Genomic DNA, 72,089 nt, shown 5'->3' with positions numbered 1-72,089 from the left:
AGGCTGTAAGCTCATCTGCCTTATCCATAATAATCATTGCGTTGACATAAACACACTTCAGCCCAATGTCATCAGATCCTGAGTCGATAGGATATACACAAGAAGGACGGGATGGACCTTAATTGGCAGCAATCTCCGATATGTGGATGATTGGGATTTGCAGGTCGGTAGGATGTTCGCAAGAAGGACGGGATGGACCTGAACTGGCAGCAATCTCCTGGCAGGCAGGTTTGCTGTTGTCAAACAGGAGGGTTTAAACTAGTGTGGTCGTTGGGGGGAGGGGGGGACAGTGGGAACCAGAGCTGTCGGTCCACAAGTACACGACTGAGGCGGGGTTGGTGACTAATCCCAGTACAGCTAAGACCAACAACAAACAGACAGAGGTTACTGAACACAATGAGCCTGGCAGTCTGAAGTACACTGATTATAATGTGAGGAGTATGACAGGTAAGACGGGTGAAATTGGAGCTTGGGTGAGTATATATCACTGCTATGTTAATATTATAGATATTTGTTTGAGAGAGGGACTCGGGAATCCCAATGATACACATATCGGAAGTTCTGCCTCCTCTACCAGTTCTTTGCCCATGTATTTAACTCTACCTCCATCCTATTCCTCACCTCATTGGCACATTGAATAATCTTGTCGCTTGAAAATGTACATATCATTTCAGCACAACTCCGGCATTGCTTTTTCTTTAAAATGGACAGACTTGACAATAAATACTTAAGAGTGAGTTCATTAACTGGGAAAGAGGAGTCCTCTGAATCAGTCCAGTGATGACAGGATCTGATATCTAATTCCTCCACCAAACCTGCTTGACAACGACCTCCAGTTTTCCAGAGCGGCGGGGAGAGGAGGAGGAGTGAAGCGAGGACTGCTGGGAAGGTTAGGGCTTAATTTATATCTTGGCTGTTGTTATACCGAGATACTACACGTATATCTCCCTAACGCCCCCCTCCACTCACCAGAAGAAAACGATCCTGTAAGGTAAGGCTTTTATATCTTATCCATCTTTTTCATTTATTTAAGTGCATTGTTTGGTTTTAGTTAGTTCATATAAAGGTAAGCTTACAATGGCAGGGGACCTCAGACGCGTCGCATGTGACTATTGCTTGATGTGGGAGCTTAGGAACGTGTCTGTCGTTCCTGACTCTTACACTTGCAGGAAATGTATCCAGCTGCAGCTGTTGTTTAACCGCATGATGGCTCTGGAGCTGCGGATGGACTCACTGTGGAGCATCCGCGATGCTGAGGAGGGAGTGGATAGCACATTTAGTGAACTGGTCACACCGCAGGTTAGGATTGCTGAACGAGACAGTGAATGTCTCCAGCTACCACATGATGAAGAAATAAAACAGCCCCAGACCCACCATCGTTATTGTATTTAGCTAGTGCTGAATTTGTTTTTTTTATTTTTAAATGTTTTTATATCTCTACTTATGCAACTTGTAACCAATAGATGAACAAAATTCAATTTAAGGCAGATTCATTTTTCGCAGAGTCCTCATTAGCCAATCAAATCACATCCTTCCTTGTCAAACTTGCACATTATCATCTGAAAGAATTCTGGCAGACTTGTCAGCGAGACCTCTCCTTGACGAAGTCATGCTGACTCAGCCCTATTTTACTACGCACCTCCAAGTACTGCATTACAAGGGCCCAGTTCTGCAGCGAAATATCCCAGGCCAAGCCATCTCCAGCTGCTTCATCAATGTCCTTCCCTCCATTATAAGTTCAAAAGTGGGAATGTACAATGACAAATGTGCAATTAATACTACCCAAAACTCCTCAGGTTAAATTTAATATAGCACAATCCATTAGAGATTGGGCAACTTTAGATTTAGTCCTAGTAATGAGAAAGTCTAATTGCTAGGCCCCAAGGGATCCTTCCATATCCACCACAAATTCACCTGCACCTCCACACATATCATTTACTGCATCCACTGCACCCGATGTGGCTTCCTCTATATTGGGGAGACAGGCCGCCTACTTGAGGAATATTTCAGAGAACATCTCTGGGACACCCAGACCAATCAACCCAACCACCTCGTGGCTCAGCACTTCAACTACCCCTCCCACTCCACCAAGGACATGCAGGTCCTTGGACTCCTCCATCGCCACACCATAGCAATACGATGGCTGGAGGACGTGCACCACACCTTCCTCATTGGAACCCTCCAACCACAAGGGATGAACTCAGATTTCTCTAGTTTCCTCATTTCCCTTCCCCCCACCTTGTCACAGTCCCAACCCTCGAACTCAGCACCACCTTCCTAACTTGCAATCTTCTTCCTGACCTCTCCGCCCCCATCCCCACTCTGGCCTATCACCCTCACCTTAACCTCCTTCCACCTATCGCATTTCCAACGCCCCTCCCCCAAGTCACTCCTCCCTACTTTTTATCTTAGCAGGCTTGGCACACTTCCCTCATTCCTGAAGAAGGGCTCATGTCTGAAACGTCGATTCCCCTGCTCCTTGGATGCTGCCTGACCTGCTGCGTTTTTTCAGCAACACATTTTCATCCTAAATTATTCACAAGGTTTATAAATAAAACATGCAGAGCTGGCAGAGACTATGTAAAAGTTGAGTTCAGCTCTGTGTTCAAAATGCTACTTCAGGCTCCCTCAGAATTGACCTTAACTACATCACTCTGTACATTCCCCAAAATAAGAACAGCAAGAGGTTGTCCCACTATTTCCATCGCTGTGAGTATCATGTGGTGAGGAATATAATCTCCAAGGTTTCACAGCATCCTGGCTTGAATCTATATCATTGTCCCTTCACTGTCACTTTTTTAGAATTCTGTGGCTCTCTTTGAAACATATCAGTTGGTGTCCCTGCACCACGAGGATCACTGGAGTTCACCACCATATTCTGAATGGAAATTAAACATAGGCAATAAATGCTGGTCTTGCTAACGTAATTCACCTTACAAGAACAATTGACAGGAATCTGCTCTATTAAAGGCATCCATTCTAACCTATCTGATTTCTAACGCAGTTTTAATGAGGCTTTTACTTTGACCTAAGCATCTGATCTTTCTGTAACTCCATGAAACTTCCACGAGTGCTTTTGCAATGCTGATTCAAAATCACATATGCAAGGTGTGCTCATCATTCTGAAAGGGAGAGCCTTTTTGCAGTTGAGAATGCTTTCATTATTTGTCATTATCTAAAGGCAATAGCAACGAAGAAACTAAGATCAGGAGTAAATGACTGGACAACTTGAACCAAGTCTGCCATGTGATAAGATCATGGATGATCTGATTGTGGCTATGCCCTATAACTTTAATTCATAATTCATAGCCGATAAACTGTCTGACTGTGTCTTAAGAATATTCAATGTCTCACCTTCCATCACTCTCTGGGATGGAAGTTCCCACAGACGCAGAACCCTTTAAGATAGTTAAAACAATCACCAACTCCTTCACTGGGATACTCTCCAGTTTCCAGGAGTCCATCCATGTCTGTAAATCTCTTGCACAAATTTAAATATTGTTTCAGCATTCAACTTGAATAGACTACTCATAATATGATGGGTTTAAAAGGGATCATGCGTCATTTGCCTAAACCCTAACTGATCCAAGGCCAATCTGACAATGATCTTCCAGAGATAAATGCTCCTCACAGGAATCAGTTGAGTGAATCTTCTCTGGACTGCTTTTCATGTCATTGGGCCCTCAGCTCTCCTAATGTGGTCTCACCGTACCCTACAAAACCGTAGAATATCTTCCCTACTCCTGAATGTATTCTCTTTCAAAAGGTTTGAAAGTTTTTATTGGCTCCCTATGATGTACACGCAATGTGTTTTTTTTTTGTTATCCAGGTGCCTGATTCTTCTGTGCCTCAGCTTTGCAATCTCTCCACTGGATTATTGCACTGTTTTTTCATTCAAACCACCAATCTATTCAAACACAGACACATGTTTCCTGCTGTGCCCCATATACCAATATAGTTCTTCACTTGACCCACTTCGAACTCTCTATAATATAATGAAGTGGAGGTCAACATCCATCTGATAATTAAAAGCAATGCACCCAGCGAAGAGAGTGTGACAAGTGATATAACCCACCTCCTTTTTGACAACCCAGTTTGTTATAAAGGAATGGTTCAATGAAATAGAATCCTTTCACGCATTCTGCAATTAACAAGTACTATTTGCTTGTTTAGGGGTGACACCGTGGCTCAGGGGCTAGCACTGCTGCCTCATAGTGCCAAAGACCCAGGCTTGATTCCAACCTTGAGCAACTGTCTATGTGTAGTTATCACATTCTACTCGTGTCTGCGTGGGCTCAAACACGTGCTCCTGTGTCCTCTCCCAATCCAATGGTGTGCAGGTTACTTGAATTGGGCATGCCAAATTGCCCATTGTGTTCACGGATGTGTAAGTTAGGTGCGTTAGTCAGGGGTAAATATCGTCAATAGTGTAGAGGAATGCATCTGAGTGGTTTACTCTTTGGAGGGTCAGTGTGATCCTTGTTTGTCCGAAGGGCCTGTTTCCCTACTCTACGTATTCTATGATTCTAACTTTAACAGTGACCAAATCACTAACAAACTGAACAATCAGTCTGTAACTAATTACGTTTTCTGGAAAAAAAAAAGATTTTCCTGATTTGCGGTTTCACTAATGCGGATTCCACTCATAAATCCAGTATTACTCAGAGTAAAATTAAAACTTAGTCTGTCAAAGTTCATCGAGTATGGACTGTCTTGAAATTTCTGTATCTTATTCCCTCGTCTTTCTCTGTCTGAAATGCCTTCTCAGTTGTTTTCTGGTTTCAAGAATATTTACTCAGCGTGTTGTGCACCTTTATTAAAGGATAGAGCTTTTTAGGCAGAGCATGGAGATTTTTTGTGAGACCCCAATATTTCATTCACGGATGACACTTCCCTGTCATCGTTTTTTCAGCTAGCAGTGGACTCTCCCCCTCTGTCCAATTGCCTCTCTGTTATATATATATATCTCCTCGACATAAGAAATTCTTAGTATATGATTGGTTTCATATTGTTAACACTAAAATGGATCCTTAATCTCCAAGTGCCGTTTTAAGTTAATTGGCAGCATTTGAACTGTTGCCTGGATAGAAATGCTGCTTGGGCCTGAAAACTGAACGGGTTTGATCCATTCTGTCAATTTGGGCACCTGCAAACTGCTTACCCACCGACATTCGTTCTTATGTTTAATCACCGAAAAGCACCTTACCTTGTCAAAGGTCATCATGGTATTGCCCAAAATTTTGCAAGTTCGCCGTTTTTACGCACCAATATATTTGATATGCACACTGATACCTCCACCTCTATAATAATAGTCCAATCAAAAAATCCTGATGAAGATTTTTAAAAACCAGGAGGCTGTCGATTCTTCTCCATATTCCTGTCTTCTTTTCTTATTCTTGGGGATTCTGCTTCCCAGGTCTTTGGTTGATAAAGGTCCCTGTCAGAGAGCAGATCTTTCTGCTGCCAGGCTGGACTTGTTGGCGGCTTGCTGCTCTTCGCCGCTCTGGCTAACTGTTCAAAATGTTTGATATTTATGCCCCAAAAGATTGGATTGTTTCATTGGTTTTAATATTGTAAAAACACTAAATACAAACTTGATTAGCATTTGGCATCTTGGCACATTATTTAAACTGATTGGATGAATTTGAATCTGTCCCATAGCAACCCAGATACTGCTAGCTGTTTGACCAAATATTACATTTTTTAATTTTTGCAGTACTCTGGGCAGCCTTCCAACTCTCTTGAAGGTATAATACACTTAAAAATTCACAACACTGTCCACCCTATCTAACCCTGTGATTATCTTATATAGATCAATTCAGACAGCTCTCATCCTTCTTTTCTTCGAATGAAAACAGCGACAACTACCTCAGACATTCCTTATAAGACCCTCCCTCAAAAAAAATCAGGCAACATCCTTGTAAAGCTCTTTTGAACCCTTTCCAAACGTTCCACGTCCTTCCTGTAATGTAGCTAGCAGAAATATACTCCAAGTGCGGCCACATCGGACTTTTGTGCACCTGCAGTATGATCATGTGGCTCCAAAATTCTATCCCTCTTCCAGTAAAAGCTAACATACTCTACGCCTTCTTATCAAGCGTATTAAACAGATTGGCAACTTTCAGTGATCTACATACATTGACACCGAGATCTCTCTGCTCATGGACACTGCCAAGAATCTTACCATTGGCCCAGTACTCTATATTCCTTTTGCTACTTCCAAAATGAATCACCTCACACTCTTGCACATTAAACTCAAGTTGCCACCTCTCAGCCCAGCTCTGTAGCTTATCTATGTCCCTCTGTAACCTGCAACATCCTTCAGCACTATCCACACTTCACCAACCTTAGTATCATCATTAAATTTACTAACACATCATTTTATGCCCTCATCGAGGTAATGTATTAAAATGACAAACAGCAGTAATCCCAACAGGTTCCTCTGTAGGAACTACAGTTTTTAGTGTAGTCTGTGAAAACAGAAAACATTGCTTTTGTGCCTCTGCCATTTTTGAGTCTTTCATCGTTATCTTGTCAGTTTCATCCTGCAAAGAGCCATCACTTAGTTTCACTCTGCGATTACTTTTTATGTTCTAGTGAAAGCTACTGGTATCAGTATTTATGTTTCCGTTCATTTCCTTTCATAGCTTCTTTTAATGTTGTGTGTTAACCCTTTGATGCTGTTTTTTGTTTGTTTTCATTAATTCACAGGAAGAGGGCATTGCTGCGTAGGCCGGTATTTATTGCCCATCCTTGATTTCCCAGAGGGCAGTTAGGAGTTATCTACACTGATGTGGGTCTGGAGTCACATATCGGCCAGACCAGCTAAGGATGACAGATTCCTTCCCCATAGGACATTAGTGAAACAGGTGAGCTTCTCCTGACAATCTATTCATATTCACCATCAGTTTGTTAATCCCAAATTTGAATTCAAATTCCACCCTCTGCCATGGCAGGATTCGAACCCAGCTTCCCAGAACATTATCTGGGTCTCTCGATGAGCAGTTCAGCTGTAATGCACTAGGCCACCGCCTTACCCAATTCCTGGAGCAGGACTAACTTGTGCAGTATGATTTGCCCTAGTTTTTGCCCTCATGGTGTCATCGAATTCCTTATCTAGACATGGATAAATTTTCTCTGTCATGCAATACCTCTTCTCTCACAAATATACTTTAATTGTATCCCCTTTAGTATTTGACAAATTTCTTCATCTGTCCTGCCTTTGACTGTTCCCCCACCCCCCACCAACACCTTCCTTAGGCCACTGTAAGTATTATTACCCAACACTAAGGCTCTCGTATGTGACTCTGTTCTCACCAGTATGTTGTGGTCATTCTTTCAAAGAGGATCCTTTCCTGCAAGATCGTTTTTCATTCCTTGCTTATATCAAATCTGAAGTACCCTACTCTCTGGTTGGCTCCATGACATGTGTTCTTTGAAACAATCCTTCATATACTCTACGATTCGTAATTGGAGCCTACCCTTTGCCAAGTTGATTAATTGATTCAATATGCACGTGTATCCCACCGTTGTTATCTTGTCACGAACCTTCATCATTTCCGACCTCAGAAGTATTTTAGGGAGACGGTGGCTGAAGATTACTCTTCCAAAGAGGTTTCTTCAGTTGCTTTTTATTTGCACCTGGACTGATTTTAATTTTGCTCCCTAGTGCCAATATCATTTCTTAATATAGCCTTGATATCATCCTTAACCAACACACCAATTCCACCTCCTTTACCTTCATTTCTATCCTTTCGGAATACGGAGTACCCATGGACAGTTCACTGTCTAGTCCTGATCTTCCTGTAACCATGTTACAATCATCCTTACCAGGTCATACCCATTTATCTCTGTATCTACTGCCAGCTCACCAATCTTATTCCGAATTCTGTGTGCTTTTAGGCCTAAGGATTTTAAATAAGTTTATTTTGATTTATTTTTCCCCTTTAATAGTTTCTTGAGTACGAGCTTCCTGATTTCACACACCTCACTCCTTCACGAATCCCATCTTCATTTGTTAATCGCGGACAGTCATCTCTATCATTTATTCCAATCTCCAACTCACATTTTGGACTGATTTGATTCCTTCTCGCAGCATGGTCATGAGACTGGCCGTGCCTGATGTCCTACTCACCTCGACATTCTGCTCCGTTCCTGACCTGCTGCTTTGTTTCCCAGCCTGCTGGTTTATTAGTTTAAATCCATCCAATTTGCACGAGAAAACCTCCCCACTAGGATGTTGGTGCTCATCCAGTCAAGGTGCAATCTCTCCATTTCTTAAAGCCCCCACCTGTCCTGAAAGAGGGCCCAATGATCCAGAAATCAGAAACCGTCGCCCCTGAACTAGCTCTTTTACCATATATTAATCGTTACCTAATCCTTACTTCTTTTATACGAGGCACTGGGTGTAATTTAGACATTACAGAGAATTGCTTTCTCTCTCACACACTCGCTCTCTCTCTCTCTCTCTCTCTCTCTCTCACACACACACACACACACACACAATCACACCCTTCATTACTTTCAAGAAGAATACCTGGAACCTTATAAATAATCAGAATGATAAGTGGAATGAAGAAATTAGTTAAAGGTAGGATGCGAGAAATTAGAGTAATGAAATTACTCCTGATTGATCAGAACAGACTAGGATGTGAACTTATTGCAGTGATCAAAATTATGGCAAAAAACAGGGTAAAATAAGAATACTTCATTTCTCTTAGCTGGCATTACAACATCCCAGTTTCAAGATCGTCGGCACAAGACCTTGGAGTGAGATAAAGCAAAAGTTCTTTATTAAGGGAGTTGTTAGGATTTGGAATGCCCTACCTGTGAGATTTGTGAATGAAGACTCAAGAGGGAACTGGATATATATTTGAAAGTTCCGAAATTAAAGGGCAACAGTGATAGAGGTGGCAAATAGGAGGATTTGGGAGACACTTCACAAGCTGATGCATACACAGTGGCCAAATAGCCTCCTTGTGTACATTAAAGTTCAGTACTCTATCATGGACAGATGCAAGTCAAAGCCAGTATCAGATTATTTCCAGCTGTAAATGTTGGCAAATATCTGATCATTTTGCTGCAGCATAACCATTTATAATGCAAGTATTGCAAGTTCAGCTTGATGATGAAGTCTAATTAGTACTCAGCACACGAATATTTTAAATTTTGTATCCCAACAAATAAAACAAATATTTCCTTTGCTTTGCCACAAAACTCTTTCGAAAATGCCTGACTGTTCACTCACACAGATGTATGTTCTTCATTCTTTTTCGCATTTCACATTAAATACCATTGATTCTGAAAATTGTAAGGTTTCAAATTGGTGTTCACTTCAATTTAATAACACAAATCATTTATTTAATGTAATATTCTCTGTTCATATTGAATTATTGTCATTTTTCAATTGTTGGAAAAGAACTGAAGCTCGCATATTTAGTGAGAAATTAAACTGATCGATTATGTATAAATATGAAAGAAAGCAATTTCTATATGACTGTTCAATCGTTTTCTCACTCGAAAAATACAATCATTCAGAAGCCAACGACTTTCGAAACGTTAGAGCAACGATGTATTCATTTGAATACTGACAATGAGTCTGTATTGCAGCGAGTTTTGAGAAGATTTGTAGCTCAGGTTGAAGTTTTGGATGTAGGCTTCTTCGCTGAGCTGGGGGGTTCATTTCGAGATGTTTTACCATCTTCATTTTCAGTGGGCCTCAGGGGAACCAACGCTGAAAATTCCTGCTTTCTATTTATATGTTTGAGTTTCTTTGGGGTGATGATGTCATTTCCTGTGGTGATGTTATTTCCTGTGGTGAAGTCACAGCCTGCTCCTTTTCTCAGGGGTGATAGTTGAGGTCTAACTCGGTGTTTCTGTTGATAGAGTTCAGGTTGAAATGCCATGCTTCTAGGAATTCTCGTGCGTGCCTCTATTTGGTTTGTCCTAGGATGGATGTGTTGTCCCAGTTGAAGTGGTGTCCTTCCTCATCCGTATGTGAGAATACTAGTGAGAGATGATGATGTATTTTTGTGGTTACTTGATGTTCGTGTATGCAAAAGCATGTAATTGTGATCAGCACTGTAGTCAGATAACATGTTCTTTGTTCGGTATTAAATAAAATATACAAACTTTATTTTTGTATCATAAAATGTTGGCACGAAAGTATATTTTAGTTCCATAAACATAACATCAACCTAATTGTTTTCAGAGGTGATGCAATTATTGTTTGGTTGAATAATGATATTTCACACTTTTGTGAATCACAATTCACGAGCATAGCAAATATCTGATTTTTTCAGATCAGGTTGCAATCAAAACCGACATTGAAAAAAGACTTTAAAAGATTTGAATTCAGTCACAGCTGCCTGTGATACTGGGTAAGACATTTGTCTGCTCTTAAATGAATCCAGAGAGCTTACACCTGGGTCAGGGCAGTCATTTAAACATTATTTCACAACAAATTATTTCGACTCCATCTTCGGTCTGAGCCTTGACTGGGGGCAGATGAATGGACATGGAGAGTCAGAATCACATCGCACAAGTTAATTATGGTGATGATATCTGGCCTGCCTCCCAGACTCCAAGCATCTGCTATCTGGACCAGACACTGGGTAAAGACGTTAACAAGTTGACAGTATTCTGAAGTACATTGTGTCTCGCAAAGAAAGCTCCAAAACCGTGTCCAATAAATGTCACCTTCATATTCATCAGTATACAAATAAAATTGTACATCTCTGTTGATGGACAAAAATTAATACATGGGTCAACCAACAATATCTATCTGAAGAAAACAGCAGACGGATTCTGTCTGGTGTAGGTCATCACACACATATTGCACTGGTACTCAGGTGACTGTAAGAATGCACCCCAGAAGTGTACGTCTTGGCCTAACGCCCCTACAGAGCGTCCTGATCTCACACACATCACTCCCTCACACATTCAACAATGGAAAAGAATCCACATGCTGAGTGAAACATAGAACAGTCCAGTGCAGACCCTTTGGCCTTGACGTCCTGCTGACTCTTGATCCTTCTCTAACATCAGACAAACCGACATACCCTTCATTATGCTTTCATTCAATTGCCTATCCAATGATCTCTTAATATATCCCCAATGCAGCTTATTCTACTGCAGTTGATAGCAGTACATTCCAACCATCCACCATTCTCTGTGAAAGGAACCTACCTCTGATTCTCCATTCAACCTTCCTCCAATTACCTTTAGGTTTTTCTCCCTCGTGATAGATATTTGCACCATGGGAAAATGTATCTGGCTATCCACTCTATCTTTGCCTCTCGTCATCTTATACACCTCTATCAAGTCATCTCTCATCCTCCTTTGTATTCATCAAATGCAACTTTCCAGAACTAAGTAATGGAGAAAGTGAGAACTGCAGATCCTGATGAACTGCTGATGCCAAAAGATTTGTCTCTCCTGTTCCTCAGATGCTGTCCCAATGGCTGTGCTTTGCCAGCGCCACACGTTTCGACTCTGATTCCCATTACCTGCAGTCCTCACTTTCACCATTACTTAGAGCTCTCCCTTCTGCAAACTGAACAGGGAATTAATCAGCAGAAACTAATTGCATGTGGAGCTGACTGTTTAGTTCTGGAAAGTTGCATTTGATGAATACATTTATTAAAAGAGAAATTACAATTCAACAAATATTCATTCATTCCCAGAGGTACAGTTTTGGTTCATGAATTGGGCACCTTGAGAACAAACAATGAATGACTAAAGAACTCCGCGTTAGAGAGTATTCTAGGTGTTACATTCCAGGCTGGATGTGGTTTACCTTAATTCTGGGAATATTATCGGATAAACAGATGTGATAACGGAATGAGGTGAAATGGGGAAGTGTGACATTTTTGCCATCACAGAGATGTGTTTGAGGGAGGTCAGGCCTGACAACTCAATATCCTGGGGTACAAGATCTATAGGCACGACAGGAGAGGTGGTAAATGAGGAAGTGGGGTTGCATTACTAATTGTGGAGTTAGTTACTGCAGTAAGAATGATCTAATGAGGCTTGGTGGTTAGAGCTCAGGATCAAAACCATGAAGACACACCGCTGGGGATATATTATAGACTCCCAAACAAAAGAAAGTACAGGAACTGATATAGAACCAATTTACTGAGGTGTGCTAATACAACAATAGGATCATTATATTCAGGCATTTCAATTCCAAACATTCATTCGGGCAGTGATAACATTTTTAAGATGGGACATATGCCTTGACATTTATTCAAGGGAGCTTCTTATGTCAACGTGTAGCAGATACAACAATGGGCGGGGCTGTGCTGGGCCTCACCATGTGGAACGCAGCCAGTCAGATGTTGCATCAGGATTGGGTTGAGCATGAAAGGACCAGTGACCGTGACTCCTATGTCTTGAGTTTGCTAAGGAAAAAGACCCAAAAATGTTTGAAAAATAAAAGTTTTTTGGATTTGGGAGACCGATTTTATGAAAAAATATGACAGGATCTGGCCAAAGTGCAGATGCTTCTGGGTGCAAATGTAGCAGAACAGTGTGGGGCGCGAGTTAGGGGGTCACTTGAGCAAAATGTAATTGATGACAGTGTCCGCCCAGCATGTTACACCGAAGATGCATTTTAGGAATACAAGCCAAGAGAACCTTGGGTGTCGACACATTTCTGAACAGAATTAAAAAGGAAAAATAAGCTTACAGCAGTTCCAAAGTGAGCAGGTCAACGGAGGTCCGGAAAGAATATAGAAAGTGTAGGGCTAAACTTAAAAAGTCAGTAGAAGTGCAGAAGTGTTGGCGGGGAGTTAAAATATTCGAGGGTAGAGATGAGCAAGAATTCAAAGACATTCTTTCGAGTTATTAAGGGGAAGAGGATAACGCGGGAGAGAATGGGGAGTATTAAGAACCAAGGGGGCAGCCTGTGCACGGAGCCAGATAATATGTTAAACACTGACTTTCGTTCGGTCTTCAGTTTGAAGAAGGAGTTCCTGGTTTCAATGAGAGTGACCATGTGATCCTTGGGTGAATTGATACAGAAGCTGACAAAGAATTGGAAGTTTTTGCGGGATAGAGAGTAGGCAAATGTACAGACCAGGATGAGCTGCATCTTAGGCTGACGTGAGGAGATTACAGTCTCTTAACTTTTCATTTTTGTTTTGCCTCTGGCCACAGAGAAGGTGTGATAGGACAGGATAATATCTAATATTGATACAACTTTCAGAGTGCTAGAAATACCGCATGGGGTTAAAGACTACCAAGTCTCACATCAGTGAGAGGGAAGTCATTTTCGAAAATTCTTCAGGCTGTTGAGGCTGGCTCATTAAATATCTTTAGGATTGAGGCAGACTGATTTTCATACAAGGTTTTTGGGGAAAATGTAGACAAGTGGAATGGGGCGATTATCAAAATCGATCTCACCGAATTGAGTGGAAAAGCAGATTCAGTAAGCGGATAGATATACTGTTGTCCCTATGTCAAATGGTATCATTTTTACAATAGCCTTGTATTCACTGGAACATCAACCTCTCTCGCTGTGGAGTGAGACACAGTTTGGAATGCAGTCGATGGATTCAAGGAATGAATAAATGCAGTACTCTTAGACAGAAAGGTCCAAGGGACTGTGACAACGCAGATTGGCTGTCGGGGTGAAGATTACCATCAGCGCAGTTGGCACTACCAGAAGGAAAATCTCAGTAAGACATCTTCCAAGGCCAATCAGTGATCTTGGATGGACAGCAGGTCGTCAGTGGCCAGGTGTCAAGGAGTGCTTTCTGCCCAAGTGCTACATCACTGCAGTATCTCCTTCCTTCCCTAACCAAAACTAAATGTGAAGGGGTAGAGAGACATGCGGTTGGTAGCAGAGTCAGTAGTAATGTTTGGCTCAAGAGGTTTTGGACAGCAGCAGCTCAGCGAAAACTACAGGCAAGCTCAAATAAAGTCCGTTCAACTTTTGTGCTGCAATGGAGATTGCAGTTAGGACTGTTGAACGTTCCTCCTACGGGATGTGGGGAGCTCAGGGAAATTCCCACAGTCCCTGGTAACTACACGTGTGGAAAATGCACCCAGCTGCAACTCCTGGGAGACCGTGTTCGGGAGCTGGAGCTGGATGCCCTCAGGATCATCTGAGATATTGAGAACTTCATAGATAAGAGCTTTCATGTTGTGGTCACACCCAAGACTCGCCCCAATCATGTTTCTGTAATGACTATAATATCCCAGTCCCGCGTTAAGATCCATGCTATGAGTACATCAGGCTTACCTATCTGTCCTGTTGCATTTAAATAAGGGCAATTTAATCCAACAGGAGTCCTTGCTCCCTGTTGTGTTCAAGACAGAGAGGAAGTTGGCGACCACCTGGAATGGCGAACGGAGTAGGCAGAGAATGCAGGAATCCCCTGTGGCAATTCGCCGAGAAAACAAGTACACCGTTTTGGATACTGTTCAGAGGAAATACATTCCAGGGGAAAGCAGCAGTAGCCAGGTTGGTGGCACTTCCATTGACTCTGGGGCACAGTGGGAAAGGGTAACAGTTAGCAGGACCTTAGAGATAGGAGAGTCGATTGTTAGAGGGACAGATCGGAGATTCTTTGGCCTCAAATGGGAGTCCAGAATATTGAGTTACCGCCCGGGTGCCAGGGTCCAGGATGTGTCCGAGCGGCTGCAGAACATTCTCAAGGGGGAGGGGGAGCAGCCAGAAATCATTATGCACGTTGGCACAAATGACACGGGTAGATGTAGGAATGAGGTCATACAGGGTGATTAGTGAGAGCTGGGAGAAAAGTTAAAAACCAGGACCTTAACGGTGGTAATCTCCTGATTACTTCCATTGTAATGAGCTAATGAAAGTAAGAACAGGAGGATATGGCAGATAAATAAGTAACTAAAGAATTGTTGCGGGGGTCGGGGGCAGAGAGATTCAGATTTTTACATTGTTGTCTTTTCTGTGACAGAGTTGACCTGATCAGGAGGGACAGGTGGTGCATGCACTGGGAATGGGACCAGTACTTGTTGGCGAATTTTGTCCATGCTACAAGGGAGGATTTAAACTATATTGGCGAGGAGCAATACCGTCATGATCAGGGAGGCAAGAACGAGGCTGGTAGGAGATACAGTAATCAGAAGCAATAAAGTGAAGAGACAGGTCAGGCTGGAACATGATAAGGAGTAAGGAATGCCTGTTGGATTAAACTACTTTTATTTCTGTGCAAGAGGGTTGGCAGGTAAGACCAATAAACTAATGGTGTGGATAGGAACATGGGATTGGGATAATATAGCCTTTATAGAAACATGGCTAAGCGAGGGTCAGGACTGGCAGCTTCATGCATCAGGTACAGGTGCTTTAGGGGGGACAGGGATGGTGGAAGGAGGGGAGGAGGAGTTGAATTTCTGATTAAGGGATTATCACAGCAGTAATCAGAGATAAAATAACTGACCAATCATCCAGTGAGGCTTCGCGGGTGGAGCTAAGAAGTAGGAAGTGGATGATGATGTCACCGGGGTTGTACTATAGGCCTCCAAAGTCAGCGTGAATTTGAGTAACAAATATGCAGGGAGAAGGGAGACATGCAGAAGCAATATGGTTGTCATAAGAGTGGATTTTAATTTTTGTAACAGACTGAGACTGCCAGAGTGTGAAGGGATTTGATGGTGTGGAATCCGATAAGTGAATTCAGGAAAGTTTCCTCCAGCAGTATGTAGAGGGTCCTACTTGGGAAGGGGCAAAACTCAAACAACTCTTGGGAAACAGAGCAGGACAGGTGACTGAGGTGACGGGGGTGGGGTGGGGTGCGGAATTTGGGACCAGTAACCATCGTTATTAATTTTCAAATAGCTATGGAGAGGGACAAAGCTGGTCCACAGGTTGAATTTGTAAATTGGGACAAGGGGAATGTTGATGGGATTGGACAGGATCTTGCAGGTGTCGACTGGAGTAATTTGTTTGCAGGTAAATGGCCCGCTGGCTAGTGGGAAGCCTTTAAACGTGAGATAGCTAGAGTTCAAGGTCTATATGTTTCTGTGACGGTGAAGGGCAAGGTTGGCAGGAATGGGGAACTCAGGCTGACAAGAGATATTTAGGCATTGACTGGAAAAAAGAGGGATGCGTGGCTCAGGCACAGACAACTGGGATCAAGGGAGTCCCTGGAGCAACAAAAAGGGATATAGGAGTTTACCTTTGATAGAAATCAGGAGGGCGACAAACTGGACATGAAAGAACCTTGTCTGAGAAGATTAGGATGAATCCAAAGAGGCACTTTAAGAATATGTGAGAAGTCTGTTTGAATTTAGAACACAGATGGCAAGCTGGAAGATTAAGTCCAATCCCAATATCCTGTGCTTAAACAAAGTAGAGTACAACAGGATGAGGCAGTAATTTTTCAAAGTACACAGCAGAATTATATATATTAGTGAAAAGGAAGGACTGTAGGAAAAGGAGTAATCTGCCATTTGTGTCTAAGGAAATAAGGGAGTCTATCAAATTGAAATAGAAGGCATACAAATTGGCAAAGACCAAGGAGAAATTAGGAGATTAGAAAAACTTTAAAGATCAACAAAAAGCTTGATGGGATTTTGACTGGGTATACAAATGAGTAGCTATCCCCAGGGCAAGAATAGCAGTTTACACTGCTCGAGGAAACCTATTGCGTGGGGAACATATGGCTTATTTAATTGTTGAAGTACTTATCTGAAGAAGTCTGTCAGCATAGAGATGAACCTGATAAAGTTAAAAATTACATCGTGCTTGGAAAGCTAGTGCTTCCTAATAAACCTGTTGGACTATAACCTCGTGTCGTGTGATTTTTAACTTTGTCCACCCCATTCCAACACCGGCTCCTCCACATGAGAATCCTGACAGACAACCCCACCGAAACTGAAGCACCTCTCAAGTACTTGACTGTGCCATGGAGGTGTTGGGGAGGGGTGTGTTGTTTAAACACAAAGTGCTAACTTGAACTAGACTTTTTAAACTGCCGTTGCCACGGAGATAATCCTGACAACCAGCCTCCATTCAAAGCCACAAAGCACGTTAACATGGACTTGGCTGTGTCTCAGTACTTTTTCCAGTCACACTGAGGTTTGACATATTCGCCCACGGACAGAATACACACCATTCCTTCCAGATGAAAAGCCTAATGATATTCAGATCAGCACGGATCAATAACAATCAGATCTGAACATGAAGTTCAATTTGTATTTCTCATCTGTAAATCCACCCTTTCTGTACCCTACAACAGAAAAAAACAAGTCACCATTGTTAATACAGGATGGAAATTTATAAGACAATGCTAGTATTAAATTGTAGTTTCCTTGTTCCCCCAAAGCTTTAAATCTCAGTCTCACAATTTCTCTCTCTTGTTAACTGAAATCCAAACCAATCCCGTCCCTCCTTTCCTCCAAACCCAGTTCTCACAATCTCTCGCCTCGCCTTGAATTCAGTTTGCGAGCTGCTGTCTGCAGACTAAGAACCAAATCAATGAGTTTGACTTGGAGCCTCCAGGGTGTTGGTGAATCCTCCCCCCATCTCCCAGAAACCCCATTCTCTGATGAGAAACATTCTGCACACACTGGCCAAATCATATCTAGTTGAACTAAAATTAACCAAATTAGAACTCTAATTAGAGGCCCATCCTTGTCATTTTCCATAACAATCCTGACTATTCATAAGAGTTCTGACAACTTGCTGCAAAATGCTCCCCCATTGATACTTTGACCACTCGTCAGGATATCAGGCAAAGGGCTATTCCCTTGGATCTGACCTCAGAAGAAAGAAGGAAGGGAGCTGCTAATGACAGATTAATCCCACACATCCACAGCCTCCCTCCCTGGCACTGATCCGCCCTGCACATGTGCCAACAACTGGCCAGCACTGCGCCCGTGCACTGATCTCCCTTCTTACGGAACATGCTCTAGATCACACAGGAGCCTGGAGGATTGTTATCAGTTGCTGCCCAATAGAGTGGAGGGGGCGGGGCTGGAGGACCGGAAATAATGGGATTGTAAACAATGAATGAATGTGGAGGACACTGGGGATGGACAGGTCAGTGAGGGACAGGAGCAGTGCAGCAGCAGGAGGGAATACTGGACAAACTGAGTAATGGGAGAGTCTGACAGGAGAGAAACTACAGGAAGGTTCTGTTTGGAGACTCAGGCAGGGACAGCTGGGAGAAAGTATGGCCTGGTGGCTTGGGCAGGTTTTCTAATCATCCTCTTATAAGCCGCTGTTACCAAACTCTGAACTCTATCCTCTTGGTCCAGAGGAAAGGACACTACCACCATTTCATAGTGGGGTGGTGGAAAGAAAGGAAGATTTGCTCAAACGCACTCACATGGAAACTCCATGAGCTCCTCGTACTTACTGTCTACGGTGGGGATGGAGGAGACAGAGCAGGTGGGAGGGGTAGGGATATAGGGACTGCCTTTCAAAAGGAACTCACTTGTGTTGGTGTTATTAACAAGACTCAATACACAGTCACCAACACAAAGCTGGTGTACGTGAATGTTATCCAGAATATTAACTCCTATAACTGGGTGACGCAGACCCCAATGTGCAGAGTTAAGTCCTGGATATCAATAACAGCCTTGTGCGTGGGAAATCATGTCTCATGAACTGGACTGAGTTTACTGAAGAAGTAACAAAGCGGATTGATGAGGGCAGAGCGGTGAACATGATCATCATGGGCTTCAGTAAGGCGTTCGACAAGGTTCCTCATGGGAGATTGGTTCGTAAGGTTAGATCTCATGGAATACTGGGAGAACTAGCCATTTGAATATAGAACTGGCTCAAAGGTCGAAGACAGAGAGTGGTGGTCGAGTGATGCTTTTCAGGCTGGAGGCCTGTGACCAATGGAATGTCATAAAGTTCGGTGCTGAATCCAAGACTGTTTGCCATTTATATCAATGTGAACATAAGAGGTATTGTTAGTGTGTTTGCAGATGACACCAAAATTGGCAGTGTAGTGGACAGTGAAAAAGATTACCTCAGAGTACAACGGGATCTGGATCAGATGGGCGAATGGGCTGAAGCGTTCAGTTTACATAAATGTGAGATGCTGCATTTTAGGAAAGCAAACCTTAGCAGGACTTTTGCAGTTAATAGTAAGTTCCTGGGGAGTGTTGCAAAACAAAGAGACCTTGGAGTGCAGGTTCATAGTTCCTCGAAAGTAGAGTCACAGGTGGATAGGATAGTGAAGAAGGCAGTTGGTATGCTTTCCTTTATTGGTCAGAGAATGAAGTATAGGTGTTGGGATGTCATATTGTGGCTGTACAGGACATTGATTAGGCAAATTGTGAAATATTCCGGCAATTCTGGTCTCCTTATTATCGGAAGGATGTTCTCAAACTTGAAAGGGGTCAGGAAAGATTTACAAGGATGTGGCCAGCGTTGGATAGGGTGTTTTCCCTGCAGCGTCGGAGGCTGAGGGGTGACCTGATAGAGATTTATAAAATCAGCCGGTCTTGGGTAAGGCAAATAGACAAGGTCCTTTCCCTGTGGTTGGGGTATACAGAACTAGGGGAGAGGGAGGGGAGAGTATGCAGAGAGGGTGGGCTGAGGGTGGGGGGAACGAGAGGATGTGGGGATTGAGAGAGGTGGTACAGGTGAGGACAGAGATGGGGCAGGGGAGGACAGGCAGAGGCAGGGGAGAATCAGAGAAAGGGGAGTGGAACAGAGGGGGAGGGAAACAGAGAGGGGGGAACAGAGAGTTATTTTATCGATCTACAACACAACCCTGTTCCTGTTTTCTCCTCCTCACTTTCAATCCCTCTGAAGAACTCAGAACTGCATAGTTCCTGGAAAGTCGTGTTTCAGGGAGACTGGGTGCTGAAGACTGCATTTGGGACGCTGACATTTATTGGTCTGTGCACTCATCAATAAAGGGACCTGGGTTCGATTCCACTCTGTGTCGTGTTTGCACATTCTCCCTCTGTGTGTTTGCACGGGCATCCTCTGGGCGCTCTGGTGTCCTCAAAAAATCCAAAGACGTGCAGGTTAGGTGGATTAACTGTGGGTAATGCTGGGTCACATGGTTCAGGTGGGATGCTATTCCGATGGTTGGTAAGGTCTCATGGGCTGAATGGGCTGCTTCCACACTGTATGGATTCTGTCACTGAGTATAAGAGTTAGGAGGTCACGTTGTGGCTGTACAGGGCATTGGTGAGGCCAGTTTTAGAATACTACATTCAATTCTAGTCTCCCTGATTTCAGGAAGATAGGACTCAGCGCCATAATAACAAGTTCATGGGAAGTGTTGACGAACAAATACACTGTGCAGATTGGTTTGATAGTTCCTTGAAAGTGGGGCTGAAGGTAGACAGGTCGGTGAAGGTGGTGTTTGGTATGTTAGCTGTTATTGGGCAGTGCATTGAGTATAGGAGTTGGGAGATCATGGTTAGGTTGTACAGTTTATCGGCTCAGCCACTTTTGGGAATGCCCAGACTGCTTTACATTCTCGTCTCCCTGCTATAGGAAAGATGTTGGGAAACCTGAAAAAGTCCAGAAAAGATTTAGAAGGGTGCTGCCAGTATTGAAACATGTGAGCCATAAGGAGGGGCTGAGGACATTTTGCCTGGAGTAGTGGACGTTGTGGGATGGCATTATACAACGTCTTCAAAACTGCAATGTTTCCTGCAACTGTCACCATTTCAGATGCTGCCAGACCTGCTGAGGATCTCCAGCAATTTTATTTTTGTTTTTATTTCAGATTTCCACGATTTTGCTGAGGCACTTAGAGTCATAGACATTTAAAAGGCTTCATATTTTGTTTACTCTCACCCCTGGGATTGCAGGACTGATGGATGCAGAGGACTCAATCCTCGTTTAATTCTCCTTTGCTTTGTCTTTCTGAGCTGTTGCCTGCATCACGAATACTCTATCCCCCATTCCCTGACCTGAATCTGGCCCATCTAAGCCACTCTTTAGCTCCCAACCCCCTGCCAGACTAGTTACAATCTCACCAATGGAACTGGCAATCACCCCACCAAGAGATTTCTCCCAGCCCTGCCCAGGGGTAACCAATCAGGCTGATACAAGTCTCACCTAGCCCAGAAACGGTCGCAGTGCCTGGAAAATCTAAACCCTTCTCTGGTACACCATTTCTCCAGGCACACATCCAGCTGATCTATCCTCTTGTTCCTGCTCTCACGAGCACATGGCACTGGGTGTAAGTCAGACATTATTACTTTTCATTTTAATATATCTCTGATTTTCCTTTATACATATTTCAGGCCCTCATCCCTTTGTTTCGCGATGTCGTTGGTATCTGTGTGTTCCACAACCATTGGTTATTTACCCTCCAGCTGCAGAACTCACTGTAGCCACTCCATGTTATTACAGATCCTAGCACCAGGGAGGTAACATGCCATCCTTGATTCATGTCTGTGGCCACAGAAGTACCTGCCCTTACTCTGACGATTGATCCCATGATTCCTGATGAAGGGCTTTTGCCCGAAACGTCGCTTTTGCTGCTCGTTGGATGCTGCCTGAACTGCTGTACTCTTCCAGCACCACGAATCCAGTATTTGCTTTCCAGCATCTGCAGTCATTGTTTTTACCCCATGTCACTATAGCCCTGCAACTGTCTTTCCTCCTGTTCGGTGCAGCAGAGCTATCTGTGGTGTCATGACCCTGGCTGTTGCTGATTTCTCCGAGAGGCCACCCCACCCATTCACCACCAACAGAATTCCAACTGGTATACAGTATCTGCTTGAGAAGGGCATGATCAATGGGGAATCCTGCACTCCCTTGGTGAGCCTTTAACTTGATGTGATGGTCACCCATTCCTTTTGTGCCTGTGTCACCCTCACCTGCAGTATGACGCACTCACGAAACGTGCTAGCCATAATATTCTCAGTGTCATAAATGGTCCACAGTGAGTCCACTCACAGCTCCAGGTCTGAAAAGCAGTTTCCCAGTAGCGCAGATGGACACACTTCCTACACACATAGCCGTCAGGGACACTGGAAGCGTCCCTTATTTCCCACATTGTACAAGAGGAGCCCGCCACGGGTCTGAGGGTTCCTGTCTCAATGTCTCTCTAGATTCAGCGAGTTACTCCCATTAAGAGAATTTAATACAGCTTTCAACCTTCCTTCACTTCAAACATGTCCATTATAATCAATAGCCCCAATCTTTACTTAAGCTGATATATTATACGTTAAAAACTGTTAACAAATACTCCACAGTGTCGCTTACAAATTGGCTTTTGCCATTCGGACCATGCGAAGTTCTGAATGGCCTGAACTAAAACTAAGTTTCAGCGTCACCTTCTCCCTGTCTCATCTCCCTCTGTTTTCACCCTAATCCAAAACATTCTCATTGAGCCAAGCAGCACTCAGCGTCAACATGGCCTTCAGCAATTTCTGGATGAACAGATAATTGTTCAGAATCTGGAAAATTCCACCTGAAAAGTTACTGGAATTTGAGTCCATAAGAAATTTAATGGGAAATTTACAGGGAATTGAAAATTAGGAGTTCACAGGTTAAAGTCATGAAGTGGTTGACTGGGTCTAAACATGACAGTTCCTGCAAAGAGTCGAGGTGTAGTTTGGATAAATCTATGTTCCCTCTCAGACCAATATCTCCTTCCCGGGCTGCACGGCCCAGAACAGAGCACATACCCCAAGGGTGATCCAAACGTGAATTTGTACATCTTTCTGCTATTTGCTTGACAAAAATATGAGAGTCTGGAATAGGGTGGTTCTGGAAAAGCACAGCAGTTCAGGCAGCATCCGAGGAGCAGTAAAATCGACATTTTGGGCAAAAGCCCTTCATCAAGAATAGAGACAGGGTGCCTGCAGGGTGGAGAGATAAATGAGAGGAGGGTGGGGGTGGGGAGAACGTAGGAAAGAGCACAATAGGTGAGTAGGATGATGATGAAGGTGATGGGTCAGAGAGGAGGGTGGAGTGGATAGGTGGAAAGGAAGATAGGCAGGTAGGACAAGTCATGGGGACAGTGCTGAGCTGGAAGTTTGGAACTGGGGTGAGGTGGGGGAAGGGGAAATGAGGAAACTGGTGAAGTCTACATTGATGCCCTGGGGTTGAAGTGTTCAAAGGTGGAAGATGAGGCGTTCTTCCTCCAGGCGTCGGGTGGTGAGGGAGCAGCGGTGAAGGAGGCCCAGGACATCCATGTCCTTGCTGAGTGGGAGGGGAGTTGAAATGTTGGGCCACAGGACATTGTTTTTACCTAAAAATATGAGCTACTTTTCGACAGACAGAACAGACAAACCTTTCTCGTTCCACAGTTAAATGCCAATGACATTCAGACCCTGATGACTCCGCTGACTGTAGAAACATGCTTTTGAGATACCAGTGTCAATTATTCTCAATTAATATCTGATAAAAAAATTTACAAGACAAAGCTCACAGTCAGTGCAAGATGAATATTAAAGACAAATATTTCCTTGGTATGTGTCTGATGTGTAAATGCTCCTCTTCAAATCGCCCCACCCCCACCCAGGAAGAGGATATGTCCATGCGCCTCGCTGTACCATTTCCCCGCACCAAAGATGGCGGCTGTAACCCAGGACCTATCATTGCCTGACGGCCAGAGACATTTTCCAATTTGCTGCAAACGTGGGAGCAGGAGTTTCTCATTCAGGACTAGCGACCTGAACAGAGTGTAATTAAACCCCGCCCAGTCTAAACTGATACATTTCATTCGGTTTCCACTGCCACTCCCCCTTTCCCATTTCCACCTCCTTCACACACCAAGGGTCATTCCGGTACCTGTGACCCTTCCTTAGATCAGATTGTAGGGATTCTAAATTTTCCCAGCTAACGTGTGGAAACAGGGCCATCGGCCCAACAAGCTCACACCCACACTCCGATGATTATCCCTCCCAAACCCATTCCCCGACCCTATTTGTCTACATTTCCCCTGACTAATGTACCTAAACAATGCATCCCAGAACACTACGGGAAATGTAGCTTGGCCAATTTACCGAACCTGCATATTTTTGGACTGCAGGAGATAGGGGATAAAGAGTAAATAATAGGTTGAGATGGAGTTCAAAGAGAGACAGGAACATTTGGAAAGACAAAGGAGTGGATAATGATCTTGCTGGGAGGGTGCATAGCTGTTAATGGAGGGGACAGGAACCTGTGTCTGGCAGCATCTCAGTGGAGGTGGTGGAAATGGTGGCTGATGATCTACGTTCTGCTGCAAAAAAGACCCTAAGCTTCCAGTTGCCTGCTCTTTAACACACAAGACTGTTCCCTGGCCAACATCTCTGTCTCAAGCTTACTGCAGTGTGCCAGTGAAACTTGATGCAAGCTGGCAGAAGACTCCAGAACATACCAAATTGCCTCCTCTTTCAAGGATTCACAATTTCCCCTCCCATGTGGTCAACAATGCCCTCCAGTGTATCTCCTCCACTTCCTGCACCTCTACTCATGAACCCCACACCTCCAACACAACAAGGATAGAATCCCCCAGTCCTCACCTTCCACCCAGATACAACACATCATCCTCTGCCAGTTCCACCACCTACAATCAGACCGCACCAATTGAGATATTTTTCCCTTCCCACCCCTTTCAGCATTCCACAAAGACCATTTCCTCTGTGACTCCCTCATTAGATCCATGCTCCCCACCAACAAACCCTCCACTCCCAGCACCTTTGCTTGCCAGTTCAAGAGGTGTAAAACCTGTGCCCACACCTTCACTTCACGTTAATCCACGGCACCAAATGATCCTCCCATATCCAGCAGAGATTTCCCTGCACGTCCAGATACCTCACCTATTTTATCCTTTGCTCTCGATGTGGTCTCCTCTACACTGGGGAGTCAGGACGCCAACTTGATTCAGAGAACATTTCTGGAACACATGCACCAAACAACTCCACCACCCTGTGGCCGACCACTTCAACGCCCTCTCCCACTCCACCAAGGACATGCAGGTTCTGGGCTGCCTCCATCGCCAAATCCCAGCCACCCGACGCCTGGAAGAATACCACCTTATCTTCCATCTTGGGACCCTTCAACCACATGGCATCATGGTTTGCTCATCTCCCCTCCCCCCGACCTTATCTCAGATCCAACCCTCCAACTCGACACTGGCCTCTTGAACTGTCGCACCTGTCCATCTTCCTTCCCAATTATCCACTCCAACCTTTCCCCATTACCTCCCATCTACATCTACCTATTGCCTTCCGAGTTCCCATCCCACCAACCCCACACACCCCTCTTATTTACCTCTCAGCCCTCTTACCTTTGGAGAGCTGATGAGTTAAGAAGCCTCCTTTCTGCATGAACAATTCTGTGAACATTTCATTCTGAGACCTCTCAGGAAATATCAGGGCAGGGTTTGTAAAGAGGTCAGATTGAATGAGGGTCTCAGTGAACAAAAGTGAGACACAGATACAGAGAGGTTTTGGGATGGATTGAATCAAATGTTATCAATTTGCACGGCTGCCAATATTACAGAAGTTACAAAGGGGAGTGATCAAGAGAGTGGAATTAGAGCAGCAAATAAATCTTAAACATTTATGCAGCTAAAGGGGATGCTGGGTAAAGATACCACAGTTAGTGCTTATTTCATTCCAGACACACCAGCCAGGGCACACATCCTTGCTGTGTCTACCAGATTGATCTCTTTCAGATTTTTGTTCATTTGAAGTGTTCCATGTTTAGATAGTCCAGAGAAGACAGCTTCATTCTCCTCAATCTCTTCTGCCAAGGCAATGCTGCTGTTAGAATTCAAGTCACTATGGTGTGTTACTGGCTGCTTCAAGGACTGGAACCGACAATTGAGACTGAAAGGTTACTGTATAAAATATCTTCAATAGTATTGCCAGATTGCCAGACACATGAGGGGCTTTAAGAAAAAGAACTTAAATGATGGGCACTGAGTATCAGAGTGCCTACTGTTGTGGGGACATTCTGTTCAGATACAATCTATTGGTAATTGTTAGAATTGACTTATCCTGGCTCCAGAGAAGTGGGCAGAGCATTATAACGGCCATCGAAGATGGTAACAAATTTCCCCTGGCTTTCAAATCGTAAATGACAGAGTAGGCATGAGTTCTGCTGGTAACGTGTATAAATTTATTCAAAATGGCTCCAATTTACTTTCAGAAACAAGTGAGAGAAAAGCACATTTCTGAGTTCTTTGCATTAGTCCAAATTTAGAAATTCAGGAGAGCTTAAGGGAGAGCTGGTGTTGGCAGTTGTAGTAATGATAGGGAAAAACTTGTTTCACAGAGAGAGAGTTCACAGATAGAAAACTCAGCTTTAACATCACATCGACTGCAGAGTCGTCCAATTCTGTAGGTCCTGATCCTTATCAGTAATATAAAAGGGGAAAGCAGCATTCCTAGCTCAGAGAAATCATTCCTATGTTAGGCAGCTGGTCGAATATTTAACCAGTCATGTGATCTGGGAAGACACCAATGTAACGGGACCAGGGCGAAGCTGTGTAAATGTGAAGAAATTTACTTACCCCTCCCAGTGGGACACTCACTGACACAGTCACACTGGGGAGAGTCTGTTCACCTGCCTCAAGTATGGGAAGGGATTTACTCGATCTTACAATCTGCTGAGGCACCAGAGCGGGCACAATGGATTTAGATCCTTCACCTGCTCCATGTGTGGGAAAGGATTCACTCAGTCCTCTGATCTGCTGAAACACCAGCGAGCTCAATCTGGAGAATGACCATTCACTTGCTCCCAATTTGGGGAGAGATTCACTCAAATGCACCACCTGCTGAGACCCCAGTGAGCCCACACAGGGGAGAGGCCATTCAGATGGTCAGGGTGTGAGAGGGGATTCAGTGATTCATCCTGACTCCCTGAGACCCCAGTGAGCCCACACAGGGGAGAGGCCATTCAGATGGTCAGGGTGTGAGAGGGGATTCAGTGAGTCATCCTGACTCCCTGAGACACCAGCGGGTTCACACTGGGTAGGAGCTGTTTCCCTCTCTGTGTGACAAGGGATTTGCTGAGACTCAACACGACTGAGACACCAGTGAGTGCACACAGGGAAGTGGTCATCCCCCTGCTCCGTGTGGTGTAGAGTTCACACATCACTGCAGGACTCTGATTCTGCAGTTACTGTCCATCAGAGTCAGGAGTGGAACTTGTAGAAGAAGGTGGTTAGCACACTTACCTTCATTGCTCAGACCACTGAGTACCGGAGTTGGGAATTTAGGTTGAGGCTGTACAGGATGTTGGGGAGGCCTCTTCTGGAATACTGTGTCCAGTTCTGGTTGTGCTGTTATAGGAAGGATATTATTAAATTGGAGCGGATTCAGAAGAGACTAACCGGGATGTTGCCATGAATGGAGGGATTGTGTCACAAGGAGAAACTGGATAGGCTGGGATGCTTTTTCACTAGAGCGTAGGAGGTTGATGGATGAACTTAGAGGTTTATAAAACCATGAAGCGTGTAGACACGGTGAATGGCCGGGGGTGGGGTGGGGGGGGGGGGGGGGGGGGAGGAATTCAAGACCTGAGTGCATACAATTTGAAAATAGATGAGAAAGGTTTAAAAAGTAAATTGGGGATTTGTTTTTACTTTTACATGTGTGAAGTGAACTCCCAGAAAAAGAGGCAGCTGTGAATACAATTACAATGTTTCAAAGACATTTAGACAAGTACATAAATAGGAAATGTTTGGATGAATGTGGACCAAGCGGAGGGAGGGGCGATTAGATGAGTTGGGAATTATGGTCGACACGGAATGGTTTAACCACAGGGTCTGTCTCTGTTCTGTATCACTTTATGACTTTAACTCTCACTATCTTTGTGAATTCCTCCATGCTCACAACTCCCCAGATCACTGTCACCTCATCCAGGCTAAACTCTTCCTTATCTCGAGAAATCCTCTCTAGCCTCAGAACCATCGCTATCTCTGGTATCACAAACATCTCAATCTCTGTAACATCCTCCAATCTCCTCCTGTCTCATCACCCTCACGATCTCTAATCTTGACAACCTCCACAAATCTGTCCTTCTCCACATTAAACACTGATGCCACACGTTTAGTATCCCCCCAAAACCCCATCTCCTGCATCTTCACACATAGGATGCCTTGCTGATCTTTGAGGTGGCCTATTCTCTCTCTAGTGACCCATTTGCTCTTAATGTATTTCTAAAAACCATTTCCCTATTCGCCAAAGCGGTCTCCTGTCCCCTTTTTGCCTTACTGATTTAACTCTTAAGTATATTCCACTTGCCTTTATACTCAAAGGATGTTTGTGATTTTTGGATTGGAATAAATGCGAAATATTACATCTTGATAAAACAAACGAAGGCTGGACTTACACTGATTAAAAGTTGGGCCTCGGATAGTGATATGGAACAAAGAGACCGAGGGGTTCAGGTCTTTGAACTATGTGTCACATGCAGACGGGGTGGTTCAGAAGCGGTTTAGCACATTTGCCTTCATTGCTCAGATCTTTGAATATAGGAGTTAGGACGTTATGTTGAGGTTGTACAGGATGTTGGGGAGGCCTCTTCTGGAATACTGTGTCTAGTTCTGGTTGTGCTGTTATAGGAAGGATGTTATGAAATTGGAGCAGGTTCAGAATAGATTTACCAGGATGGTGATGGGAATGGATGGTTTGAGTTATAAGCAGAGTCTGGATAGGCTGGGTCCTTTTTCACTGGAGCACAGGAGGCTGAGGGGTGACCTTATTACAGGTTTATAAAATCTTGAAGAGTTTCGGTAATGTGAACAGCAGGTGCCCTTTCCAGGAGGGGGCGCGATTCAAGATTGGGGACATACGTTTCTCACGTTAAAAAGTAAGGCTTTAAAAAGAAGTTCCGGATTTTATTTTTTGTTTCTGCACAGAGAGTGGTTCACATGTGGAATAAACTTGCAGAGGACATGGTAGATGTGAATGCAATTACAATTTCAGGGTGGCACAGTAGCTCAACGGTTAGCACTGCTACCTCTCAGCGCCAGGGACACAGGCTCAATTCCTGTATTGGGTGACTGTCCATGTGGAGTTTGCATATTCTTCCCCATGACAGCGTGGGTTCCTCCAGGTGCTCCCGTTTCCTCCCACAATCCACAGATGTACAGGGTAGGTGAACTGGCCGTGCTCAATTGCCCATCGTGTTCAGGGATGATTGGGTTGAGTGAATTAGTCAGGTGTAAATATAGAGCAGAAGGGTAGGGGAATGGGATTCTAATAGGAAAAAAAAACATTTGGACCCGTATATCAATAGGGAATGCTCGGATGGACTTGGACCAAGTGGAGGCAGATGCGATTAGTTCAGTTCGAATTTATGGTCGACACGGACTGGTTGGACCACAGGGTCTGTGTCGATGCTGTGTAACTTTATGACTCGTTATCTCTGTAAATTCCTCTATGTTTGGAACTCTCCCTATCAGTGTCACCTCCTCCAGCCTTACAAATCCTCCTCATCTCTATAATTCCACTCCAGCCTCAATATCCAAAAACCTCTATCACAAAATATCTCTATCTCTGTAACATCCTCCATCCTCACAATCCTTTCCAACTTGCATCTCCTCCAGCTTCATTATCCTCCCCATGTCTAATCCCCTCCAGTCTCTCAAAGCTCTGCTATATGTCCTTTCAGGATGCCCAATGTTTATTTCTCACTTGATAATGGCCCTTTACAATTCCTGCGCTGAGCTTCTGAATTTCCTCTTAAACCTCTGCGTCTCACTTTCCTCCCAAGAAAATCGACCAATCACATGTCATCTATTCTAGTGTTACCTTTTCTGACCTGATGTCCAATGGAGCCTGTCATATTCTTATAATAAACATCTCAGCGGTAAACAGAACAGAAAAACGCTCTGGTGGTCCATCGAGTCTGTGAGAAAGAAAACTACCACCGAACTATCCTCATCTATTTTCCAGTACTTGTGGAAAAGTGTCATCTATCATGGCATAGCAAGTGCACACTAAATACATCTCAAATGTTTTGGGGATTTGTGTCTCCCACCCTCACAGACAGTGAGGTTGAGTGCAACTGTTGCTCAATGATGACATCACCCACAGGAACACAGAGTAGCTGGGTCTGTGCAAACCAGAGATCGCCCACAAATTGGAAAGGATGGCAGGGTCCCTGAGAGGGGGCACAGGAGAGTTACCAGGATGGTTCAAGGAATGGGGGATTTTAGTTGCAGGGACATGGGTGTTGTTCATACATATCAAGAATATCCATCTATAATAGATGGACTCTCATTCTCAACCTCTCCCCTTGCTTGGGCTGTGGTAACCTTCAGGTTAAACCACCACCAGACATCTCACCCTAATAAGAGAGCAGCCCTATGGTCTGGTAGGACAATACTGACTTTACCTTTTAGACAGTGATGCCACTGTGCATCGGGGGTGGAGAGAGGGAATGCTGAAGGTGGTGGATGGGACACCACTCAGGCACAGTGCTTTGTCCTGGAGGATGTTCGCTTTCTTTAATACTGTTGAGGGCTGCACTGATGCAGGCAAGTGGAGAATGTTCCAACACGATCCTGATGTGTGCCTTACAGAGAGCAAACAAACACTGGGGAATCAGGGGTTTGGGAAAACTGAGATTGTTCTCCTTGTAGCAAAGGAAATTGAGGGGAGCTGAGAGACAAGTGCTTACAAAACATATACATCAGGATGTTAAACCTTACACTCATCAATTCATCGTAAATGGATTACTGGACACATATTGAAGATTTCGGGGAGATCGATTGACAGGGTGGTTTGATTCAAAGGAGAATTTTTATGCAGAAAATGGAATTGAGCTGGAACAAAATACTCACACACAGTGCAAATATCCAGGTCCTGATGAATGGAGTAATTCAATCAGAGTTTGGCGTTACAATTACTGAGATTCCTATCTGAATATCCACCTGTAGTATCCTGTAATACAAGTTTATAAAATCTGTCACTGTCAGGTCAGGTTAGAAACTCACACCATCCCCTCCTCCTGGTCCAGGATGACTGTACACATCACCCCTTGTGGAGACCAGCAGTCAGTTCAGGGGGAAATCTGTGTGGGTTTCTATGAGTTTCCACCTTGGGACTTCATGTGACTGAACAGGGCAGATCTTTGACACATGGAAGAGAATGTTCCAAGAGTCAGTGAGATGCGGACAGCAGGATTTTCTTCCTTTTCTTTCCTTCCGTGCTGCTGCTGTGCCTCATCAATAAAACATGGGGTGTGAAAGGCTCATGCAGCTTGATGGGCAAGTTCTGACCAATGTGCAGCAAGATCCTCCCAATCATTCCAAAGAGTCTCTCTGAAAAGACAGCAACTCAGCATGCTTCACACTGCCCGGTGCTCCCTGGAAAGGTTGAGAAGAATGAGGGGGGAATCTCCGAGAAAATTCAGACCAGTTTACTTCCAAAAGGATTATAAACTGTTTACAGAGAGGGATTCGTTGGAGACGTGGACACCAAGTTGGCAAATGGAGCATAACTTGGGATAATGTGAAGTTGTTCATTTTGGAGGAGTTAATAAAAGAACAATGGACTATTTAAATGGTAGAAACTGTAGAAAACTGCAACACAAAAGAGACCAGGAGGTAATCGTGCAGGAAACACAGAAAGCCAGCACACAGTTACAACAGGTCATCAGGAAGGGAGATGAAACGTTGTTCCTTGTTTGAAGGGATTTTGCAGTGTAAGAGTTTGGAGTATATACCTGAGAGCAACTTTATAAAGTGCGAGTGAGACTACATATGGAATAATGAGAGACGTTTTGGACCCTTTATATAAGGAAAGACATCACTTCATCGGAGGCATTTAGAGAAGATTGACAGGGATGATCCCTGGTTTGCAGGGACTCTCTTTTAAGAAAAGGCTGAAGAAGTTGGGACTCGACTCACTGGATTTGGGGGAGAATGAGAGGGGATCTTATTGAAACACATTGGCTTATTAAGGGATATAAAAGGGTAAATACTGAGAGGATGTGTCCCATCATGAGGGAACCTGGAACCAGACTCTGGGTCATTTGCAGAATCAAGGGTTCTGTTTTAGATTTGTCAACTTTAATGCAACACAGACATGGGTAAGGGGTTTCAATAGCAATGGAGCTGGGGTGAGGTGGAGAAAAGCAACATTTTAGAGATTGGAGTTCCTGGTGTTTGCGATTGTGTCAATGTCTGATCAGAAGATCACCTTGGGGTCAGAATATGAGAGTAATATTATGAAGAGTGTAGGTCTGCCTCAGGCATTTCCCAGTGAGAGGGAGGGGCTCAGCAGTAAGGGAAGGGAATTTGTAATAGCAACTGAAGGCAATGGGTTTAACCATTGCAGTGTTTCATTGGAGGAAATTGCAGCCAATCGAGTGGTAACCAGTTTTATGAATGAGTAACAGTGGAGCAATAGAGAGGGATGATAGGGAGAGAGAGCTGGGCATTGTCAGTGTACATGTGAAACCAATACGATGTCACATCCTGGCAGTATGTAGGTGAGATACAGGAGGGGACAAAGATAGATCCTGGATGGACACCACATATGAGGAATCCAGAAAGGAAAGGGAGTATGGAGATGGAGCAGGATTTTCCAACAACCTTGAGGTCAAATATTAGTTCTTAGCAGAATTGGAGAGAAGGACGTAACCAGAAAGGACAGACAGGACAGGGAACAATATTTGTGAATGGGTGAGGGGGAGTGACTCCAAAACTGCTATTTCTACATCAGTGACATCACCCAACTCCACCCTAGTCTCAGCTCATTTACTGAAATATTTGTCCATCCCTGTGTTATCTCCAGGCTTCGTTATCTAAACACAGACCTGGCCAGCCTCCCACATTCAACTTACATATAAGCTCAAGAATATCTAAAACCCTACTGCCCAAGTGCTCACTTGTACCAAAACTTGTTGATCCATCAAAAGGCTCCTATTTACAAGCAACAATTTAAAATTCTCTCGCTTGATGTAATTCCTGGCTGTGAACATCCCTGTCTCCCTGCACCACACAACCTGAGAGACCTCGACAACTCATTTTCTTTCAGACTCCCAAAGATGTGTTTATTCATTGCTTCACCGGTCTGGCTGTTTTGACAGTTGCCAAGGCAACACAGTCTGGAATTCGCACCCTGACCCTCTCAGACTTGCTTTCCTCCTTTAAGGTATTCCTGAAAACCTGCTTATTTGGCAATACTTTTGATCACCTGACCTAATATCCCCATCTGTGGCCTTATGTCAGAAATTCTCAATTTCTGTGAAATTATAAAAATGATAAAAATACAAACTGTTGTTAATTTGCACACACATTGTCAACTCTTCACTGTCGCTGAGTGAATAATCTGTAACATCTCTTACCCAAGAACATTGTGGGAGCACCTTCACCACACCAACTGCAGCTGTACAAGGTAGTCAAACATCACCCTCTCCACAGGCAATGGGACTCTTGTTTTCCGATGTGCACTAAGTTCTGTAAAACGTCTCAGCCCGTTCCATTAAAATTTCCTTCTCTTCCTGGTCAATATGTCTTTCCTTAACCATGCCCTGCACCTTCACACATTTCTAATGCCTTGGTCACAACATCACAGTGCTGCCAGTGAAGGTTATCACGTGGTATCACTTTATTCCTGATGAAGGGCTTTTGCCCGAAACGCCGATTTCGCTGCTCCTTGGATGCTGCCTGAACTGCTGTGCTCTTCCAGCACCACGAATCCAGAAGCTTATCACGTGGTTGAGTGGAGCCACGCCTCTCATTCACTCAGACCAACCGGCACTACCTTGCCTTCCAGCCCCGTTCCCATCCTCTTATTGGTCCTGCACTGAGATCAATCACCAGAGGCCCTTTGTGGGCTGGAGCATGCTCAGTGCTTCCTGCTTTTGCTGCTGTTCATCAGGTATGAGAGTGTTAATTCCTGTTTCTCCTCATGTCGGACATTAACAACAACGACCTTCATTGTATGGAGCCTTTCACACTGACAATTCTCCTAAAGTGCTTCACGAATGCTGGAAATATTGATTAAAGAGAACAACTTTAAGATACATCTTTGAGGAGTACAGAGGGGGTTGGGAAGGTCATTTAAGAGGTTTTTAGATCAGACAAACCATCTAAAGAGCAACTCACCCAGACCCATTCCCCTACATCTAACACTACGGGCAATTTAGCATGGCCAATTCACCTCACCTGTACATTTTTGGACTGTGGAGGAAACCGGAGCACCCGGAGGTAACCCACGCAGACACTGGCAGAATGTGCAAACTCCACACAGACAGTTGCCTGAGTCAGGAATTGAACCCGGGTCTCTGGCACTGTGAGGCAGCAGGGCTAACCACTATGCCACCGTGCCACCCATCTGCAACTCTGTCCTCTGCAGCTCCAATCATGGAGTGATGTCTGTGGAGAACAGCTTACAACGGAGACAGTTAGTGGCTCACCATAGTTTAACAACCCCATGTCCTAGCCCCCCCAACCCCACACCCCAGTCCTTGTTCTCACAGCCTGTCATTACACATTACCTATGGTTAGCCACTAACAGTTTCCATTAATAGCTAGTAGCCCTCCCCCAGCCAGAACGTTATCCACTCCTTTATCCAACCCTTCTTCTCGCTCTATCCCCACCTATCCTTTACTCCTTACACCCTCCCCTACACCCTACCTTCTGCATATAAACCAACATTTTTTCTCTCAGTATCAGTTCTGAGGAAGGGACACTGGGTCTGAAACTTTAACTCTGACATTTCATCACAGAAACTGCCAGACCTGCTGAGCTTTTCCAGAACCTCCTGGTTGTTGTTTCTGATTTACATCTTCCACAGTTCTTAAGGTTTTAATTTACCAGGAGTTTGTAATTATGGTCCCACAGCCTCTGTCCCAGTCTCTGCTGTCTCTCCCAACCTCAAACAGTGACACTGCACCTGCACAGCTCATGGACAGGTGTTGTCTTGCTGGCCACACCCCTCATTCACTCCCATTGGCTGCAGGACCATACAGACTCTCCTCCCATTGGTCTGGAGCTGCCGTCAATCAGCCGGGCCCCATTGTGATGAGAGCGGAGGGCTAATCCCTCTCTCTGCCCTGGGATGTGCTTCATCATTCACAGTAAATGGGGCAGTATCACAGAGCACAGGGCCTGGGGGCTATTCAGCCCATTGGGGCTGTACTCTCTCCCTCTGGAGATGCTACACATCTGCCCCAATACCACGTGACAGAGAGGCAAAGAACAGGGAGAGAGTGCAGTTGAACACGTGGCTGCAAGGATGGTGTAGGAGGGAGGGCTTCAGATATTTGGACAATTGGACTGCATTCTGGGGAAGGTGGGACCTGTATAAACAGGACGGGTTGCACCTGAACCAGAAGGGCACCAATATCCTGGGGGGTAGGTTTGCTAGCACTCTTCGGGGGGGTTTAAACTAATTTGGCAGGGGAATGGGATCCGGACTTGTAGTCCAGCAAGTAAGCTAGCTGTGTGTCAGGATGTCCAAGACTGTAGGGAGGCTGTGGAGAAGGTAGCACTGACAGGGACTACTTGCAGACACAGAGATGGGCTCAAGTGCGTATACTTCAATGCAAGGAGTATCAGAAATAAGGTGGGTGAACTTAAGGCGTGGATCGGTACCTGGGACTACGATGTTGTGGCCATCACGGAAACATGGATAGATGAGGGACAGGAATGGCTGTTGGAGGTTCCTGGTTACAGATGTTTCAGTAAGATTAGGGAGGGTGGTAAAAAAGGAGGGGGGGTGGCATTGCTAATTAGAAATGGTATAACGGCTGCAGAAAGGCAGTTTGAGGGGGATCTGCCTCTGGAGGTAGTATGGGCTGAAGTCAGAAATAGGAAAGGTGCAGTCACCTTGTTGGGTGTTTATTATAGGCCCCCCAATAGCAGCAGAGATGTGGAGAAACAGATTGGGAAACAGATTTTGGAAAGGTGCAGAAGCCACAGGGTCGTAGTCATGGGCGACTTCAACTTCCCAAATATTGATTGGAAGCTCTTTAGATCAAGTAGATTGGATGGGGCGGTGTTTGTGCAGTGTGTCCAGGAAGCTTTTCTAACGCAGTATGTAGATTGTCCAACCAGAGGGGAGGCCATATTGGATTTGGTACTCGGTAATGAACCGGGACAAGTGGTGGGCTTGTTAGTGGGTGAACATTTTGGTGATGGTGACCACAATTCTGTGACTTTCACCTTGGTTATGGAGAGAGATAGGTGCGCACAACAAGGAAGTTTTTACAATTGGGGGAAGGGAAATTACGATGCTGTAAGACAGGATTTGAGGAGCATACGTTGGGAGCATAGGCTGTCAGGGAAGGATGTGGTGGAAATGTGGAACTTTTTCAAGGAGCAGATACGACGTGTCCTTGATATGTATGTACCGATCAGGCAGGAAAGAAATGGTCGTGTGAGGGAGCCTTGGTTGACGAGGGAGGTTGAATGTCTAGTAAAGAGGAAGAAGGAGGCTTACATAAGGTTGAGGAAACAAGGTTCAGAAAGAGCAGTGGAGGGATACAGGATAGCCAGACGGGACCTGAAGAAAGGGATTAGGAGAGCTAAGAGAGGGCATGAAAAATCCCTGGCGGATAGGATCAAGGATAACCCCAAGGCATTCTATGCGTATGTGAGAAACCTGAGAATGACGAGAACGAGGGTAGGTCCGATCAAGGACAATGGTGGGAGACTGTGTATTGAGTCGGAAGAGATAGGAGAGGTCTTGAACAAGTACTTCTCTTCAGTATTTACGAACGAGAGGGACCGTATTGTTGAAGAGGAGAGTGTGAAATGGACTGATAAGCTAGAAGAGATACCTGTTAGGAAGGAAGATGTGTTGGACATTTTGAACAACTTGAGGATAGACAAGTCCCCCGGGCCTGACGGGATATATCCTAGGATTATGTGGGAAGCAAGAGAGGAAATTGCAGTACCGTTGGCAATGATCTTCTCGTCTTCACTGGCAACTGGGGTGGTACCAGGGGACTGGAGATTAGCGAATGTTGTGCCGCAGTTCAAAAAAGGGAATAGGGATAACCCCGGGAATTACAGGCCAGTTAGTCTTACTTCAGTGGTAGGCAAAGTAATGGAAAGGGTACTGAGGGATAGGATTTATGAGTATCTGGAAAGACACTGCTTGATTAGGGACAGCCAGCACGGATTTGTGAAGGGTAGGTCTTGCCTTACAAGTCTTATTGAATTCTTCGAGGAGGTGACCAAGCATGTGGATGAGGGTAGAGCAGTGGATGTAGTGTACATGGATTTTAGTAAGGCATTTGATAAGGTTCCCCATTGTAGGCTTAAGCGGAAAGTCAGGAGGCATGGGATAGAGGGAAATTTGGCCAATTGGATAGAAAACTGGCTAACCGGTCGAAGTCAGAGAGTGGTGGTAGATGGTAAATATTCAGCCTGGAGCCCGGTTACAAGTGGAGTTCCGCAGGGATCAATTCTGTGTCCTCTGCTGTTTGTAATTTTTATTAATGACTTATATGAGGGAGTCGAAGGGTGGGTCAGTAAATTTGCAGATGATACAAAGATAGGTGGAGTTGTGGACAGTGAGGAGGGCTGTTGCCGGCTGCAGAGGGACTTAGATATGATGCAGAGCTGGGCTGAGGAGTGGCAGATGGAGTTCAACCCTGCCAAGTGTGAGGTTGTCCATTTTGGAAGAACAAATAAGAATGCGGAATACAGGGTTAATGGTAGGGTTCTTGGTCAGGTGGAGGAACAGAGGGATCTTGGGGTCTATGTTCATAGATCTTTGAAAGTTGCCACTCAGGTGGATAGAGTTTGTAAGAAGGCCTATGGAGTGTTATCGTTCATTAGCAGATGGATTGAATTCAAGAGTTGTGAAGTGATGTTGCAGCTGTACAGGACTTTGGTTAGGCCACACTTGGAGTACTGTGTGCAGTTCTGGTCGCCTCACTTTAGGAAAGATGTGGAAGCTTTGGAGAGGGTGCAGAGAAGATTTACCAGGATGTTGCCTGGAATGGAGAGTAGGTCGTACGAGGATAGGTTGAGAGTTCTCGGCCTTTTCTCATTGGAACGGCGAAGGATGAGGGGTGACTTGATAGAGGTTTATAAGATGATCAGAGGAATAGATAGAGTAGACAGTCAGAAACTTTTTCCCAGGGTACAACAGAGTGTTACAAGGGGACATAAATTTAAGGTGAAGGGTGCAAGGTATAGGGGAGATGTCACGGGTGGGTTCTTTACCCAGAGAGTGGTGGGGGCATGGAATACGCTGCCCGTGGGAGTGGTAGAGTCAGATTCATTGGCGATCTTTAAGCGGCATTTGGATAGGTACATGGATGGGTGCTTAATCTAGGATAGAAGTTCGGCACAACATCGTGGGCCGAAGGGCCTGTTCTGTGCTGTATTGTTCTATGTTCTATGTTCTATGTTCTATTTGCCCACAGCCCCCCAAATCTTTCCTTAAAAATTAAAATTCCAAGTCTATTTCAGAATACCTGCTGAATCTGTGTCGTTCAGAATGTTCCAGATGCTCAGAACTTACTGAGTACAATAATGTTCACATTTTCGTTTTGTATTATTTGCCAATTACTTGAAAGTAGTTACGAAAAGTTGTGACAGTATTAACAATACCTCTCTCCGCAAATTCAAGACCTTGGAACCAAATCTGCACCTGGTCAAAATCACTGCTTCACCTTCTCAGCTCCAAGGATATTATCTGTGCTGCAGCTTGCTCTCCACAAAAGAGGAACGCATCTTAGTTTATTAACGTCATAGACATATACAGCACAGAAACAGATCTTCGGTCCAATTCATCCATGCCAACTAGGAATCCTAAACTACTGGAGTCCCATTTGCCAGCTGTTGGCCTGCATCCATCACAACCCTTCCTGTTCACGTACCCAATCGGATGCCTTTTAAATGTTGTGATTTTATCAGTCTCCACTACTTCATCTAGCAGCACATTCCATACACACACCACACTCAGCTTGAAAACGTTGCCCTTAGATTCCTTTTAAATCTTTGCCCTCTCAACCATGTGCTCTAGTTTTGGAGCGACCTAACCTTAGGAAAGAGAACCTTGGCTGCCCACCTTATCCATGCCCCTCGTGATTTTATAAATCTCCATGAAGTCACCTCTCAGTCTTGGACTCTCCAGGGAAATTAACCCCAGCCTATTCGGCCTCTCTCTGTAGCCCAAATCCTTCAAACCTGGCAACGTTTTTGTAAATCTTGTCCGAACCTTTTCACGTTTCACAACATCCTTCCCAGAACAGGGAAAATCAAACTGAAAACAGAATTCGAGAAGTGGCTTAATCAATGTATTTTAAATGTTGTAATTGTACTCTCCTTCACCCCTTCCCTTGGCAGCTCACTCCAAACATGCACTGCCCTCAAACTGTCCAACTCTGGCAAAGTCCTTGCAAACATTTTCTGAAATGTTTCAAGTTTTACAACATCATTCCTGGAACAGGGAGATTGGAACTGAAAACAGAATTCCAGAAGAGCCTTAATCAATGTCCTGTACAGCAACAACATGACGGAGAGCATAACAAACGCTGCATTCACTCCCTTACCTACCTGTGACTCTACTTTCAAGGAACTATGAACCTGCACTCCAAGGTCTCTTTGTTCAGCAACACTTCCCAGGACCTTCCCAGTTAGTGTTTCAGTCCTACCCTGATTTGTCTTTCCAAAATCCAACAGCTAACATTTATCTCAATTGAACTCTATCTGCCATTCCTTGCTCCACTGGCCCATCTGATCAAGATCCTGTTGTAATCTGAACTAACCTTCTTCGCTGTCCACTACATCTCCAATTTTGGTGTCTTGTGTAAAGCTGCTAACCATATCTCATATATTCACATCCAAGTCATTTATATAAGGACCCAATAATTGATCCTTGTAGCACACTGCTGCTCACAGTCCTCCAGTCCACAAAGCAAACCTCCATCATCACCCTCTGTCTCCTACCATCAAGCCAGTTTCGTACCCAAATGGCTTGTTCCCCTTCATTCCATGTTATGTAACCCTGCTAACCAGTCTGCTTTGTGGAACATTGTCGAATGTCGATATAAACAACGTTCACAGCCTGGTTTAATCAATTTTCTTTGTCACTTCAAAACATTCAGTCAAGTTAGTGAGACACGATTGTGCATGTACAAAGCCACATTGACAACAGTCAATGATTATTCCTTACTTTTCCAAATAGATGGATATCCTGTCCCTCAGAATCCTTTCCAACAACTTGCCTGCCACTGACTTCAGGCTCACTATTCTCTTGTTCAATGGCCTCTCCTTACCACCTTTTAAAAATAATGGCACCTCATCTGTCGCTATCAATGATACAAATACCTCAGGAGAGGCCCAACAATCACTTCCCTAGATTTCCACAAAGTTCCGGGATACATCTGATCAGGTCCCAGGGCTTTATTCAACTTGATGCGATTCAAGACATCCAGTAACACCTCCACTGTAACATGGATACTTTACAAGTTCTCTCTGTTTATTTCTCCAAACTCTCGAGCTTCCATATCTTTCTCCAGTAAAAATGACGTGAAATATTTCCATATCTTTCCCACCCCTGGTGGTTCCATAGACAGCCTCGTTAATCTTTATGGGGTCCTATTCTCTGGTCCAGTTAATCTTTTGTCTGTGATATATTTGTTTGATCTCTTTGGATTCTACTTAAACCATTTCCTGAAGCTATTTCATGTCAAACAGCATCAGCAGCAAGCAACAGAGCTAAACGATCCCACAACCAATAGATCAGATCGGAGCTCTGCAGTTCTGCCACACCCAGTTGTGAACGGTGATGGACAATTAAACAACTCACTGGAGGAAACATCACAGATATCCCCACCCTTACTGGTGAAGGGGTCTCACACGCCCACGCACCAGATAAGATGACAGCATTTGCAGCAATCTTCAGCCAGAAGTGCAAAGTGGGATGATCCATCTCAGCCTTCTCCAGTGATTTCCAACATCACAGATGTGAGTTTTAAGCCAGTTTGATTCAGTGTAAATAACATCAATAAATGGTTAAGTAGTGCAAAGGCTACGGGCCCTACCAATATTCTGGCAATAATACTGATGGTTTGAGCTCCAGAACTTGCCACCCACCAAGCTAAGGACTGCTCCAGCCCTGGCATCTAGCGACAATGTGGAACCTTGCCCAGGGATGTTCAGCACAAAAACACAGGGCAATGCAACCCAAGCAATTTCCATCTGTCAGTCCACACTCGATCAGCAGTAAAGTGATGGAAGATGTCATCAACAGGGGTATCAAGCAGCATCTGCACAGCAATAGCCAGCTGAGTGAAACTCATTTTAGGCTCCACCAGGGTCACTCAGCTCCCGATTGTGTTACGGCCCTGATTCACAACCTGACAACCAGCTGAATCTCAGAGGTGAGGTGAGGGTGACAGCCCAGTCCCACTCCAAGATCACTATTTCTAGCTGATTCTACCCTTGTCTCAGCTCATATACTGTCATCCACCTTGTATTATCTCCAGACGTCAGTATCCAAACACACTCCTGGCCAGCTTCCCACATTCAATCTCCCTGTAATCTTAAGAAAAACTAAATCTCTGCTGCCCAAGTACTCCCTCGTACCAAAACTTGTTGATCCATCACAAGGCTCCTATTCATAATCAACAACATAGAGCCACAGAGATGTACAGAATGGAATCAGACCCTTCAATCCAACCCGTCCATGCCAACCAGATATTCCAACCCAATTCCGTCCCACCTGCCAGCATCCGGCCCACATCCCTCAATTTAAAATTCTGACCCTTGATTTAATTCCTGATTGTGATCATCCCTAGCTTGCCGCATCACACATCCGTGAAGACCTCGACAACCTAAACTGTTCGAGACTCCCAATGATCTATTAATTCATTACTTCACCTGTGTGGCTGCTTTTACAGTTGCCAAAGCATCATTTTCTGAAATTCGCAGCCAAAACCTCACAGGTCTGCTTTCCTCCTTTAAGACATTCCTCAAAGCCTGCTTATTTGGCAATGCTTTTGGTCACCTGACCTAATATCATCAGTCTCTGACCTTATGTCTAAAGTTCCCAATAATATTTTTGTGAAATTATAAGCATGATGATAAAACTACAAACTGTTCTTGATTTGGACATTATCTTCAAATCATCACTGTTGCTGTAATGAATACTCTGTAATATCTCTTACCTAATCACATTGTGGGAGTACCTTCACCACACAAACTGCAGCTGTACAAGAAAGTCAAACATCACCCTCTCCACAAGCAACAGGGCTTTGGCATTAATCACTGGTATCTGTGGAAGGAGAAACACAGTTGATGTTTCAGGGAGTGCAAAACAGATTACAGGGAATGAAAATGGTGCAGAATTTGATAGTCCGAAATGGAAGGAAAATACACTTGCTTATTGGAAAAAAGAATTCTTGAGTGTCAAAGATTTTCCAGAAAGAAAATTAATAAGCAGCACATCGTCAGGGGCTGGGCGGCAGAGAAAAATTAACTTACAAAAATGTCTGTAAAAGTAATCGTAAAATACTAAACAGACCAAAAATACACCCATTGTTTGATACTGAGCAAGCTAGATATTGGCAAAGTGCTCATAAGGGAGCCCAGAGATGAAGTAGAGCTGTATAAGCTGTTATGATCCCACAGTCATAGAGACGTGTTGCACCGACACAGACCCTTCGGTTTAACTCATCCATGCCAACCCGGTATCCGAACCTAGTCTATTCCCATTTGCCAGCACTTGGCCCATATCCCTGTAAACGCTTCCTAATCATATCATGTGTCTATTTAGATGCCTTCAACAAGTTTTAATTGTACTAGCCTCCACCACTTCCTCTGGCAGCTCATTCCACCCACTGCATGAAAGAGTTGCCCTTTAGCCCCCTTTGAATTTTTGCCCCGTTAACCCTAAAGCAATGTCCTCTACTTTTGGACACCACTACTCCAGGGAAAACACCTTGTTCATTTACCCTGTTCATGCTCCTCATGATTGTATAAATCTCCATAACATCACCGCCCAGCCTATGGCACTCCAGGGAAAACAGCCCCAGCCTTTTATGCCTCATCCTGTAGCTCAAATCCTCGAACCCTAACAACATCCTTGTAAGTCTTTTTTGAAACCTTTCAAGTTTCACAGCACCCTTCTGATAGGAGGCAGGCCAGAATTGCACACAATATTCCAAAAGTGGCCTAATTAATGTCCTGTACAGCAACATGACATCCCACATCCTATATTCAATGCTCTAGCCAATAAAGGAAAATACACTGAACACCTTCTTCATCATCCTATCTACCTGCAACTTGACTTGGAAGGACTATGAACCTGCAGTCCAAGGTCTCTTTGTTCTGCAAACGTCTCCAGGGCCTTTCCATTCAGTGTATAAGTCCTGGGCTGAAAAACGTATTGCTGGAAAAGCACAGCAGGTCAGGCAGCATCCAAAGATCGGGATAATCGACATTTCGGGCATGAGCCCTTCTTCAGCAATCCTGAAGAAGGGCTCATGCCCGCAATGTCGATTCTCCTGATCTTTAGATGCTGCTTGACCTGCTGTGATTTTCCAGCAACACATTTTTGAGCTCTGATCTCCAGCATCTGCAGTCTTCACTTTCCCCTAGTGTATAAGTCCTGCCTTGACTTGCTTTTCCAAAATGCAGCACCTCACATTTATCAAAATTAATCCGTATCTGATCAATATTTCACTGTAACCTGAGGTAACCTTCTTCACTATGCACAATACCTCCAATTTTGAATGACCTGCAAACTCAGTTACGATAGCAAGTCCTTTAAATGAATGACGAAACAAATCCAGAAATAAACATTCATTACTCTGAGTTTGAATGTACTCTGTGTAAATCCTGCCCAATGACTCTGTACCAGAGAAAGGCTGCACATGCGCCTGGCTGCACCTTGCCCCCTACAAAGATGGCGGCTGCGCACGTGTCCAGTGAATCGTTGCCCCGAATAAAGATGGCGGTGCTCACTCAGGCCTGCAGCCGCGCTGAGGCAATTTCCCGTTGACTACAAACACGGGACTGGGACGTTCAAATTTGTGTTTTCCGACGTGCACAACATGCTTGTAAAACCTCTCCCCTCATAGCAATACAGTTTTTCTCCCGTTTCCCTCTGTTTATTTGTTTCTTTCCTTACCGTATCCTTTCGCTCCAAAACTTCCCGAAAATTCATTACAGCGACTCTCCGCTGCGCGCGAGGGTAACCACGTGGTTTAGTCTAGTTCTGCGCCTAGTTCACTTTGATTGGTTGGAGGACCAACCTCCCCTGGTCCTCCAGTTCCGCCCACCGTCCTTTCATTGGTCCGGTGCTGACATCAATCACCCCTGGTCCCTTTGTTGGCTCGAGCATGCACTGTGCGTCCTGCTTTCGCTGATATGTTGGATAATGTGATGGGAGAGTTCACTGAGGGGAAGGATCCCTTTGTGTGAGCTCTGCAGTAGATTTCCTTTATTCATGGAGGGAATTGCCTTCCTACTCATGACTGTACAGCTGTGATTGATGAACCAATGCCAAATGATCCAGTACATAAACACACCATTTTCACAACATCTGAGATCTTCAGCACATTGTATCACACTCTTCTTTGGAGATAAAAAAAGCATGAAATGGAGCCTCAAGGAATCAGAACAGGAGTAGGGCATTCATTCCCTTCGGCTTGTTCCCCCATTCTATCAGATCATGGCTGGGCCAACCCAGACCTCAACACCTCTTTTATGCTTGATCCGCATAGCCCTCAACTGCTCAATATTTCAAAAATCTATCTGCCCTCTTTTAGAATAATTTGAGACAGAATCATAAATTCCCTACTGTGTGGAAACAGGCCCTTCAGCCCAACAAGCCAAGCTGACCCTCTGATGACGAACCCAACCAGATCCATTCCCCTTCCACATTTAACTTTCACAATTTTTGGTGCTAGAAAATTCTAGCCATTCACTGAGAGAAAAAAATTCTTTACATTTTTTACAAAATGAATGTTCCCTTATGTAATGTTTAGTTTGAGACTTCATTGGTGCTAGAAGATCGAGTCAACATCTACCCTGTCAAGCTCCTCAGAACCTTGTTTCCATAAGATCACCCCTTATATTATGTGGGTGGCACAGTGGTTAGCACTGATATCTCACAGTGCCAAAGACCTGGGTTTAATTCCTGCCTCAGGTGACTCTCTGTGTGGAGTTTGCACGTTGTCTGCGTGGGTTTCCTCCGGGTGCTCCGGTATCCTCCCACAATCCAAAAAAAAGTGCAGGTTAGGTGAATTGGCAATGCTAAATTGCCTGTAGTGTTAGGTGAAGGGGTGAATGTTGGGGAATGGATCTGGGTGGGTTGTGCTTCGTCAGATCGGTGTGGACTTGTTGGGCCAAAGTGCCTGTTTCCACACTGTATGTAATCTGTTTGTCGAGATTCTATTGAATAATGACCTAACCTGTTTAGCTATTCTTGATAGGTCAACCTTTTCATCCTTGAAGCGGCTAGCTGAATTTTTTTTGAATTGTCTCCAATACTGGTTTATCCCTTATTAAATATGGGAGCTAACATTGTGTACAGTACTCCAAGTGAGGTCTCAGCAACAGCCAGTGTGGTTAACCAATCCTCACTCCATGCAAATAGGTTACCCCTGACACAGTGAGCTCCTGTATTATGCAATTAACTTTTCTATAGCACCTTATCATATGCATTTTTTAAAACCCAAATACAGAACATCATTGGATTGCCCTTTATCAGCCCTGCTCGTTATCTCCTAAATGAACTGTTGCAAATTTGTCATAGTGTCTCTTTCACAAAACCCAGTCTACAATGTTAAATGATAAGCTTTTCTAAATGTCCTGCTATTTATTACTTTAATATTCGACTCTGCCATATTACAAACACAGACATTAAACTAACTAATCTATAGTTTCCTGATTTCTGTCTCCCTTCCCTTCTTGAACAGGTGCATCAATCCACTGGATTTTTCCTGTATCCCCTGATTCTGGAATATTCCAATTGATGCCTTGAATATCTCTGCAGTCAGTTGCCCTAAAAGTGTTTGATCCAGGCCATTAGGTCCTGTCTGCCATTAGTCCTATTAGTTGGTCAATACTTTGTCCCTTGTGACAAAGACTGTTATAACATTTTTCTACTCATGATTAACTTGCTTATTTGCTACCTTTAGGATGATAACGGTATCCTCCTTCATGAAGATCAATGTAAAATATAGGTTTAAATTATCTGCTGTTTCCTTGTACCCATGATCAATTCCACAGTCAGAACCTCCAAGGGTTCGATGCTGACGTTAGATACTCAATTTTTATATACCTGTACAACTCTTGTCATTCATTTTTGTTTCTTGTCAATTTAATTACATGATCAGTTTTCTCCGTTTTTAGTCATCCGCGGCTATGTCATTCTTTTCCTTGTGGGTACTGCTCTTGACTGCCTTTGTTACCCACGGGAGGTTCACCTTTCTCTTCGCGTTCTCCTTTTTGCTTCAAATTAACTTTTGCTAAGAATTATGTAAAACAAAACTCATCATATTACAGTGACTGAGCATGTGATTTTTTTTAAACATTGGATGCCTTAATGTTCTCATTGGGTTTTGCTGTTTCAAAGAAGATCTGAGATCAGCTGCAAAGGAAGTGACAGCTGATTCGCTGTTAATTTCCAAAATTAATTTGAATACTTGCAAAAAGAAATTGTTTGTATTACTGTGAGAGCAGGGATCTAGCCAAATACCTATTTTAAAAAGGTAGCACAGTTGTGATGGGTTGAAGAGGGGCCTCCGATTTCAAAAGCACAATGTGATCCAAGTTGTCTTCTAATCTGTGCTGTACTAATTCTTTCTGATTGAGATGACTGGGTTGGCATGTGCGCAGGTTGTAGCAGGATCTCTGACTGCCACAAACCGATCTGGGGGAACAGCTCCTGTGTCAGTGACAGTGCTGTTGGACTAATAGAGGCAACAACATTCAGACTTCACGAAGCAACTGCGAACCAGGGCTGCAAACCCACAATTCAAAGAACTGCAGGTTAGGTGAATTGGTTATGCTAAATTGCCATAGTGTCCAGCGATGCACAGTTTCAGCGCATTAATCAGGGGTAAACATTGAGGAATAGGTTTGGTTGGGATACTCTTTGCAGGGTTGGTGTGGATTTGTTGGGCTGAAGGGCGTGTTTCCACAACGTAGGGATTCCTTGCTATGAGTAATTTTGGGGATCTAACAGAATCCTGGAATTCAGAGGGTTCACTGTTAGTTAAAATAGTATTGTGCACTCAGCTTATGCTACCTTCTGAAGCAGTTTGAGGTAGACTGCTCTGTGCAATTTTACAGAACAGATGCTCTAGAACCAATCATGGAACAGCTATTTTAGACCTGATAATATGATTGAATAATGAGCTCAAAGTAAAAGACCCTTTTGGTAAGATGCAATGCAGCATGATAGAATTTAGCTTTAGGGTGAGGAATTTGACTCTTCAACTAGTATCTAAACTTAAAGGCAGTGACAAGGGGATAAGGTAGTAGTTCGCTAAACTGGAATGGGACTCTAGTTAGAATGTCAAAGCAGAAGAATATATTCAGTTATTTTATTATTCTCAACAATATATATTAACTTGTAAAAGAAATGCACGATGAACAGCGGTGCATAGCTGAGGGAATTATGAGTGACATCAAATTGAAAGAAAAGATGTACAAAACTGCAAAGATGATGGTAGACAAGAAAGTTTAAAAATTTCAAACTATCGAAGGATGAACAAAACAACAGATGGAAGATATTTTGTCCCTTGTCAGAGATACTGTTGTAACATCTTTGCTCCCCTTAATACCTTGCTTATTTCCCAGCATTAGGATGGTAACAGCATCTTCCGGATTAGTAAAATAATTGGGCAAATTAACCCACCAGTCACTCAGCCTAAAACACAGTGCTCTTGTGATTCTGTGGTAGTGTCTCCAACTTTGAGCCAGAAGGCCTGGAACTGTCCCACCTCCAGAGGTGTCATAATGCATTGAAATAGTTTGATTGGGAAAGCAATACTGAGACAAACTTCAGTAATTGAATGGACAATCTTGATGGTCTCTGAAAAATCCAAACTTGACTGATTTGTATCCTCACCTGAGGCCTGATCTCAATTAATCTGCCTCATTTAAATGGAATTGCCTTTTCTTGTGTTGAATATAATTGAAGTTTGCCCTGTCTGCATGCCCCCTTGTGCAAAACATGTTGCAATCTGTCAAAGAATAAGATTGAAAACTCAGATCAGCTGATAACCTGTTCAAGGGCTTAAACCAGTGGCCTTTTCCACTGGGACAGCAGGCGCTCAAAATTGATCACATTTCCCATTAAACTGAGACAGGTGGTGGTGAGCTTCCTGGAATGTCTTTCACTGAAACATTTTTGAATTAAAATAAATTACTTTGGTTGCGGTGCAATTGAATTTAGAGATTTAGTGGGGAGTATCGACTGTCATTTCTTCATTTCATCGCAGAAGGAATGAGAGCAGCCCAACGCCAGCCGAAACTGCCAGATATTAAAATGCGTAACTCCACCTCATTAGCCAGTCTGACTGAGTCATCCAGACTCAAACATCATGACTGGAGGTGGGTTTTTGTGTTCACTGTGGATGCTTTTACAGAGTTCAAAATTAATGCAGAACATATTTCTTGAGAACTGAAAACAACAAATAATGAATATCACAGGAGGGAGCTGATGGCCGAGTGGTATTACTGCGAGGTAAAAACATTGACTGCAGATGCTGAAAACCAAATACTAGATTAGTGGTGCTGGAAGAGCACAGCAGTTCAGGCAGCATCCAACGAGCAGCGAAATCGACATTTCGGACAAATGCTCTTCATCGGGAATAAAGGCAGTGAACCTGAAGCGTGGAGAGATAAACTAGAGGAGGGTGGGGGTGGGGAGAGAGTAGCACAGAGTACAATGGGTGAGTGGGAGAGGAGATGAAGGTGATAGGTCAAGGAGGAGGGGATGGAGTGGTTAGGTGGAAAAGAAGATAGGCAGGTAGGACAAGTCCGGGCAAGTCAAGGGGACAGTTACTGAGCTAGAAGTTTAGAACTAAGGTGAGGTGGGGGAAGGGGAAATGAGGAAACTGTTGAAGTTCACATTGATGCCCTGGGGTTGAAGTGTTCCGAGGCGGAAGATGAGGCGTTCTTCCTCCAGGCGTCTGGTGGTGAGGGAGCGGCGGTGAAGGAGGCCCAGGACCTCAATGTCCTCAGCAGAGTGGGAGGGGGAGTTGAAATGTTGGGCCACGGGGCGGTTTGGTTGATTGGTGCGGGTGTCCTGGAGATGTTCCCTAAACTGCTCTGCTAGGAGGCGCCCAGTCTCCCCAATGTAGAGGAGACCGCATCGGGAGCAACGGATACAATAAATGATATTAGTGGATGTGCAAGTAAAACTTTCATGGATGTGGAAGGCTCCTTTAAGGCCTTGGATGGAGGTGAGGGAGGAGGTGTGGGCGCAGGTTTTACAGTTCCTGCGGTAGCAGGGGTAAGTGCCAGGATTGGAGGGTGGGTTGATTGGGGGCGTGGACCTGACGAGGTAGTTGCAGAGGGAACGGTTTTTGCGGAAAGGGGTGGAGAGGGAAATATATCCCTGGTAGTGGGGTCTGTTTGGAGGTGGCAGAAATGTCGGTGGCTGATTTGGTTTATGCGTAGGTTGTTAGGGTGGAAGGTGAGCACCAGGGGCGTTCTGTCCTTGTTTCGGTTGGAGGGGTGGGGTCTGAGGGCAGAGGTGCGGGATGTGGATGCGATGCATTGGAGGGCATCTTTAACCACGTGGGAAGTGAAATTGCGGTCTCTAAAGAAGGAGGCCATCTGGTGTGTTCTGTGGTGGAACTGGTCCTCCTGGGAACAGATTCGGCGGAGGCGGAGGAATTGGGAATACGGGATGGCATTTTTGCAAGAGGTAGGGTGGGAAGAGGTGTAATCCAGGTAGCTGTGGGAGTCGGTGGGTTTGTAAAAAATGTCAGTGTCAAGTCGGTCGTCATTAATGGAGATGGAGAGGTCCAGGAAGGGGAGAGAGGTGTCAGAGATGGTCCAGGTAACTTTAATTTCAGGGTGGAATGTGTTGGTGAAGTTGATGAATTGCTCAACCTCCTCGCGGGAGCACAAGGTGGCGCCAATGCAGTCATCAATGTAGCGGAGGAAGAGGTGGGGAGTGGTGCCGGTGTAATTACGGAAGATCAACTGCTCTACGTAGCCAACAAAGAGACAGGCATAGTTGGAACCCATACGTGTGCCCATGGCTACCTCTTTGGTCTGGAGGAAGTGGGAGGATTCAAAGGAGAAATTGTTAAGGATGAGGACCAATTCAGCCAAACGAATGAGAGTGTCGGTTGAAGGTTACTGTTGGGGACGTCTGTAGAGGAACAAACAGAGGGCTTGGAGGCCCAAGTCATGGCGGATGGAGGTGCACAGGGATTGGATATCCATGGTTAAGATATGGCGTTGGGGGCCAGGAAAACGGAAGTCTTTGAGATGGTGTAGGGCGTGGGTGGTGTCTCGAACGTATGTGAGGAGTTCCTGGACTGGAGGGATAGGATAGTGTCGAGGTAGGTAGAGATGAGTTCAGTGGGGCAGGAGCATGCTGAGACAATGAGTCGGCCAGGGTGGTCAGGCTTGTGGATCTTGGGAAGGAGGTAGAACCGGGCAGTGCAGAGTTCCCGGACTATGAAGTTGGAAGCTGTGGGTGTGATATGTCCTGAGGTGATGAGGTTCTGTATGGTCTGGGAGTGGGGACACTGCTGGGCAAGGAACAGCTATATTTGAGGCTTCAATCCCACTATCTTGTGAGGACATTTCTTTCCCCTCTGATGTATGGTCCTCACTGAGACAACCCAGGTGGTCCCAGGTATCAATCTTGACCCATGCTGTATTAGTGATCCCTGTAATATCCTCCATTCCCGATCATCTTTCCTCTGTTTGGAATCTCTTCTAGTCCCCACAATGCTCTCTATCTCTGTCAGGTTCTCCAATCCCTAACAACATAATCCCTATACATCTCCAGTAGAAACTAAATTCCTTCATCCTGGTTAACCCCGAGAGTCCTGTTTATCCCTGTAAGCCCCTCCTACCAATACTGCCCTCCATGTAAATGTATTTGCCTTTAACCTCTCCATCCTTTCCTATCTGGGTAAACGTCTCCAGCTCCTCCAAGTCTTCCTTGTCTGTGAAAAATTATTCACTCCATTGAGCTGTCCCGATCTGTGTAATCCCTTCCAGATCTAAATACCTCCCTGTCTTTGAAACTATGTCAGGCTCCTACCTGAGAATCTCACTATCCGTGTAATCTCCCAAGGAACCCCTGACTTCAGGAACCCCTCCACCTGATAACATCCTCCATGTCTGTAGAAACCTTCCAGTTCAACCGTCCCTATCATGGAACTTTGTCTCTATAATCCTCATGATGATGATAAACTCTTCCTCTCTAAAGCGCACTCAATCTCTGTAAATTCTGCTGGTCCCTGCTCCCCTCCTTGTGCATGTAATCTGCTTCAGTCACTACATATCTTTATATCTTTAACGTCCTCCCCATGTGACTACACTATTTATTTCCGTTACCTTCATGAGCTTCCGTAATTCTCACCGACTCTCACCATGTCCCATCCCTATATCCCTCCGTTTTTCTGAAAAGTCCTCCTGATTCATAAAACCCTCCCTAAATTTGTCTCCTGTTCCAGCCTCCACATCTCTCCCTGGAGCAGTCAAAGCTGCTCCAATAACCTCAAAGCCTCCTGGTGTTTCTAACTCCCTTTAGTTGTGAAACTCTCCCCATGTCTGTAATATATCCTGCAGTGTCAAAAGCTCTCCCTATATTTGTATGGTCCTCCAATCCCTACAATTGCCCCTGTTTTTGTAACATTATCCTGCACCTTGAAACCTCCTGATTGCCGAACCTTCTTCAGGCTCTGCACTTTCTCTATTTCTGCTACTTTCTCCTGCTCTTAGAACACTCTCTCTCTGTATGATCCCCTGCAGTCTCTGTAGCCATCCGTATCTCAAACCACAAGCTGCCTCCACAACCTTCCCCACACCTTTTCCTGCTTCCAGTCCCTTCAGCACCTTCTATAACTGCAAACTGCCCGTTTGCCAAGGCTACTCCAGTTCCTACAATGTCTGTCAGAATCTGATGCCCACACTCTCTCTAATCTGCAAGTCTCTCTGTAATCTGTTAATATCTGCAGCCACCACTACTGTCCGTAACTTTCTTCGGTCTTCCAGTCCCATTAAGCTTCCCATTCTTGCATTAACTAAAGCCTGTGTATCTTAGTACTGCCTAAAAACGTGCATGTCTATGTAAACTGTTCCAACCCCTCACTTGATCAGATGTACTCTGTTTAACTCTAACATCCTTGTGTCCCTGTAAGCCTCCCTATCTCTGTAACCTTTATCCATCTGTTCAAACCCCCACTACTGAGGAATGACTCCCTGTATTCGCCATAAGGGAGAAGGAAAGACAGTGAACAAATATGATGGAACTGTCATTCCGGAGATGTAGCTGCAGAATCACCATCGCTGGGAAGGGAATATTGAAGGGTTGTTGGGATCTATACAAAAAGGCAACAAGTTGTGAAGAAAGGATGAGGTTAATGCATTAATGAGACAGTCATATGGATCTGAAGATCAAATGTTGGAGTCTGTTTGGGTGGAGCAAGCAGCAACAACCGTTAGCAGGAATTATTTTATGGGCACCAGAAAATGATGGTAATGAAAAGATGGTTATGATCAGGACACTGAATATACTTGGAGCAAGGGCAGTATAGTTACTGTGGGTGACGGTGGTCTCCATCCCGACTGGATAACTAATGAATTTCAGGGCTATAATGGATGGAATCCTGGATTGATTACGAGATGGTTTTCTCGAACATCATATCAAGGAGCCATCAACAAAATTGTCTATTATAGATCAAATACTGTGTAATAATAAATATCTAAAAATCCTAATCTAAAGGTGTTTTTTTGAGCAGAGACCCACAATGTTGTAATGTAGATGCTCAGTTTGAGCTAGGACCATGAGAAGTAGGAGTGAAATTAGACCATTTGGCCCATTGAGGATGCTCTGCCTTTCAATCTGATCATGGCTGACCTGATACTCTTCAACTCTACTTTCCTGCCTTTTCCCCAAGCCCTTGTTTCCCTGATTCATTAACATCTGACCATCTCTGCTGTAAATATTCTTAATGACCCAGCCTCGACAGCCCCCTCCAGTCAGGAATTCCCACAGAGTCACTACCCTCTGAGTGAAGACATTCCTCCTCATCTCCATCTTAAATAGGTAAGCCCTTGATGGGATTTTATGGTCTCTGGTTCCAGATTCTCACACAACTGAAACGAAGGGAAATGACAAAGATAATTATTGGAGGTGAAATGAAAATTGGTGGAGATGGGGTTAACGAACAAGAATGTCCAAGGTTGCAGAGCTTGACAGATCAGTTGGAAAGATGTGCAGAGAAATGGCAAATTGAGTTTAATCTGGACAAGTGTGAGGTGATGTCAGATTCAAGCGGAAATTAAGGACACTGAGGGAAGTTGATAAATAGAAAGATCTTGGTGCAAGACATTAACTCCCTGAAAATGACAACAGAAGTGTTTCAGACAGGAAAGAAAACAAATAGAACACTGGCCTTCATCGGTCACAACGTTGGGTATAGTGGTTGGCATCTGATGTTGTAATTGTATTAAACTTCTGCTTAGCCACATTTGCAGTACTGTGTGCTGTTCTCATCTCCACGCAATAGGAATTATGGGGAGACTTTGGAGAGGGTACAAAAGGGGTTTATCAGCACGTTGCCTGTGTTAGGTTTTTCATGGTGTGTTAGGTGTAAGAGGAAATTAAACAAAGTTGGATTGTTTTGCGAGAGTATCAGAGGCTGACAGGAGACCAGGTACAGAGGACGTTTAAACGAGATGTGTATGACAAGTTTTTTTTTAATATAGAGAGTGGAGGTTACCGAGGGATGTCGTAGCAACAGAATGTGAATAAAGTTTCAAAGTGGCATTTAGACAGAAACATGAACAAGGATACGGGATATGGACCATGTGCAGGCAGATGGTATGTGTTAGAATAGCATCTTGCACAGCACAGCCATGGTAGGCCGAAGGGCCTGTTGCTGTGCTCTACTGTTCTATTTTCTAACTTCACAGCATCTGCCCGATCAGAGACCCTCAGAATCTTGGATGGTTCATTCCATTTCTCTCTCATTATCTAAACTTCAATGGGTTCAACCTCAATCTACTTCACCTATTCTCACGAGAAAATCCCTCCATTCCCAGGATCAGCCGAGTGACCCTTCTCTGACCTGCCTCCAATGCGACAGTATCTTTCCTTCGGGCACTCAAACTGTTCATAATATTCGAGGTATTGTCTGACTTGAACCATGCCTAATTTTAGCTAGATCTGCCTATTTTTAGACTCCATTCCCTTTGTAATAAATGCCAGCATTTGATTTGACTTCTCTATTACATGCTGACCTTGGAAGCTAACCTTTTTAGATTGATGAACAAGAACTCCCATAACCCTTTCTCCTGCCAGTCTGAAACCAAATAGTGTTAGCCTGACATTAAGTCGGGAGCATATTAAAATTGTTCGAAAGGATATTTTAAAATAAAATAACTGGCCACTTAGAAACACATTTTATAAAAAAGACTTTGTTTTTGAGCCTGTTGGATTTAATTGGTTTGTGTGAATATAAATGGCTGAATTGAATGGGTATAGAAGGGGTGTAGTGGTACAGGGGAAATGGTGTCTTTGAATTATCAGAAGCCTTTACACAAATTTCAATAAGGGCTAATGAGTAACTTGGTAGAGAATAGGGCCTCTGCAATATGAATAAGTTCGCCTATGTGTGGAACCAGAGGAGGTGGGTGAGATATTAGACAAAATAGTGTTGTCAGTATTTACTGTGGCGAAAGACATGGAAGTTAGGGAAAATGGGGAAGTAAATAGTGATGTCTTAGAAAGAATCCTCAACAGAGAAGAGAAAGTGCTGGAATCTTAAAACAAATAAAGTTAGATCAATCCTCAGTAGCTCATTAGGTGCATCCTAGAATATTGTGGAAATCTAGGGAAGAAATTGCACTGCCCCTAATAGAAATATTTATATTATCAACAGATGCAGTGCGGTGCCGGAAGACTGGAGGGAGGATAATGCTGTTCCATCACTTAAGAGCTGCAGGGAAAAGCCAGGAAATTACAGCCCAGTGAGCCCAGTGGTAGGGAAGTTGTTGGAGGAGATTGTGAGAAAACGGTACCACATATATTAACAAAGGCAAGGGCTGATTAGAGATAGTCAGCATGGCTTTGTGAGTGGAAAACCGTGTTTCACAAATCGGATTCACTCTTTGAGGAGGTAGCCAAGAGATCGATGAAGGCAGACCAGTGAATATTGTCCACATGGACAGCAAAGCATTTAACATGGTTCGAAGGGATTTCGAACATCTTGTCAAGAGGAAGAAGGAAGCTTATTTTAGGTTGAGGAAGCAAGGGTCAGAAAGCTTTTTCGAGGGTAACATAGAGCAGAACGATGGCTCAGTGGTTAGCACTGCTACCTCATAGCACCACGGACTCCATTTTGATTCCAGCCTCAGGCGACTGTCTGTGTGGAGTTTGCACATTCTTCACGTGTCTGCGTGGGTTTCCTCCAGGTGCTCCGGTTTCCCCCCACATCCCAAGGATGTGCATGTCAGGTGACTCAGCCAAGATAAATTACCCATAATATTCACGGATGTTTAGGTGTGGCGCATTAGTCAGGGCAATTGGGGAGTAATAGGGTGGGGGAATGAGTCTGGGTGGGATACTGTTTGCAGGGTTGATATGGAGGTGTTGGACCAAATGGCCTGTTTCTATACTGTAGGGATTCTCGAAAGTACCAGGAAGGAACTTAGGAGTGGACTTAGGACAGCTAGAAGGAGATATGAAAAATCATTGTTGGGAAGGATTAAGGAAAACCGTAAGGCAGTCTCCACTTAAGTGAGGAACAAGAGGATGGCCAGAGTGAGAGTCGGGCCTGTCAGGGATAATGGAGGGAACTAGTGCCTGAAGTCGGAGGAGGTTGGGAAGGACCTCAATGAATCCTATGCCTCAGTATTCACTGCTGAGAGGGACATTTGTGAGGACAGCCTGAAACAGGCTGATATACGTGAACAGATTGATGTTAAGAATGAGGATATGCTGAGAATTTTGTAAAAGATAAGGATAGATAGGTCCGCTGAACCAGATTGGATGTGCCCAAAGTTACTGCACGAAGCGAGGGAAGTGATTGTTGCACTTTGGCGATGACCTTTGCACCCTCACTGTTCACTGGAGTCGGACCAGATGATTAGAGAGTTGCAAATTTTATTCCCTTGTTGAGGAAATGGAATCCTGGGAATTACAGACCTGTCAGTCTTATGTCTGTGGTGTGCAGATTATTGGAGAGGACTCCGAGACAGGATTTATAATTCCTTGGCAAACCATAGTTTGATTACAGATAGTCAGCATGGCTTTGTAAGGGGCTGATCATGCCGTATAAATCTTATTGAAACTTTTGAGAATGTGACAAAATACCTTTTAGGCTCAATTCAGAAAGTACAGAGACATGGGTTGCCGGGAAACCTCTCTTTCTGGACATGGAATTAATGGCCCCCAGAAGACAGAGGGTGATTACAGATGAAAAGCATTCATCCTCGAGCTCAGTGACCAGTGTTGTTCTGCAGGGAGAGGTGCGAGGACCTCTGCTCTTTGTGAGTTTATGAATGACTTGGATGTGTGAGTGGAAGAGTGAGTTAGTAAGTTTGCCAATGACACAAGCGTTGGTGGAGTGGTGAATAGTGTGGAGGACTGTTGTTGTTTGCAACGGGGCAATGACAGGATGCAGAGCTGGGCTGACAAGTGGCAGATGGAAGTCAATCTGGAAAAGTGTGAAGTCATTCATTTTGAAAGATTGAATTTGAATACAGAATGCAATGTTAAAGGCAGGATCTTTGGCATTGTGGAGGAACAGAAGGATCTTGGGTAACAGGTCCAGAGATCCCTCAAAGTTTGCCACCCAAGATGATAGGCTTGTTAAGAAGGAATATATTGTGTTGGATTTCATTAGCTGGGGGATCGAGTTTTAAAGCTGCGAGGTTATGCTGTAGCTCTATAGAGCCCTGTCTGGACCCCACTGGTAATATTGTGTTCAGTTCTGGTCTCTTCATTACAGGATGGATGTGGAAGCTTTAGAGAGGGTAAAGAGGAGATTTACCAGGATGCTGCCTGTACTGGAGGGCATGTCTTATGAAGAAAGGTTGAGGGAGCTAAGGCTTTTCTCATTGGAGTGAAGACGTGTGAGGATGACTTGGCAGAAGTGAACCAGATGATGAGAGGCACAGAAAGAGTAAATAGTGAGAGACATTTTTTTTACCCTGACATAAATAGCTATTACAAGGGGGTGTAATTTTAAGGTGATTAGCGAGTATTTAAGGGGAGATTTCAGAGGTAGGTTCGTTACATACAGAGTGGTGGGCGAGTGGAATGCACTGCCAGAGGTGGCAGTAAAGTTAGACGCATTAGGGACATTAAATATATTTCTGGATAGGCACATGGATAATAAAATGAAGGGTGTGTAGGTTAGTTTGATCTTACGTTTGGATAAAATATTGGCATGGCATCATGACCGAAGGGTCTGGTGCTGCACTGTCCTGTGTTCTTTGTTCCGTATGGTAAAGTGGGTAATGAGCTCAGATCAATGTAAAAGGATATGGCATTCAGGAGGAGTGAGGGAACTGGATACAAAACCGGGCTTGATGGTAGGAGACAGAGGGTGATGAGAGACATATTGTTTTTCTGACTGGATGCATGTGACCAGCGGTGCAGTGGGTCCCCTGTTGTTTGTCATTTGGACTAATGGTTTGGATGGGAATATTGGTATCCTGGAAAGTAAGATTTTGTTTTTGAGTTATACTGAAATTTGTGGTAAAGTGGACAGTGAAGAAGGTTATCTGTGATTCTACAGGATGAACAGTACAGCTGGGATAGTGGGCTGAAGAATAGCAGATGGAGTTTAATTTGATAAATGTGAAGTGTGCCATTTTGGTAAAACAAGTCAGGGTGGGACTTGTAAAGTTAATGCTTGGGCCCTGGGTGGTGTGGTCAATCAGACCCAGGGATGTAGGTACACAGTTCTTTGAAAGTAGTGTCACAGGTAGACAGGCTGGTGAAGCAGGTGTTTGGGATGGTTACCCTCATTGGTTAGAGCATTGAGAGTCGGAGTTGGGATATCATGTTTACTCTGTATAAAACATCGGTGAGGCCTCCATAAAAAACATTGTTGATCAGTAGGAAGAACTCACCTGGTTCACTTACCTGCTTTAGGGAAGACCACTGACATTCTATCCTGGTCTGGCCTACATGTGACTCCAGACCCACAGCAATATGGCTGACTCTGAACTGCCGTCTGGGTAATTACCAGTGGGGGCAAAGAATGCTAGTCCAGGCAGTGACACGCACATCCCATGAATAAATAACTAAAAATACCCATGGCGCTCCCTACCTCTGCAAACCCCTCCAGCTGCAGCAATCCGTACTGACCTTGTAACAACGTTCAGGCCCTGACCACTCTCTGTAACACTCACCACCTCCATCCCCTTCATCTCTCCCTGTTCCTTTTGTGACAATAAGCCCTGACAATTGTACCCCTTCCATCTGACTTCCTCCTGCTAGACGACCCTTTGTAATTCCTTTAAAAATTACACCTAAACACTCCCTTATTGCAGAATTTGGTGATCCTCTCAGCCTGATAATCTAATATGATGCATTCTGTCCTGAGTGAGGGACCAGTGGGAATTTCTTGCTGAGGTTTTGTCTGTTTCAATGGAATTTCCTTTTGTTGAGTGTTTTACACTGTTCCTTCAAATGTTTTCCACTGTTCATTTACAGACACATATTTCAGTCTGTTTAGCCTGTTTACCTTGGTCACTTGTCTGCTCAAACACAAGTAATTGGCTATTTTCATTTCTAGTTGTAACTTGTCCTTTCTGTGAGTCTCTTTACATTATATTTCTTAAAACTGCACTTAGCACAATTTCCTAGATGATCTCTTAAGGTGATATGACTCATTCACTAAGTTTCATCGCACAACGGTCAATCTGAGATCGTTACATTCCTAGCCAGTTGCCCAATGTGTTATTCAAAACAACACTGAAAAAAAATTCTTGGAACTCCTCTTCCAATATCACAGTTGTCCATCTGACTGTCCCAGGTTATGCGAAAATTGAAGTTTCCCAAAATTATCACAATGCCTTAGTTAAAAATTCCATTGAGTTCCTGTTCAATGCAGTGATGAGCAATGAAATACTGTTCGGTGGCTAAAAACTGTTCTGCTGCTTGTGTCCTTGGCAAGTAGTAGCCAGAATTTACATTCAGACTGACTCTACTTCATGATCTGCGGCCAAATGCTTTCTCTGTAATGCCTTTGTTATCCATTATTGTTAGCGTTACTGATTTTGCCTGAGTTTCCACAAGATTGTGAACCATTGAATATTTATGTTTCACCTTTTGTTCGCCCTGTAACCACGTCTCCCTGGTGACGAAATCTCTTCTTATCACTGCATCACAAATCCATCTACCTTATTGATGAGAATTCGTCAATTCCAGAAAAAAGTCATATTTTACTCTTTCCCACAATTTCCTGTCACAAACCGATTCCCTGATGTACAGTTTTAGTTAAACTTTGTCCCATCCTGTTCCTTTCTGCTTGTCTTTAGCCACATTCCCATGCTGTTCCGGTGCTTCACCTTTTCTTTTTGGATTTGGAAAGCTCCTTTCACCTGAACCCTGGCCCTGCATCCTCTCTGTCAGTTTAAAGCCCTGTCCATAAACCTACCGACATGATTGGCCAGGACACTGCTCCCAACCCAGTTCCAGTGGGACCATCCTAATGGACGATTTATTAAATCAGTTATGGGATGTGGGTGTCTCTGGCTGACCAGCCTTTCTTGCCCAGCCCGAGCTGCCCTTGAGCTGAGTAACTTGCTCGGCCATTTAAGAGGGTAATTGAGAGGCAAGCACTTTGCTGTGGGTATGTCGTGCCGACCACGTGAGGATGGGCAGATGTCCTTATCTAAAGGACAAGTGTTTGGGATTTTTGTACATCAGCAATGGTTTCATACTTACTTATGGATTCTTACTTACTATTTTTGAAATTATTCATTTGAAATTCCCTATTTCTGTGGTGGGATTCAAATCTGTCTCCCCTGAACATTAGCTGTGGTTTGGGATACATGCTCTAGCAATAATACCACTAGGGCATCACTTCACCTGCTCACTGGTTGCTCATCCCTGAAACCAGTGCATCATGAAGCTAAACCCATGATTCTGTGATCCCAATACCTTCCAGCACTCTAGTGATATCACTCGGTATCTCTCTATGTCGTATCTCTCACGGTGTGGGTCTAATTGCAGTCTCTGTCAGTGCTTCCTGCTCTTGCAGTTAGTCTAGATCCTGGGTCAACAGATTTCTACCTCCAGAAAGACACAGCAACACAGAGCAGGGATGGAGTTTGGGATTTTCCAGATCTCTGTGGGACTCAGTACTATTCGCCTTGTGTAACCCTCACTGCATCAGTCTAATGTCCCATTCTGTCTAATGTCCCATTCTGTCTATTTCCCTGTCTCCTGTAGGTACTCGGGAAGTTCCTGGCTCAATAGACTTCCCAACTGCTTGGTGTCTCGTCTGTCACCACATTGAAGATGTTTGGTCAGCCAAAGAGACAAAGGGAAGAGAGATCTGGAGCCTTCAATAAATCCTGCAGTGAGGTGAGATCACTCACAGTGCACAGAGCAGGGAGCAATGAGTGGGCTCCAAACACCGGCAAACAAGACATGACACAGATGCAGTGCTGGAGGGGGAGCATTGTACAGACACACCCCAGGCTCAATCACCACATCTACTTTAACTTACGTTGTGAGACAGCATCGGGAGTTCAGAGCTATCAATCCAGGCCTCTGCTGTCTTAGTGAGCATCAGTACAACAGAGGTTAAAGCAGGCCTCCCACAAGACGTTTGGAATGCTGCATGGGATCTTTCTCTTCTGTGTTCTCCCTCCAACACTGCACTAAGACTCAGTACCTGTAATACTGTATCTGTGGCATGGCTTGTGCACCAGTGTCTTCAATAATTTGTAACTCCTAGAACAGTTCCTGTCCCTGTAACCTCCTCCCTTCCCTGTACTCCCCCTGCATATTTGAAAGGTACTGCATTCTAGATTACCATCCCTATTGCTGTAAAGTGCTTCAGTGTCTACAACATGCTTTATTTCGGTACTCTAATCCTCTTTAACTGCATACAGAGTCATACAGCACGGAAACAGAATCTGTGGTCCAACTCCTCAATGCTGCCCAGGTTTCCTATACCGAACGAGTCTCATTTGCCTGCATTTGGCTCTTTTCTCTTCTGACCTTCTCCTCTCCATGTACCTCTCCATGTTCCTGCCCAAATGTCTTTTCCATGTTGTAATTATTCTTGTTTCTCCCATGTACCTCAGGCAGTCCATTCCGTCTATGCACCATCCTCTGTGGATAACGTTGCCCCTCAGCTCCCTCTTTAAATCTTTGCTCTCTCACCTCCCGTTTATAGCCTCTAGTTTTAGATTCACTTCCCCTTGGCTATTCACCATTCTTAGGAGCTGTATGGTTTTGTAAAACTTTATAACGTCACTCCGTAGCCTCCTCTGCCCAAGAGAACTATTTAGGACAATGTTACAAATATCTCCAACGTATCTAACAAAGCGCTGGACAATGACGGCAAGTGTCCTAAATGCCACTTTTGCCAACCTGTCCATCTGTGACTGTACCCCTTGGTCTCTCACTGTTCGACAACACTGGCCGGGGCCCTCCCATTAACTGTGTCATTCATCCCTGGTTTGTCTTAACAAAATCCAAAACCTGAATTAAACTCCATCTTTCATTCCCTGGTCCACTTGCCCAGTTGGTCAGTGTATTCACTGTATTCGATAACTGTACTCACTGCCCACTACACCATTAATTTGATCATCTACAAACTTATTAACAATGACTCCTATATTCTCAATCAAATCGTTTGTGTAGGTGATGCATATCAGTGGACCCAGCCCTGAACCTTCTGGCACACCGCTGGTCACAGGACTCCAGTCTGAACAGCAACCCTTTCTCACCGCCCTCTGTCTCCTATTGTCAAGCCAATTTTGCATCCAGTTGGCTAGTTCCCCCTGATCCCATGTGAACTAATCTTATGAACCAGTATATCTTGCTAAATCCTGTCAAAGACCCTGCTGACTTTAGTGTAGACAATGTATGGCCACCACTTCAACAAAAGTATCAAGTTAATGAGACCTGACTTTGTCTGCACAAAGCCGTGCTGACTATCTTTCATCAATCCTTGCCTTTTCCAAATGAATGTGACTCCTGTCTGGCAGGATCACATCTACAACTTACCCACCATTAGGCTAATTGGTCTTTAGTTCCCTGGTTTTCTATTGTAGCTTTTCTTAAATAATGGAATTAACCCATATCCTTGTCATAGAGCCATAAAGAATGGAAGCTGACCCTTCACTTGATACCCACCATAATCTCAAACTAAACTTATCCCAGCTGCCTCTTGCTGGCCCAAATCCCTCCAAACCATTCCTGCTCATATACTCATGCAAATGTATTTTAAACGTTGTAATTGTACCCACATGCACCCCTTCCTCTGGAAGTTCATTCTACACTCAAACCACCCTCTGTGTGACAATTTGCCCCCATGCCTTTTTTTTTAAATCTCTCTCTTCTAACTTTAAAAATGTGGTCTCTCCTCTTGAGAATCCCACACCCTGAGGAAAAGGCACCTACCATTAAATTGGTCTATATATCTAATTTTTTTCATAAAAAGGACTCAGCCTATCCAGCCATTTTTCAATCTCGAGCCTTCCATACCCAGCAACATCCTGGTTAATCTCGTCTGAACCCGTGCAGCTTAATAATATCCTCCCTATAACTGGGCGGCCACAACTTGCATGGAGTATTGCAGAAGAGGCCTCACCAATATCCATACAATCTCAACATGACGTCCCAAAACCTCCAATCAATAGACTCAGCAACAGTCAAACATACCAAGCATTGTCTTATCCATCCTGTGATACAAACTTCAAGAATTATTTCCCTGAACCTGGAGGTCCCTCTGCATTAAAACACGAACTGAGGCCCCTAACATTAATTGTATAAGTTCTACCCTTGTTTGTTGTACTAAATGTATTCGTTGCATTTATTCAGATTGAATACCATCTACGGTTTTTCAGCCCATTCACCCATATTATCAAGGTCCATTTGTAATCTGAGTAAACCTCCTTCACTGTCCACTATGCCACCCTCCAGCCTTCCAGCACCTCACACTTGGTTGTCAATGGTACAAATACCTTTGCTAGGGGCTCCACCATTTCTTCCCTAGCATCCCACAATGTCCTGTGATACACTTAATGAGGTCCGAGGGCTTTCCATACCTTTGTGTTTTAAAACCTCCAGCACCACCTCTTCTAAAACATACACTCTTTTCAAGTCATAGAGATGGATACCATGGAAGCAGAGCCTTCGGTCCAACGTATCTATGCTGACCAGAAGATCTAGCACATCCCTCCTATTTATCAGCATTTGGCCCATGTACCTCAAAACCCTTGTTATTCATGTTCCCATCCAGATACCTTATAAATGTTGTCATAATATCAGTCTCTGTTACTTTCTCTCTCAGCTCATTCCATACACACATCACCATGTGCATGAAAAAGCTATCCCTTCAGTCCCTATTAAACCTTTCCCCTCTAACCTTAAACCTATGCCCTCTAGTTTTGGACTCCCCAAGCCCTGGGAAAAGACCTTGACTGTTTACCCAATCCATGTCCGTCATGTTTATATAAACCTCTGTCCGGTCACCCCTCAGTCTCCGATGCTCCACTGAAAATAACCCCAGCTTATTCAGCAGAAACCCGGGCAACATTTTGTAAATCTTTTATGAGCTCTTTTTAGTTTCACAACATCATTCCTATAGCAGGGAGACTGGAATTGCAGAGAAATCCAATTGTGGTCTAACCTATTACTCTTGTTCCCTGAGTTCCCCAGTCTTTGTCCACAGTAAGTTCTGGAGTGAAAAATGTGTTTAGGGTCTTAGGAAATATCCTGCAGTTCCACACATGAATTGCCTCATTGATATTTAAGGGCCCCAATTTTGGCCTGAGGTACTCGTTTACTTTTAATATTTTATACAATCACTTTTGGATTCTCCTTATCCTTCTCTGCCGAGGCTTTTTCATATATCTTTTCTGCATTACTGATTTCTACCCAAAGTGTATTCCTACAGTCCCTATGATTCTCAAGGATCCCCTTGATCCAGCTGGCTATACCTGACATTTGCCCCCTTTTCCGTGACCAGACCCTCAATAGACAGCCAGCATTCCAAATGCTGTCAGCATTGACCTACACAAAAAACAGGAACATGTTGGCGCTGAACGCTCAAATTATCTCATTTTTAAAATATTCTCACTTGCCAGAGTTCCCTTTCCCTGCAAATACACTCCCCTGTCACCTTTTGAAAGTACCTCGCTAATACTATCAAGATTGGGGTGGCCCCGTTTTATAAACTGAACTTCTGGATCAGGCCTGTCCTTTTCCAGAGCTATTTGCAAACTAGTAGAACTGTGGTCACTTTCGCAAAATGCCTTCCCACTGACACCTCTGTCCCTTTCCTGATCTTGTTTCCCAAGGAGTGGTCAGGATTTGTCCCTTTCTCTTTTTAGGCCGTTCATATATTGACTGGGAGTTTTTTGAAACGCAATTAACAAATTCATCCCTTGCAAACGCTGAACACTGGCAGTCCCAATCTAAGTTTGGAAAGTGTAAAAAAATCCCTAAAATTACAGACCTATTATTCTGATTGATATTTGAGATCTCTCGACGTACTTGTTCCTCAATTTGCCACTGGTTATTCGGGGTTAGTAGGACAATTGTATCAAAGTGATGACACGTTCTTAATTCTGAGTTCCACATAGTTTCATTGGGCGATGCTTCAGGAATATCCTCTCTAAGTACTGCTGTGATGATTCATGCAATCAAAACCCACTACCACGTGTCCTCTCTTGCCTCCCCTTCGATGCTTCCTATAGCATCTCTACCTTGAAACAATGAGCTGCCAGTTCTGCCCCTCCCTCAGCTTTGTTTCTGTAATAACTATAATATCCCAGTCCCATGTTCCAATCCATGTCCTGAGTTCATCTTCCTTAGCTGCCAGGCTCCTTGCAATGAAATAAATGCAGTTTAATCATCAGTTTCCCCCCATTCCCTGCTATGTTCTTGCCTGCCTTGTCTATTGAAATCATTCTCTTTAACTTGTGTACCAGCCTCAATCTTCGATCTAACCTTACAACTGTTTAAGGTCCAATACCCTGCCAGACTAGTTTATATCCTCTCAAGCAGCTCTAGTGATTTACCCCATCAAGATATGGGTCTCCCTCCCGCTCCCAGTTCAGGTGTCTTGCCCACCCTGTCTACCTGTGCTGACCCCTTCAGAGATCAATGGACTTATCCACCAAGGTCCCTGTGTTCCTCAGTACGCCGCAAGGACTGACCATTCATTGTGTCTGTCCGTTGCTTATCATACCTCCCACAAGTTATTACCTCACATTGATCAGAAATAAGCTCTGCTCAGATTATCATCTGATTGACATCGGACTGCAGCCTGAGACCATCTCCCTCACTGTGGACAACACCCTCCCCTTTCATGGCATCTGGAAACCAATTAATGACACCTTCCGCTTTCACATCCAAGTCATTAATGTACATCATAAACAACAGAGGTTCCTGCACAGATCCCTGTGGTACACCCGCTGGTGAAAGAATTTCAAACACAAAGACGTCTATCCGCTAATTTTACATCCAATTTGCCAACCTGCCTTGGATCCCAATGGCTCTTTACCTTTGGATCAGCCTTCCATGACGGACCTTGTCAAAGGCCTTATTCAAGTCCATGTAAACAACATGATCTGCACTGCCCTCATCAATATTCTTAGACACCACTTCAAAATCTGAATTCCACTGACAGTATCTTCCTCTACTCAATCCGTGATGACTAAGCTGAGTTGATCACTGCCTTTTCAAGTGTTGATTCATCCTCAGAATTGATTCCAATAATGTCCCTCCCCCTGCTGTCAGACTCCCTGTTCTGTCATTCCCTGGCCTACCACTGTTGCCCTTCCTGAATAAAGATGAAAATGCGTTGCTGGAAAAGCGCAGCGGGTCAAGCAGCATCAAAGGAGCAGGAGAATCGACGTTTCGGGCATCAGCCCTTCTTCCAGAATCTGCAGTCCTCACTTTCTCCTCCTTCCTGAATAAAGGAACCACATTAGCGATCCTCCAGTCATTCGGCACTTCACCTGTGGCCAGCAAAGTATTAAATATATCCACTAGGGACCCAGCAATCTCCTCCCTTACCTCCCATAGCAGCCTTGGATACATTTCATTGGGCACTGGGAATTATCTCCAACTTTACGCCAAAGAAAACATTTAATATCTCCTCGTTATTGATCGTACCATGTTATAGAACCTCACCATCCAAAATGAAGTCCGTGGCTACAATGTCTTTCTCCTGTGTGAATACAGATGGGAAGTATTCATTGAAGACCTCAACTACTTCCTCTGGCTCCATGCACAGTTTGTCCCTTTGGTTTCTAACAGGCCCCACTCTTTAGCTGGGAATCCTCTTCCTCAAACTACACTCATAAAATACCTTGTGACCTTTCCTTAACAGTATTTTACTGAGGATATTTCATGGCCATTCTTTGCTACTCATTTTTAAGGACCCCCTTGCACACTTGATACTTCTGAAGAGCTTCGCCTGTTTCCATCGTTCCATACCTCCTTTATCCAGCTGACAGTATTGCTTGACCAGTATTTGCTGTTCAGGGATCACACCGGCCCTGAATTCTCACTGTATCACTTTAACATACTTCCTCTTTCCGAATGTGAACGTAACTGCAAATAGTTCCTCCGTGTCTGTGTTTGCCAGACCCTGTCTCCTGATAGTGAGAATGCCCAGTGACAGTCAGATTAGAACGATTACGGGGCTTCCCCAAATTTGGCCTCTTCACTTTGGCACTATTCTTTTTCCAAAATGACTTTGAAACCTAGTGCTATGACCAGCATCGCCAAAACATTACAAAAATCCTTATGTTTGCCATCTTGTCCAGCACCTACAGCCCAATCTGTCTGTAACATCCAGCCCTTACTGACCTCCCCATCTGCGTACTTTACTCCAGCCTCTCCAGCACATGATGTCACTCTAACCTTCTCCAGTCCCCACAGCACTCCTCTATCCTGTCCTACAGCATCCCATTACTTCTAACCTTCCACCATCCATTTCACCTCCCTTTATGTACAGAGTCCTTCAGTTCTGTAGCGTTTCCTGCCAACCCTCCCTTTGTGTAACGTTCTGAAGCCACTTGAACTGTCCCAATATCTGTAACCTTGCCCTCTCTTTCCATACCTCTCTGTCTCTGTAACAAACTCCCTTCTCTACAATGTTCCTTACCTCTGACCACCTCCAGTCAGTACTAGCCTTTCTAGCTCTCGAACATCCTGCAGCCACTAAAACCATTCATGTGTCTGAAACCTCCTCTCAATTGTTGTAACAACTTTCATTCACACAACTGCCTCTGTCTATAACCTCAGCCAGTCCATAGAATCTTTGCTAACTCTGGAACTTCACCAAGTGTGTACATCTCTGAGTAGTACTAACTTCATTCAGTCTCCCCAACCGTCCCTACCTCTTATTGCCTGGAGATTCCACAGCCCTCCCTATTGCGTTAACCTCCTCCAGTCCCTCTCATGGACACCATCTATGTAACCTTGTCCTATTCCTGACTATATATTCCTTCTTTTCCAATAAACCCTTGTGAACTTTGGAACCTGGTCTAATGTCTGCAGTGCTCTGTATAACACAGGGATGGCTCAGTGGTTAACACTGCAGCCTCACTGCGCCTGGGACCTGGCTTCGATTCCAGCCTTGGGCGACTGTCTGTGTGGACTTTGCATGTTCTCCCTCCGACTGTGTGGGTTTTCCTGGGCGCTCTGGTTTCATCCCACAATCCAAACGTTGCACGATCGGCGGATTGATGATCGTAAAGTGTGGTTTAGATGAGTTAACCATGAGAAATGCAGGGTTTAATGGATAGGTAGCGGGGTGGGTCTGGGTCAGATGCTCTTCAGGGGTTTGGAATGGACTGGTTGGGCCGAATGGCCTGGTTCCAGGTTGTGGAGATTCTGTTCAGATTTTTGTCCACTCCTGCCAACCATCCCTGTCTCTTGAACCTTGCCTCATCCCCAGTATTCTTCTTAACAATGTAACCTCCTCCAGTCTCTAAGACACTCCTTTCCAATGTAAGCTTCTCCAGTCCTTACAAAGATCGATATATCTGTCACCTCTTCCTGTTCTTAGAACCCTACCTATAACTATTGCCATTTGTTACACCACTCCCAATCACTGTTCCCTCCTGAAACTCCCATGAACATTCAGATCTCTGAAACTCATTTGAATTGTCTCAACTTCCCTTTGACAGTTATGTGCTGAGACTTGCTCTATATCAGTGAAGTAATTAAGTCTTGGTCTCTCTCATTATTGTAACCTCCCTCCAGCCTTACAACACTGAGGGTCTGTAGAAGCTCCTTTCAACTGGACAGTCATCTCTGTGTCTGCAATCTCCTCCACTCCCCATAATACATTCTCTCTGAGCTCCTCTGTAGTCCATGAAACACTCCCTGACACTGTCTTTATCAGTGTAACCTTCACCAAAACACAACCTTCCCTATCTGTGTAAATCACTACACCAGTCCCTATCCCTCTCAGCTCTGTCTAACAATATAACCCTCCATGTCTGTGTATTCACCTTCAGTCCCTCCTCACCTCCCTATCTGTGTAACCTTCTCCATGCATTTTTGCTTCACTCTCTTCAACGGTTCCTGTCAGTGTAATCTCTTCCAGACCTGAAAACTCTCCCTCTCTTTCACTTTCTCAGACCACACAACCCTCACTATCTGTGACCTACTCCTATCTGAGAAACCTCCCTCTGTGAACTGCTCCAACTCTTCAACTCTCCATAAGCTCCTGCAGCTCTTACATCCCTCCCTATCTACCAAATCTCTTCCAGTCCCTAAACACCAACAGTCTGGGGAGACCCGACCAGTATCCCTATCAGTGTAATCCTCTCCAGTCTCTGCAGTAATCCTGATCTGTCGAACTCACTCCATGCCTGTGACTCTCCCAATCAAGTTTCTACAAAATCCAGTATCTATTTAACACTTTCCTGTCACTATCATCCCCCGTCAATATTAGCTGCTCCACTGTCTCCACCATCTACCCATCTCCATAACCTTGTCCAACTCTTATACCCCCATCTGTGTAAACATCACCCTCCTCTACAACCTCCTCCTGTTAGTGCTGTGCTCCCTTATCTGTGAAACTGTCTCCAACCAAACTTCCTGCAGTAATCTCTGAAAAATATTCCAGATTCCACATCCTCCATGTCTAAACAACCTGCAGAACCTAAGCCTTCCTATATCTATAACCATCTTCAGTCACGATACCCTGCATATCTCTGTTTGTTCGTCCAGTCGATACAAATATCTTTATCTCTGTAATCGGCTCAGCTCCATAAAACACTCCCTGTCTGTGATCCAGCCCTGTCCTACAAACATCCTTATCCCTGTAAACGTCTCCATCCCTCCCAAATTTCCAAACTTCATGAACCCCTGTCATCCCTGTAGCCCTCCACATTTCTGTAACCTCCTGTGGTTCAAAGGTACTCCCACCCTGTGAAACTACCTCCCCTACCCACATCCCGCCCAGTCTGGGTCCTCTGCTCCAGATCAGACCATTGATATCTCTGTAAACACCTCCACTCCTGAAAACTCTTCCCATTTGTGTAACCTCGTTCAGACCCCATACTCTCCCGCTTCCTGCATCCTCTTCCTGCCATTGCAACCAAAACCACATGTTTATGTAATATCTACCAGTGCTTACACCCTCCCCAACTCAGTAACCACTTGCAGCCCTAACAAAACACCTAAACTCTGAAACCTCTTAATTCCCTACAATCCTCCCTCCCTCTATCCTCAAATGCCTTCATCATCATGAAAACTCATAATTACTGAAGCCTCCTTTTGAACCTGCAAACCTCCTAATGTCTGCAAAATCCTCCTGTTCTGATATTCGTCCCTATCTCTGGGGAGCATGGCAGAGGAGGGAAGACTTTTGGAGTCCTGGCCATGTTAAGGAGGTAGAATCCTGGGAATTACAGATTTGGTCCAGTGTTTGTAATGTGCAGATTATTGGAGAGGACTCTAAAGACAGGATATATGACTACTTGGAAAACCATAGTTAAAAATTAGAGACAGTCAGCATGGATTTGTGAGGGGCAGGTCATGCCTCAAAATGAATCCTTTGAGGATATGGCAGAATATGTTGATGGCTCATTCAGAAAATGAGGAGGCATGGGAAACAGGGAAATCTATCTGTCTGGATACAGGATTGGATGGCCCAGAGTAGACAGAGTATGGCAGCAGATGGACAGTATTGATCCTGAAGTTCAGTGACCAGTGGTGTTCTGTAACAATCGGCTCTGGGACCCTGCTCTTTGTGATTTTCATAAATGACGTGCATGTGGATGTTTGAGAGTGGGTTAGTAAGTTTGTCAATGAAGGCTGGTGAAGTGGTGGGTAATGTAGAGGGCTGTTGTAGGTTGCAATGGAATATTGACAGAAGGAAGAGCTGGGCTGGAAGTGGCACATGGCGTTCAATCTGGAAAAGTGTGAAGTGATTCATTCTGGAAGGTTGCATTTGAATGCAGAATACAAGGTGAAAGGCAGAATACTTGGTAGTGTGGAAGAACAGAGAGATCATGGGGTCCACGTGCATAGATCCCTCAAAGTTGCCACGCACATTGATAGAGTTGTTAAAAAGGCATATGTTGTGTTGGCTTTCCTGAGCAAGTGGATTGATTTTAAGAGCCGTGAGGTTTTACTGCATCATTATAGCAGCCTGGTGAGACCACACTTGGACTATTGTGTTCAGTTCTGGTCCCCACTTTACAGGAAGGTTGTGCAAGTTTTAGAGAGCGTACACAGGAGATTTACCAGGATGCTGTCTGGAATGGAGGGCATTTCTTATGAAGAAAGGTTGAGGGAAGGTTTGTGAGGCATTGCTCTTTGGAGTGAAGACGGGTGCGGGGGCGACTTAGTAGAGGTGAACAAGATGATCAGAGGCACAGAAAGTGAATAGTGAGGGACTTGTTCTCCTGTTGCATAAATGGCTATTACAAGGGGGTATAATTTTAAGGTCAATGGAGGATGGATAAAAGGATAGAGAATGGTAGGATAGAGAAAGGAAAGAATGGTATGTCGTTGGAATGCATTGACAACGGTGGTAGTAAAATTTAATAGACTCTTGGGTCGGCACATGAATGATAGTAAAATGACTGTTATGTCGATTAGTTTGATCTTACAGTTGGAAAAAAGGTTGGCATGGCCTCATGGCCGAAGGGTCCTGTGCTGTACTATTCTGTGTTCTACGTTCCGTATGGTAACGTGGGTAATAAGCTATGATCAATGTAAAAGGATATAGCATTCAGGAGGAGCTAGTCAACTGGATACAAAATTGGGCTTGATGGTAGGAGACAGAGGGTGATGGGAGACATGTTGTTTTTCTGACTGGACGCACGTGACCAGCGGTGGAGTGGGTCCACTGTTGTTGGTCATTTGGATAAATGGTTTGGATGGGAATATTGGTTTCCTGGTAAGTAAGCTTCTTGGGTGACACTGAAATTGGTGGTAAAGTGGTCAGTGGAGAAGGTTATCTGTGATACAACAGGATGAACCGTACTGCTGGGACAGTGGGCTGAAGAATAGTAGATGGAGTTTAATTAGATAAAGGTGAGGTGTTCCATTTTGGTGAAACAAACCAGGGTGGGACTTATACAGTTAATGTTCAGGCCCTTGGTAGTGTTGTCAATCAGTGACATAGGGACGCAGGTACACAGTTCTTTGAAAGTTGCGTCACAAGCAAACAGGCTGGTGTTTGGGATGCTTACCTTCATTGGGCAGAGCATTGAGAGTAAGAGTTGGGATGTCATGTTGTATCTGTACAAGACATTGGTGAAGCCACCATAAAAGTATTGCTGATCAGTTGGAAGAACTCATATGGTTAACTTAGCTGCTTTAGGCAAGGACATCAAATATTCTAACCTGGTCTGGCCAACATTTG

At 44.3% G+C, this 72,089-nt stretch overlaps 1 long non-coding RNA gene across 1 annotated transcript; it reads right to left on the bottom strand.

Moving 5' to 3' along the window:
* Positions 1–26,852: 26,852 nt before the first annotated feature.
* On the bottom strand, positions 26,853–44,041 carry LOC140453847 (uncharacterized). Its single transcript, XR_011952504.1, has 4 exons — positions 43,967–44,041; positions 42,003–42,109; positions 30,702–30,801; positions 26,853–27,191 (listed from the first exon to the last, which is right to left on the bottom strand). It is a non-coding gene; the product is annotated as an uncharacterized lncRNA (long non-coding RNA).
* Positions 44,042–72,089: the final 28,048 nt, after the last annotated feature.

Source organism: Chiloscyllium punctatum, chromosome 28 (genome assembly GCF_047496795.1).
Source record: "Chiloscyllium punctatum isolate Juve2018m chromosome 28, sChiPun1.3, whole genome shotgun sequence".
NCBI classification, from domain to species: domain Eukaryota; kingdom Metazoa; phylum Chordata; class Chondrichthyes; order Orectolobiformes; family Hemiscylliidae; genus Chiloscyllium; species Chiloscyllium punctatum.
This window is presented reverse-complemented; position numbering and strand designations above follow the sequence as displayed.